This window comes from Miniopterus schreibersii (assembly GCF_964146895.1).
Source record: "Miniopterus schreibersii genome assembly, chromosome: 8".
NCBI lineage: Eukaryota > Metazoa > Chordata > Mammalia > Chiroptera > Miniopteridae > Miniopterus > Miniopterus schreibersii.
In genome coordinates, this window is record NC_138109.1 from 25,571,338 (window position 1) to 25,643,426 (window position 72,089).

Consider the following 72,089-nt stretch of genomic DNA (forward strand, 5'->3'; position numbering starts at 1 on the left):
ACATAACCCTAACCCTAGGTCCAATCCTAACCCGAACCGTCTCTCTAACCCTAGCCCTCAACATAACCCTAACTCTAGATCCAATCCTCACCCTAACCATCTCTCCAACCCTAGCCCTCAACCTAACCCTAACCCTAGGTCCAATCCTAACCCGAACCGTCTCTCTAACCCTAGCCCTCAACATAACCCTAAACCTAGGTCCAATCCTAACCCAAACTGTCTCTCTAACCCTAGCCCTCAACATAACCCTAACCCTAGGTCCAATACTAACCCTAACCGTCTCTCTAACCCTAGCCCTCAATATAACCCTAACCCTAGGTCCAATCCTAACCCTAACCGTCTCTCTAACACTAGCCCTCAACATAACCCTAACACTAGGTCCAATCCTAACCCTGACCATCTCTCTAACACCAGCCCTCAACATAACCCTAACCCTAGGTCCAATCCTAACCCAAACCGGCTCTCTATACCTAGCCCTCAACATAACCCTAACCCTAGGTCCAATCCTAACCATAACCGTCTCTCTAACCCTAGCCCTCAACATAACACTAACCCTAGGTCCAATCCTAACCCTCACCGTGTCTCTAACCCTAGCCCTCAACATTACCCTAACCCTAGGTCCAATCCAAACCCTAACCGTCTCTCTAACCCTAGCCCTCAACATAACCCTAACCCTAGGTCCAATCCAAACCCTAACTGTCTCTCTAACACTAGCCCTCAACCTAACCCTAACCCTAGGTCCAATCCTAACCCTAACCGTCACTCTAACCCTAGCCCTCAACATAATCCTAACCCTAGGTCCAACCTAACCTAACCGTCCCTCTAACGGTAGCACTCAACATAACGCTAACCCTACGTCGAATCCTAACCCTAACCGTCTCTCTAACCCTAGCCCTCAACATAACCCAAACCCTAGGTCCAATCCTCACCCTAACCGAATATCTAACCCTAGCCCTCAACATAACCCTAACCCTAGGTCCCATCCTAACCCTAACCGTCTCTCTAACACTAGCCCTCAACATAACCCTAACCCTAGGTCCAATCGAACCCGTACCGTCTCTTTAACCCTAGCCCTCAACCTAACCCTAACCCTAGGTCCAATCCTAGCCCTAACCGTCTCTCTAACCCTAGCCCTCAACATAACCCTAACCCTAGGTCCAATCCTAACCCTTACCGTCTCTCTAACCCTAGCCGTCACCCTAACCCTAACCCTAGGTCCAATCCTAACCCTAACCATCTCTCTAACCCTAGCCCTCAACCTAACCCTAACCCTAGGTCCAATCCTCACCCTAACCATCTCTCTAACCCTAGCCCTCAACCTAACCCTAACCCTAGGTCCAATCCTAACCCGAACCGTCTCTCTAACCCTAGCCCTCAACATAACCCTAACCCTAGGTCCAATCCGAACCCTAACGGTCTCTCTAACACTAGCCCTCCACATAACCCTAACCCTAGGTCCAATCCTAACCCGAACCTTCTCTCTAACCCTAGCCCTCAACATAACCCTAACCCTAGGTCCAATCCTAACCCTAACCGTCTCTCTAACACTAGCCCTCAACATAACCCTAACCCTAGGTCCAATCCTAACCCGAACCGTCTCTCTAACCCTAGCCCTCAACCTAACCCTAACCCTAGGTCCATCCTAGCCCTAACCGTCTCTCTAACCCTAGCCCTAAACAAAACCCTAAGCCTAGGTCCAATCCAAACCCTAACCGTCTCTCTAACCCTAGCCCTCAACATAACCCTAACCCTAGGTCCAATCCAAACCCTAACCGTCTCTCTAACCCTAGACCTCAACATAACCCTAACCCTAGGTCCAATCCTAACCCTACCGTCTCTCTAACCCTAGCCCACAACATAACCCAAACCCTAGGTCCAATCCTAACCCGAACCGAATATCTAACCTAGCCCTCAACATAACCCTAACCCTAGGTCCAATCCTAACCCTAACCGTCTCTCTAACACTAGACCTCAACATAACCCTAACCCTAGGTCCAATCGTAACCCGAACCGTCTCTCTAAACCTAGCCCTCAACCTAACCCTAACCTTTGGTCCATCCTAGCCCTAACCGTCTCTCTAACCCTAGCCCTCAACATAACCCTAAGCGTAGGTCCAATACTAACCCTAACCGTCTATCTAACCCTAGCCCTCAACATAACCCTAACCCTAGGTCCAATCCAAACCCTAACCGTCTCTCTAACCCTAGCCCTCAACATAACCCTAACCCTAGGTCCAATCCAAACCCTAACCGTCTCTCTAAGCCTAGCCGTCAACATAACCCTAACCCTAGGTCCAATCCTAACCCTAACCGTCTCTCTAACCCTAGCCCTCAACATAACCCTAACCCTATGTCCAATCCTAACCCTAACCGTCTCTCTAACACTAGCCCTCAACATAACCCTAACCCTAGGTCCAATCCTAACCCGAACCGTCTCTCTAACCCTAGCCCTCAACATAACCCTAAACCTAGGTCCAATCCTCACCCTAACCGTCTCTCTAACCGTAGTCCTCAACCTAACCCTAACCCTAGGTCCAATCCTAGCCCTAACCGTCTCTCTAACCCTAGCCCTCAACATAACCCTAAACCTAGGTCCAATCCTAACCCAAACTGTCTCTCTAACCCTAGCCCTCAACATAACCCTAACCCTAGGTCCAATACTAACCCTAACCGTCTCTCTAACCCTAGCCCTCAATATAACCCTAACCCTAGGTCCAATCCTAACCCTAACCGTCTCTCTAACACTAGCCCTCAACATAACCCTAACACTAGGTCCAATCCTAACCCGAAACGTCTCTCTAACCCTAGCCCTCAACCTAACCCTAACCCTAGGTCCATCCTAGCCCTAACCGTCTCTCTAACCCTAGCCCTCAACATAACCCTAAGCCTAGGCCCAATCCTAACCCTAACCGTCTCTCTAACCCTAGCCCTCAACATAACCCTAACCCTAGGTCCAATCCTAACCCAAACCGTCTCTCTAACACTAGCCCTCAACATAACCCTAACCCTAGGTCCAATCCTAACCCTAACCGTCTCTCCAACCCTAGCCCTCAACATAACCCTAACCCTAGGTCCAATCCAAACCCTAACCGTCTCTAACCCTAGCCCTCAAAATAACCCTAACCCTAGGTCCAATCCTAACCCTAACCGTCTCTCTAACACTAGCCCTCAACATAACCCTAAACCTAGGTCCGTCCTAACCCGTACCGTCTCTTTAACCCTAGCCCTCAACCTAACCCTAACCCTAGGTCCAATCCTAGCCCTAACCGTCTCTCTAACCCAAGCCCCCAACATTACCCTAACCCTGGGTCCAATCCTAACCCTAACCGTCTCTCTAACCCTAGCCCTCAACATAACCCTAACCCTAGGTCCAATCCAAACCCTAACCGTCTCTCTAACCCTAGCCCTCAACATAACCCTAACCCTAGGTCCAATACTAACCCTAACCGTCTCTCTAACACTAGCCCTCAACATAACCCTAACCCTAGGTCCAATCCTAACCCGAACCGTCTCTCTAACCCTAGCCCTCAACCTGACCCTAACCCTAGGTCCAATCCTAACGCTAACCGTCTCTCTAACACTAGCACTCAACATAACCCTAACCCTAGGTCCAATCCTAACCCGAACCGTCTCTCTAACCCTAGCCGTCAACATAACCCTAACTCTAGATCCAATCCTCACCCTAACCATCTCTCCAACCCTAGCCCTCAACCTAACCCTAACCCTAGGTCCAATCCTAACCCGAACCGTCTCTCTAACCCTAGCCCTCAACATAACCCTAAACCTAGGTCCAATCCTAACCCAAACTGTCTCTCTAACCCTAGCCCTCAACATAACCCTAACCCTAGGTCCAATACTAACCCTAACCGTCTCTCTAACCCTAGCCCTCAATATAACCCTAACCCTAGGTCCAATCCTAACCCTAACCGTCTCTCTAACACTAGCCCTCAACATAACCCTAACACTAGGTCCAATCCTAACCCTGACCATCTCTCTAACACCAGCCCTTAACATAACCCTAACCCTAGGTCCAATCCTAACCCAAACCGGCTCTCTATACCTAGCCCTCAACATAACCCTAACCCTAGGTCCAATCCTAACCATAACCGTCTCTCTAACCCTAGCCCTCAACATAACACTAACCCTAGGTCCAATCCTAACCCTAACCGTGTCTCTAACCCTAGCCCTCAACATTACCCTAACCCTAGGTCCAATCCAAACCCTAACCGTCTCTCTAACCCTAGCCCTCAACATAACCCTAACCCTAGGTCCAATCCAAACCCTAACTGTCTCTCTAACCCTAGCCCTCAACATAACCCTAACCCTAGGTCCAATCCTAACCTTAACCGTCTCTCTAACACTAGCCCTCAACATAACCCTAACCCAGGTCCAATCCTAACCCTAACCGTCTCTCTAACCCTAGCCCTCAACATAACCCTAACCCTAGGTCCAATCCTCACCCTAACCATCTCTCTAACCCTAGCCCTCAACCTAACCCTAACCCTAGGTGCAATCCTAACCCGAACCGTCTCTCTAACCCTAGCCCTCAACATAACCCTAACCCTAGGTCCAATCCTAACCCTAACCGTCTCTCTAACACTAGCCCTCAACATAACCCTAACCCTAGGTCCAATCCTAACCCTAACCGTCTCTCTAACGCTAGTCCTCAACATAACCCTAACCGCAGGTCCAATCCTAACCCTAACCGTCTCTCTAACCCTAGCCCTCAACATAACCCTAACCCTATGTCCAATCCTAACCCTAACCGTCTCTCTAACCCTAGCCCTCAACATAACCCTAAACCTAGGTCCGTCCTAACCCGTACCGTCTCTTTAACCCTAGCCCTCAACCTAACCCTAACCCTAGGTCCAATCCTAGCCCTAACCGTCTCTCTAACCCAAGCCCCCAACATTACCCTAACCCTGGGTCCAATCCTAACCCGAACCGTCTCTCTAACCCTAGCCCTCAACATAACCCTAACTCTAGATCCAATCCTCCCCCTAACCATCTCTCCAACCCTAGCCCTCAACCTAACCCTAACCCTAGGTCCAATCCTAACCCGAACCGTCTCTCTAACCCTAGCCCTCAACATAACCCTAAACCTAGGTCCAATCCTAACCCAAACTGTCTCTCTAACCCTAGCCCTCAACATAACCCTAACCCTAGGTCCAATACTAACCCTAACCGTCTCTCTAACCCTAGCCCTCAATATAACCCTAACCCTAGGTCCAATCCTAACCCTAACCGTCTCTCTAACACTAGCCCTCAACATAACCCTAACACTAGGTCCAATCCTAACCCTGACCATCTCTCTAACACCAGCCCTCAACATAACCCTAACCCTAGGTCCAATCCTATCCCAAACCGGCTCTCTATACCTAGCCCTCAACATAACCCTAACCCTAGGTCCAATCCTAACCATAACCGTCTCTCTAACCCTAGCCCTCAACATAACACTAACCCTAGGTCCAATCCTAACCCTAACCGTGTCTCTAACCCTAGCCCTCAACATTACCCTAACCCTAGGTCCAATCCAAACCCTAACTGTCTCTCTAACCCTAGCCCTCAACATAACCCTAACCCTAGGTCCAATCCTAATCCGAACCGTCTCTCTAACATTAGCCCTCAACCTAACCCTAACCCTAGGTCCAATCCTAACCTTAACCGTCTCTCTAACACTAGCCCTCAACATAACCCTAACCCAGGTCCAATCCTAACCCTAACCGTCTCTCTAACCCTAGCCCTCAACATAACCCTAACCCTAGGTCCAATCCTCACCCTAACCATCTCTCTAACCCTAGCCCTCAACCTAACCCTAACCCTAGGTCCAATCCTAACCCGAACCGTCTCTCTAACCCTAGCCCTCAACATAACCCTAACCCTAGGTCCAATCCTAACCCTAACCGTCTCTCTAACACTAGCCCTCAACATAACCCTAACCCTAGGTCCAATCCTAACCCTAACCGTCTCTCTAACGCTAGTCCTCAACATAACCCTAACCGCAGGTCCAATCCTAACCCTAACCGTCTCTCTAACCCTAGCCCTCAACATAACCCTAACCCTAGGTCCAATCCTAACCCTAACCGTCTCTCTAACCCTAGCCCTCAACATAACCCTAACCCTAGGTCCAATCCTAACCCTAACCGTCTCTCTAACACTAGCCCTCAACATAACCCTAACCCTAGGTCCAATCCTAACCCGAACCGTCTCTCTAACACTAGCCCTCAACCTAACCCTAACCCTAGGTCCATCCTAGCCCTAACCGTCTCTCTAACCCTAGCCCTCAACTAACCCTAAGCCTAGGTCCAATTCTAACCCTAACCGTCTCTCTAACCCTAGCCCTCAACATAACCCTAAACCTAGGTCCAATCCTAACCCAAACTGTCTCTCTAACCCTAGCCCTCAACATAACCCTAACCCTAGGTCCAATACTAACCCTAACCGTCTCTCTAACCCTAGCCCTCAATATAACCCTAACCCTAGGTCCAATCCTAACCCTAACCGTCTCTCTAACACTAGCCCTCAACATAACCCTAACACTAGGTCCAATCCTAACCCGAAACGTCTCTCTAACCCTAGCCCTCAACCTAACCCTAACCCTAGGTCCATCCTAGCCCTAACCGTCTCTCTAACCCTAGCCCTCAACATAACCCTAAGCCTAGGCCCAATCCTAACCCTAACCGTCTCTCTAACCCTAGCCCTCAACATAACCCTAACCCTAGGTCCAATCCTAACCCAAACCGTCTCTCTAACACTAGCCCTCAACATAACCCTAACCCTAGGTCCAATCCTAACCCTAACCGTCTCTCCAACCCTAGCCCTCAACATAACCCTAACCCTAGGTCCAATCCAAACCCTAACCGTCTCTAACCCTAGCCCTCAACATAACCCTAACCCTAGGTCCAATCCTAACCCTAACCGTCTCTCTAACACTAGCCCTCAACATAACCCTAAACCTAGGTCCGTCCTAACCCGTACCGTCTCTTTAACCCTAGCCCTCAACCTAACCCTAACCCTAGGTCCAATCCTAGCCCTAACCGTCTCTCTAACCCAAGCCCCCAACATTACCCTAACCCTGGGTCCAATCCTAACCCTAACCGTCTCTCTAACCCTAGCCCTCAACATAACCCTAACCCTAGGTCCAATCCAAACCCTAACCGTCTCTCTAACCCTAGCCCGCAACATAACCCTAACCCTAGGTCCAATCCTAACCCGAACCGCCTCTCTAACCCTAGCCCTCAACCTGACCCTAACCCTAGGTCCAATCATAACGCTAACCGTCTCTCTAACACTAGCCCTCAACATAACACTAACCCTAGGTCCAATCCTAACCCGAACCGTCTCTCTAACCCTAGCCCTCAACATAACCCTAACTCTAGATCCAATCCTCACCCTAACCATCTCTCCAACCCTAGCCCTCAACCTAACCCTAACCCTAGGTCCAATCCTAACCCGAACCGTCTCTCTAACCCTAGCCCTCAACATAACCCTAAACCTAGGTCCAATCCTAACCTAAACTGTCTCTCTAACCCTAGCCCTCAACATAACCCTAACCCTAGGTCCAATACTAACCCTAACCGTCTCTCTAACACTAGCCCTCAACATAACCCTAACACTAGGTCCAATCCTAACCCTGACCATCTCTCTAACACCAGCCCTCAACATAACCCTAACCCTAGGTCCAATCCTAACCCAAACCGGCTCTCTATACCTAGCCCTCAACATAACCCTAACCCTAGGTCCAATCCTAACCATAACCGTCTCTCTAACCCTAGCCCTCAACATAACACTAACCCTAGGTCCAATCCTAACCCTAACCGTGTCTCTAACCCTAGCCCTCAACATTACCCTAACCCTAGGTCCAATCCAAACCCTAACTGTCTCTCTAACTCTAGCCCTCAACATAACCCTAACCCTAGGTCCAATCCAAACCCTAACTGTCTCTCTAACCCTAGCCCTCAACATAACCCTAACCCTAGGTCCAATCCTAACCCTAACCGTCTCTCTAACACTAGCCCTCAACCTAAGCCTAACCCCAGGTCCAATCCTAATCCGAACCGTCTCTCTAACCCTAGCCCTCAACCTAACCCTAACCCTAGGTCCAATCCTAACCTTAACCGTCTCTCTAACACTAGCCCTCAACATAACCCTAACCCAGGTCCAATCCTAACCCTAACCGTCTCTCTAACCCTAGCCCTCAACATAACCCTAACCCTAGGTCCAATCCTCACCCTAACCATCTCTCTAACCCTAGCCCTCAACCTAACCCTAACCCTAGGTCCAATCCTAACCCGAACCGTCTCTCTAACCCTAGCCCTCAACATAACCCTAACCCTAGGTCCAATCCTAACCCTAACCGTCTCTCTAACACTAGCCCTCAACATAACCCTAACCCTAGGTCCAATCCTAACCCTAACCATCTCTCTAACGCTAGTCCTCAACATAACCCTAACCGCAGGTCCAATCCTAACCCTAACCGTCTCTCTAACCCTAGCCCTCAACATAACCCTAACCCTAGGTCCAATCCTAACCCTAACCGTCTCTCTAACCCTAGCCCTCAACATAACCCTAACCCTAGGTCCAATCCTAACCCTAACCGTCTCTCTAACACTAGCCCTCAACATAACCCTAACCCTAGGTCCAATCCTAAACCGAACCGTCTCTCTAACACTAGCCCTCAACCTAACCCTAACCCTAGGTCCATCCTAGCCCTAACCGTCTCTCTAACCCTAGCCCTCAACATAACCCTAAGCCTAGGTCCAATTCTAACCCTAACCGTCTCTCTAACCCTAGCCCTCAACATAAACCTAACCCTAGGTCCAATCGAAACTCTAACCGTCTCTCTGACCCTAGCCCTCAACATAACCCTAACCCTAGGTCCAATCCTAACCCTAACCGTCTCTCTAACACTAGCCCTCAACATAACCCTAACCCTAGGTCCAATCCTAGCCCTAACCGTCTCTCTAACCCTAGCCCTCAACATAACCCTAACCCTAGGTCTAATCCTAGCCCTAACCGTCTCTCTCACACTAGCCCTCAACATAACCCTAACCCTAGGTCCAATCCTAACCCTAACCGTCTCTCTATCCCTAGCCCTCAACATAAGCCAAACCCTAGGTCCAATCCTAACCCTAACCGTCTATCTAACCCTAGCCCTGAACATAACCGTAACCCTAGGTCCAATCCTAACCCTGACCATCTCTCTAACACCAGCCCTCAACATAACCCTAACCCTAGGTCCAATCCTAACCCAAACCGGCTCTCTATACCTAGCCCTCAACATAACCCTAACCCTAGGTCCAATCCTAACCATAACCGTCTCTCTAACCCTAGCCCTCAACATAACACTAACCCTAGGTCCAATCCTAACCCTAACCCTCTCTATAACCCTAGCCCTCAACATAACCCTAACACGTGGGTCCAATCCAAACCCTAACCGTCTCTCTAACCCTAGCCCTCAACATAACCCTAACCCTAGGTCCAATCCTCACCCTAACCGTCTCTCTAACCGTAGCCCTCATCCTAACCCTAAACCTAGGACCAATACTAGCCCTAACCGTCTCTCTAACCCTAGCCCTCAACATAACCCTTACCCTAGGTACAAACCTAACCCTAACCGTCTCTCTGACCCTAGCCCTCCACATAACCCTAACCCTAGGTCCAATTCTAACACTAACCGTCTCCTTAACCCTAGCCCTAAACATAACCCTAAACCTAGGTCCAATCCTAACCCTAACCATCTCTATAAACCTGGCCCTCAACATAACCCTAACCCTCGGTCCAATCCTAACCCGAACCGTCTCTCTAACCCTAGCCCTCAACATAACCCTAACCCTAGGTGCAATCCTCACCCTAACCGTCCTTCTAACCCTAGCCTTCAACATAACCCTAACCCTAGGTCCAATGCTAACCCTAACCGTCCTCTAACGGTAGCCCTCAACATAACCCTAACCCTAGGTCCAATCCTAACCCTAACCGTCTCTCTAACCCTAGCCGTCAACATAACCCCAACCCTAGGTCCAATCCTAACCCTAACCGTCTCTCTAACCCTAGCCCTCAACCTAATCCTAACCCTAGGTCCAACCTAACCTAACCGTCCCTCTAACGGTAGCACTCAACATAACCCTAACCCTACGTCGAATCCTAACCCTAACCGTCTCTCTAACCCTAGCCCTCAACATAACCCAAACCCTAGGTCCAATCCTAACCCTAACCGAATATCTAACCCTAGCCCTCAACATAACCCTAACCCTAGGTCCCATCCTAACCCTAACCGTCTCTCTAACACTAGCCCTCCACATAACCCTATCCCTAGGTCCAATCGAACCCGTACCGTCTCTTTAACCCTAGCCCTCAACCTAACCCTAACCCTAGGTCCAATCCTAGCCCTAACCGTCTCTCTAACCCTAGCCCTCAACATAACCCTAACCCTAGGTCCAATCCTAACCCTTACCGCCTCTCTAACCCTAGCCCTCAACATAACCCTAACCCTAGGTCCAATCCTAACCCTAACCGTCTCTCTAACCCTAGCCCTCAACATAACCCTAACCCTAGGTCCAATCCTACCCTAACCATCTCTCTAACCCTAGCCCTCAACATAATCCTAACCCAAGGTGCAATCCTCACCCTAACCGTCTCTCTAACCCTAGCCCTCATCATAACCCTAACCCTAGGTCCTAGCCTCACCCTAACCATGTCTCTAACACTAGCCCTCAACATAACCCTAACCCTAGGTCCAATCCTAACCCTAACCATCTCTCTAACCCTAGCCCTCAACAGAACCCTAACCCTAGGTCCAATCCTAACCCTAACCGTCTCTCTAACACTAGCCCTCAACATAACCCTAACCCTAGGTCCAATCCTAACCCGAACCGTCTCTCTAACCCTAGCCCTCAACCTAACCCTAACCTTAGGTCCATCCTAGCCCTAACCGTCTCTCTAACCCTAGCCCTAAACAAAACCCTAAGCCTAGGTCGAATCCAAACCCTAACCGTCTCTCTAACCCTAGCCCTCAACATAACCCTAACCCTAGGTCCAATCCAAACCCTAACCGTCTCTCTAACCCTAGACCTCAACATAACCCTAACCCTAGGTCCAATCCTAACCCTACAGTCTCTCTAACCCTAGCCCTCAACATAACCCAAACCCTAGGTCCAATCCTAACCCGAACCGAATATCTAACCTAGCCCTCAACATAACCCTAACCCTAGGTCCAATCCTAACCCTAACCGTCTCTCTAACACTAGACCTCAACATAACCCTAACCCTAGGTCCAATCTTAACCCGAACCGTCTCTCTAAACCTAGCCCTCAACCTAACCCTAACTTTGGTCCATCCTAGCCCTAACCGTCTCTCTAACCCTAGCCCTCAACATAACCCTAAGCGTAGGTCCAATACTAACCCTAACCGTCTATCTAACCCTAGCCCTCAACATAACCCTAACCCTAGGTCCAATCCAAACCCTAACCGTCTCTCTAACCCTAGCCCTCAACATAACCCTAACCCTAGGTCCAATCCAAACCCTAACCGTCTCTCTAAGCCTAGCCGTCAACATAACCCTAACCCTAGGTCCAATCCTAACCCTAACCGTCTCTCTAACCCTAGCCCTCAACATAACCCTAACCCTAGGTCCAATCCTAACCCTAACCGTCTCTCTAACACTAGCCCTCAACATAACCCTAACCCAAGGTCCAATCCTAACCCGAACCGTCTCTCTAACCCTAGCCCTCAACATAACCCTAAACCTAGGTCCAATCCTCACCCTAACCGTCTCTCTAACCGTAGTCCTCAACCTAACCCTAACCCTAGGTCCAATCCTAGCCCTAACCGTCTCTCTAAACCTAGCCCTCAACATAACCCTAAACCTAGGTCCAATCCTAACCCAAACTGTCTCTCTAACCCTAGCCCTCAACATAACCCTAACCCTAGGTCCAATACTAACCCTAACCGTCTCTCTAACCCTAGCCCTCAATATAACCCTAACCCTAGGTCCAATCCTAACCCTAACCGTCTCTCTAACACTAGCCCTCAACATAACCCTAACACTAGGTCCAATCCTAACCCGAAACGTCTCTCTAACCCTAGCCCTCAACCTAACCCTAACCCTAGGTCCATCCTAGCCCTAACCGTCTCTCTAACCCTAGCCCTCAACATAACCCTAAGCCTAGGCCCAATCCTAACCCTAACCGTCTCTCTAACCCTAGCCCTCAACATAACCCTAACCCTAGGTCCAATCCTAACCCAAATCGTCTCTCTAACACTAGCCCTCAACATAACCCTAACCCTAGGTCCAATCCTAACCCTAACCTTCTCTCCAACCCTAGCCCTCAACATAACCCTAACCCTAGGTCCAATCCAAACCCTAACAGTCTCTAACCCTAGCCCTCAACATAACCCTAACCCTAGGTCCAATCCTAACCCTAACCGTCTCTCTAACCCTAGCCCTCAACATAACCCTAACCCTACGTCCAATCCTAACCCTAACCGTCTCTCTAACACTAGCCCTCAACATAACCCTAAACCTAGGTCCGTCCTAACCCGTACCGTCTCTTTAACCCTAGCCCTCAACCTAACCCTAACCCTAGGTCCAATCCTAGCCCTAACCGTCTCTCTAACCCAAGCCCCCAACATTACCCTAACCCTGGGTCCAATCCTAACCCTAACCGTCTCTCTAACCCTAGCCCTCAACATAATCCTAACCCTAGGTCCAATCCAAACCCTAACCGTCTCTCTAACCCTAGCCCTCAACATAACCCTAACCCTAGGTCCAATCCTAACCCTAACCGTCTCTCTAACACTAGCCCTCAACATAACCCTAACCCTAGGTCCAATGCTAACCCGAACCGTCTCTCTAACCCTAACCCTCAACCTTACCCTAACCCTAGGTCCAATCCTAACGCTAACCGTCTCTCTAACACTAGCCCTCAACAAAACCCTAACCCTAGGTCCAATCCTAACCCGAACCGTCTCTCTAACCCTAGCCCTCAACATAACCCTAACTCTAGATCCAATCCTCACCCTAACCATCTCTCCAACCCTAGCCCTCAACCTAACCCTAACCCTAGGTCCAATCCTAACCCGAACCGTCTCTCTAACCCTAGCCCTCAACATAACCCTAACCCTAGGTCCAATCCTAACCCTAACCGTCACTCTAACCCTATCCCTCAACATAACCCTAACCTTAGGTCCAATTCTAACCCTAACCGTACCTCTAACCCTAGCCCTCATCGTAATGCTAACCCTAGGTCCAATCCTAACCCTAACCGTCTCTCTAACCCTAGCCCTCAACTTAACCCTAACCCTAGGTCCAATCCTAACCCTAACCGTCTCTCTAACCCTAGCCCTCAACATAACCCTAACCCTATGTCCAATCCTAACCCTAACCGTCTCTCTAACCCTAGCCCTCAACATAACCCTAACCCTAGGTCCAATCCTAACCCTAACCGTCTCTCTAACCCTAGCCCTCAACATAACCCTAACCCTAGGTCCAATCCTAACCCTAACCGTCTCTCTAACACTAGCCCTCAACATAACCCTAACCCTAGGTCCAATCCTAACCCGAACCGTCTCTCTAACCCTAGCCCTCAAACTAACCCTAACCCTAGGTCCAATCCTAATGCTAACCGTCTCTCTAACACTAGCCCTCAACATAACCCTAACCCTAGGTCCAATCCTAACCCGAACTGTCTCTCTAACCCTAGCCCTCAACATAACCCTAACCCTAGGTCCAATCCTAACCCTAACCGTCTCTCTAACCCTAGCCCTCAACATAACCCTAACCCTAGGTCCAATCCTAACCCTAACCGTCTCTCTAACACTAGCCCTCAACATAACCCTAACCCTAGGTCCAATCCTAACCCGAACCGTCTCTCTAACCCTAGCCCTCAAACTAACCCTAACCCTAGGTCCAATCCTAATGCTAACCGTCTCTCTAACACTAGCCCTCAACATAACCCTAACCCTAGGTCCAATCCTAACCCGAACTGTCTCTCTAACCCTAGCCCTCAACATAACCCTAACTCTAGGTCCAATCCTCACCCTAACCATCTCTCCAACCCTAGCCCTCAACCTAACCCTAACCCTAGGTCCAATCCTAACCCGAACCGTCTCTCTAACCCTAGCCCTCAACATAACCCTAACCCTAGGTCCAATCCTAACCCTAACCGTCTCTCTAACACTAGCCCTCAACATAACCCTAACCCTAGGTCCAATCCTAACCCTAACTGTCTCTCTAACCCTAGCCCTCAACATAACCCTAACCCTATGTCCAATCCTAACCCTAACCGTCTCTCTAACACTAGACCTCAACATAACCCTAACCCTAGGTCCAATCTTGACCCGAACCGTCTCTCTAAACCTAGCCCTCAACCTAACCCTAACCTTTGGTCCATCCTAGCCCTAACCGTCTCTCTAACCCTAGCCCTCAACATAACCCTAAGCGTAGGTCCAATACTAACCCTAACCGTCTATCTAACCCTAGCCCTCAACATAACCCTAACCCTAAGTCCAATCCAAACCCTAACCGTCTCTCTAACCCTAGCCCTCAACATAACCCTAACCCTAGGTCCAATCCAAACCCTAACCGTCTCTCTAAGCCTAGCCGTCAACATAACCCTAACCCTAGGTCCAATCCTAACCCTAACCGTCTCTCTAACCCTAGTCCTCAACATAACCCTAACCCTTGGTCCAATCCTAACCCTAACCGTCTCTCTAACACTAGCCCTCAACATAACCCTAACCCTAGGTCCAATCCTAACCCGAACCGTCTCTCTAACCCTAGCCCTCAACATAACCCTAAACCTAGGTCCAATCCTCACCCTAACCGTCTCTCTAACCGTAGTCCTCAACCTAACCCTAACCCTAGGTCCAATCCTAGCCCTAACCGTCTCTCTAACCCTAGCCCTCAACATAACCCTAACGCTAGGTCCAATCCTAACCCAAACTGTCTCTCTAACCCTAGCCCTCAACATAACCCTAACCCTAGGTCCAATACTAACCCTAACCGTCTCTCTAACCGTAGCCCTCAATATAACACTAACCCTAGGTCCAATCCTAACCCTAACCGTCTCTCTAACACTAGCCCTCAACATAACCCTAACACTAGGTCCAATCCTAACCCGAAACGTCTCTCTAACCCTAGCCCTCAACCTAACCCTAACCCTAGGTCCATCCTAGCCCTAACCGTCTCTCTAACCCTAGCCCTCAACATAACCCAAACCCTAGGTCCAATCCTAACCCGAACCGAATATCTAACCTAGCCCTCAACATAACCCTAACCCTAGGTCCAATCCTAACCCTAACCGTCTCTCTAACACTAGCCCTCAACATAACCCTAACCCTAGGTCCAATCCTAACCCGTACCGTCTCTTTAACCCTAGCCCTCAACCTAACCCTAACCCTAGGTCCAATCCTAGCCCTAACCGTCTCTCTAACCCAAGCCCCCAACATTACCCTAACCGTAGGTCCTATCCTAACCCTAACCGTCTCTCTAACCCTAGCCCTCAACATAACCCTAACCCTAGGTCCAATCCTAACCCTAACCGTCTCTCTAACACTAGCCCTCAACATAACCCTAAACCTAGGTCCGTCCTAACCCGTACCGTCTCTTTAACCCTAGCCCTCAACCTAAGCCTAACCCTAGGTCCAATCCTAGCCCTAACCGTCTCTCTAACCCAAGCCCCCAACATTACCCTAACCCTGGGTCCAATCCTAACCCTAACCGTCTCTCTAACCCTAGCCGTCAACATAACCCTAACCCTAGGTCCAATCCAAACCCTAACCGTCTCTCTAACCCTAGCCCTCAACATAACCCTAACCCTAGGTCCAATCCTAACCCTAACCGTCTCTCTAACACTAGCCCTCAACATAACCCTAACCCTAGGTCCAATCCTAACCCGAACCGTCTCTCTAACCCTAGCCCTCAACCTGACCCTAACCCTAGGTCCAATCCTAACGCTAACCGTCTCTCTAACACTAGCCCTCAACATAACCCTAACCCTAGGTCCAATCCTAACCCGAACCGTCTCTCTAACCCTAGCCCTCAACATAACCCTAACTCTAGATCCAATCCTCACCCTAACCATCTCTCCAACCCTAGCCCTCAACCTAACCCTAACCCTAGGTCCAATCCTAACCCGAACCGTCTCTCTAACCCTAGCCCTCAACATAACCCTAACCCTAGGTCCAATCCTAACCCTAACCGTCTCTCTAACACTAGCCCTCAACTTAACCCTAACCCAAGTCCAATCCTAACCGTAACCGTCTCTCTAACACTAGCCCTCAACATAACCCTAACCCTAGATCCAATCCTAACCCTAACGGTCTCTCTAACCCTAGTCCTCAACATAACCCTAACCCTAGGTCCAATCCTAACCCTAACCGTCTCTCTAACCCTAGCCCTCAATATAACCCTAACCCTAGGTCCAATCCTAAACCTAACCGTCTCTCTAACACTAGCCCTCAACATAACCCTAACCCTAGGTCCAATCTTAACCCGAACCGTCTCTCTAAACCTAGCCCTCAACCTAACCCTAACCTTTGGTCCATCCTAGCCCTAACCGTCTCTCTAACCCTAGCCCTCAACATAACCCTAAGCCTAGGTCCAATCATAACCCTAACCGTCTCTCTAACCCTAGCCCTCAAGATAACCCTAACCCTAGGTCCAATCCTAACCCTAACCGTCTCTCTAACCCTAGCCCTCAACATAACCCTAACCCTAGGTCCAATCCTAACCCTAACCGTCTCTCTAAACCTAGCCCTCAACATAACCCTAACCCTAGGTCCAATCCTAACCCTAACCGTCTCGCTAACCCTAGCCGTCAACATAACCTTATCCTAGGTCCAATCCTAACCCTAACCGTCTCTCTAACCCTAGCCCTCAACATAACCCTAACCCTAGGTCCAATCCTAACCCTAACCGTCTCTCTAAGCCTTGCCGTCAACATAACCCTAACCCTAGGTCCATTCGTAACCCTAACCATGTCTCTAACCCTAGCCGTCAACATAACCCTAACCCTAGGTCTAATCCTAACCCTAACCGTCTCTCTAACCCTAGCACTCAACATAACCCTAACCCTAGGTCCAATCCTAACATTAACCGTCTCTCTAACCCTAGCCCGCAACATAACCCTAACCCTAGGTCCAATCCTAACCCTAATTCTCCCTCTAACCCTAGCCCTCAACATAACCCTAACCCTAGGTCCAATCCAAACCCTAACCGTCTCTCTAACCCTAGCCCTCAACATAACCCTAACCCTAGGTCCAATCCAAACCCTAACCGTCTCTCTAACCCTAGACCTCAACATAACCCTAACCCTAGGTCCAATCCTAACCCTACCGTCTCTCTAACCCTAGCCCTCAACATAACCCAAACCCTAGGTCCAATCCTAACCCGAACCGAATATCTAACCTAGCCCTCAACATAACCCTAACCCTAGGTCCAATCCTAACCCTAACCGTCTCTCTAACACTAGCCCTCAACATAACCCTAACCCTAGGTCCAATCCTAACCCGTACCGTCTCTTTAACCCTAGCCCTCAACCTAACCCTAACCCTAGGTCCAATCCTAGCCCTAACCGTCTCTCTAACCCAAGCCCCCAACATTACCCTAACCGTAGGTCCTATCCTAACCCTAACCGTCTCTCTAACCCTAGCCCTCAACATAACCCTAACACTAGGTCCAATCCAAACCCTAACCGTCTCTAACCCTAGCCCTCAACATAACCCTAACCCTAGGTCCAATCCTAACCCTAAGCGTCTCTCTAACCCTAGCCCTCAACATAACCCTAACCCTAGGTCCAATCCTAACCCTAACCGTCTCTCTAACACTAGCCCTCAACATAACCCTAACCCTAGGTCCAATCCTAACCCGAACCGTCTCTCTAACCCTAGCCCTCAAACTAACCCTAACCCTAGGTCCAATCCTAATGCTAACCGTCTCTCTAACACTAGCCCTCAACATAACCCTAACCCTAGGTCCAATCCTAACCCGAACTGTCTCTCTAACCCTAGCCCTCAACATAACCCTAACTCTAGGTCCAATCCTCACCCTAACCATCTCTCCAACCCTAGCCCTCAACCTAACAATAACCCTAGGTCCAATCCTAACCCGAACCGTCTCTCTAACCCTAGCCCTCAACATAACCCTAACCCTAGGTCCAATCCTAACCCTAACCGTCTCTCTAACACTAGCCCTCAACATAACCCTAACCCTAGGTCCAATCCTAACCGTAACCGTCTCTCTAACACTAGCCCTCAACATAACCCTAACCCTAGATCCAATCCTAACCCTAACCGTCTCTCTAACCCTAGCCCTCATCATAACCCTAACCCTAGGTCCAATCCTAACCCTAACTGTCTCTCTAACCCTAGCCCTCAACATAACCCTAACCCTATGTCCAATCCTAACCCTAACCGTCTCTCTAACACTAGACCTCAACATAACCCTAACCCTAGGTCCAATCTTAACCCGAACCGTCTCTCTAAACCTAGCCCTCAACCTAACCCTAAACTTTGGTCCATCCTAGCCCTAACCGTCTCTCTAACCCTAGCCCTCAACATAAACCTAAGCGTAGGTCCAATACTAACCCTAACCGTCTATCTAACCCTAGCCCTCAACATAACCCTAACCCTAAGTCCAATCCAAACCCTAACCGTCTCTCTAACCCTAGCCCTCAACATAACCCTAACCCTAGGTCCAATCCAAACCCTAACCGTCTCTCTAAGCCTAGCCGTCAACATAACCCTAACCCTAGGTCCAATCCTAACCCTAACCGTCTCTCTAACCCTAGCCCTCAACATAACCCTAACCCTAGGTCCAATCCTAACCCTAACCGTCTCTCTAACCCTAGCCCTCAACATAACCCTAACCCTAGGTCCAATCGTAACCCTAACCGTCTCTCTAACCCTAGCCGTCAACATAACCCTACCCTAGGTCCAATCCTAACCCTAACAGTCTCTCTAACCCTAGCCCTCAACATAACCCTAACCCTAGGTCCAATCCTAACCCTAACCGTCTCTCTAAGCCTAGCCGTCAACATAACCCTAACCCTAGGTCCAATTGTAACCCTAACCATCTCTCTAACCCTAGCCGTCAACATAACCCTAAGCCTAGGTCCAATCCTAACCCTACCGTCTCTCTAACCCTAGCCCTCAACATAACCCTAACCCTAGGTCCAATCATAACCCTAACTGTCTCTCTAACCCTAGACCTCAACATAACCCTAACCCTAGGTCCGATCCTAACCGTAACCGTCTCTCTAACTCTAGCCCTCAACATAACCCTAACCCTAGGTCCAATCGTAACCCTAACCGTCTCTCTACCCTAGCCGTCAACATAACCCTAACCCTAGGTCCAATCCTAACCCTAACAGTCTCTCTAACCCTAGCCCTCAACATAATCCTAACCCTAGGTGCAATCCTAACCCTAACCGTCTCTCTAAACCTTGCCCTCAACATAACCCTAACCCTAGGTCCAATCCTAACCCTAACCGTCTCTCTAACCCTAGCCCTCAACATAACCCTAACCCTAGGTCCAATCATAACCCTAACCGTCTCTCTAACCCTAGCCCTCAACATAACCCTAACCCTAGGTGCAATCCTAACCCTAACCATCTCTCTAACCCTAGCCCTCAACATAACCCTAACCCTAGGTCCAATCGTAACTCTAACCATCTCTCTAACCCTAGCCCTCAACATAACGCTAACCCTCGGTCCAATCCTAATCCTAACCGTCTCTCTAACCCTAGCCCTCAACATAACCCTAACCCTAGGTCCAATCCTAACCCTAACCGTCTCTCTGTCCCTAGCCCTCAACATAACCCTAACCCTAGGTCCAATCGTAACCCTAACCGTCTCTCTAACCTTAGCCCTCAACATAACCCTAACCCTAGGTCTAATCATAACCCTAACGATCTCTCTAACCCTAGCCCTCAACATAACCCTAACCCTAGGTCCAATCCTAACCCTAACCGTCTCTCTAACCCTAGCCCTCAACATAACCCTAACCCTAAGTCCAATCTTAACCCGAACCGTCTCTCTCAACCTAGCCCACAACCTAACCCTAACCTTTGGTCCATCCTAGCCCTAACCGTCACTCTAACCCTAGCCCTCAACATAACCCTAAGCCTAGGTCCAATCATAACCCTAACCGTCTCTCTAACCCTAGCCCTGAACATAACCCTAACCCTAGGTCCAATCCTAACCCTAACCGTCTCTCTAAGCCTAGCCCTCAACATAACCCTAACCCTAGGTCCAATCCTAACCCTAACCGTCTCTCTAAACCTAGCCCTCCACATAACCCTAACCCTAGGTCCAATCCTAACCCTAACCGTCTCGCTAACCCTAGCCGTCAACATAACCTTACCCTAGGTCCAATCCTAACCCTAACGGTCTCTTTAACCCTAGCCCTCAACATAACCCTAACCCTAGGTCCAATCCAAACCCTAACCGTCTCTCTAAGCCTAGCCGTCAACATAACCCTAACCCTAGGTCCATTCGTAACCCTAACCATCTCTCTAACCCTAGCCGTCAACATAACCCTAACCCTATGTCTAATCCTAACCCTACTGTCTCTCTAACCCTAGCCCTCAACATAACGCTAACCCTAGGTCCAATCCTAACCCTAACCGTCTCTCTAAACCTAGCCCTCAACATAACCCTAACCCTAGGTCCAATCCTAACATTAACCGTCTCTCTAACCCTAGCCCGCAACATAACCCTAACCCTAGGTCCAATCCTAACCCTAATTCTCCCTCTAAACCTAGCCCTCAACATAACCCTAACCCTAGGTCCAATCCAAACCCTAACCGTCTCTCTAAGCCTAGCCGTCAACATAACCCTAACCCTAGGCCAAATCCTAACCCTAACCGTCTCTCTAACCCTAGCCCTCAACATAACCCTAACCCTAGGTCCAATCCTAACCCAAACCGTCTCTCTAACACTAGCCCTCAACATAACCCTAACCCTAGGTCCAATCCTAACCCTAACCGTCTCTCCAACCCTAGCCCTCAACATAACCCTAACCCTAGGTCCAATCCAAACCCTAACCGTCTCTAACCCTAGCCCTCAACATAACCCTAACCCTAGGTCCAATCCTAACCCTAACCGTCTCTCTAACACTAGCCCTCAACATAACCCTAAACCTAGGTCCGTCCTAACCCGTACCGTCTCTTTAACCCTAGCCCTCAACCTAACCCTAACCCTAGGTCCAATCCTAGCCCTAACCGTCTCTCTAACCCAAGCCCCCAACATTACCCTAACCCTGGGTCCAATCCTAACCCTAACCGTCTCTCTAACCCTAGCCCTCAACATAACCCTAACCCTAGGTCCAATCCAAACCCTAACCGTCTCTCTAACCCTAGCCCTCAACATAACCCTAACCCTAGGTCCAATACTAACCCTAACCGTCTCTCTAACACTAGCCCTCAACATAACCCTAACCCTAGGTCCAATCCTAACCCGAACCGTCTCTCTAACCCTAGCCCTCAACCTGACCCTAACCCTAGGTCCAATCCTAACGCTAACCGTCTCTCTAACACTAGCACTCAACATAACCCTAACCCTAGGTCCAATCCTAACCCGAACCGTCTCTCTAACCCTAGCCCTCAACATAACCCTAAACCTAGGTCCAATCCTAACCCAAACTGTCTCTCTAACCCTAGCCCTCAACATAACCCTAACCCTAGGTCCAATACTAACCCTAACCGTCTCTCTAACCCTAGCCCTCAATATAACCCTAACCCTAGGTCCAATCCTAACCCTAACCGTCTCTCTAACACTAGCCCTCAACATAACCCTAACACTAGGTCCAATCCTAACCCTGACCATCTCTCTAACACCAGCCCTCAACATAACCCTAACCCTAGGTCCAATCCTAACCCAAACCGGCTCTCTATACCTAGCCCTCAACATAACCCTAACCCTAGGTCCAATCCTAACCATAACCGTCTCTCTAACCCTAGCCCTCAACATAACACTAACCCTAGGTCCAATCCTAACCCTAACCGTGTCTCTAACCCTAGCCCTCAACATTACCCTAACCCTAGGTCCAATCCAAACCCTAACCGTCTCTCTAACCCTAGCCCTCAACATAACCCTAACCCTAGGTCCAATCCAAACCCTAACTGTCTCTCTAACCCTAGCCCTCAACATAACCCTAACCCTAGGTCCAATCCTAACCCTAACCGTCTCTCTAACACTAGCCCTCAACCTAACCCTAACCCTAGGTCCAATCCTAATCCGAACCGTCTCTCTAACCCTAGCCCTCAACCTAACCCTAACCCTAGGTCCAATCCTAACCTTAACCGTCTCTCTAACACTAGCCCTCAACATAACCCTAACCCAGGTCCAATCCTAACCCTAACCGTCTCTCTAACCCTAGCCCTCAACATAACCCTAACCCTAGGTCCAATCCTCACCCTAACCATCTCTCTAACCCTAGCCCTCAACCTAACCCTAACCCTAGGTGCAATCCTAACCCGAACCGTCTCTCTAACCCTAGCCCTCAACATAACCCTAACCCTAGGTCCAATCCTAACCCTAACCGTCTCTCTAACACTAGCCCTCAACATAACCCTAACCCTAGGTCCAATCCTAACCCTAACCGTCTCTCTAACGCTAGTCCTCAACATAACCCTAACCGCAGGTCCAATCCTAACCCTAACCGTCTCTCTAACCCTAGCCCTCAACATAACCCTAACCCTAGGTCCAATCCTAACCCTAACCGTCTCTCTAACCCTAGCCCTCAACATAACCCTAAACCTAGGTCCGTCCTAACCCGTACCGTCTCTTTAACCCTAGCCCTCAACCTAACCCTAACCCTAGGTCCAATCCTAGCCCTAACCGTCTCTCTAACCCAAGCCCCCAACATTACCCTAACCCTGGGTCCAATCCTAACCCGAACCGTCTCTCTAACCCTAGCCCTCAACATAACCCTAACTCTAGATCCAATCCTCACCCTAACCATCTCTCCAAACCTAGCCCTCAACCTAACCCTAACCCTAGGTCCAATCCTAACCCGAACCGTCTCTCTAACCCTAGCCCTCAACATAACCCTAAACCTAGGTCCAATCCTAACCCAAACTGTCTCTCTAACCCTAGCTCTCAACATAACCCTAACCCTAGGTCCAATACTAACCCTAACCGTCTCTCTAACCCTAGCCCTCAATATAACCCTAACCCTAGGTCCAATCCTAACCCTAACCGTCTCTCTAACACTAGCCCTCAACATAAACCTAACACTAGGTCCAATCCTAACCCTGACCATCTCTCTAACACCAGCCCTCAACATAACCCTAACCCTAGGTCCAATCCTAACCCAAACCGGCTCTCTATACCTAGCCCTCAACATAACCCTAACCCTAGGTCCAATCCTAACCATAACCGTCTCTCTAACCCTAGCCCTCAACATAACACTAACCCTAGGTCCAATCCTAACCCTAACCGTGTCTCTAACCCTAGCCCTCAACATTACCCTAACCCTAGGTCCAATCCAAACCCTAACCGTCTCTCTAACCCTAGCCCTCAACATAACCCTAACCCTAGGTCCAATCCAAACCCTAACTGTCCCTCTAACCCTAGCCCTCAACATAACCCTAACCCTAGGTCCAATCCTAACCCTAACCGTCTCTCTAACACTAGCCCTCAACCTAACCCTAACCCTAGGTCCAATCCTAATCCGAACCGTCTCTCTAACCCTAGCCCTCAACCTAACCCTAACCCTAGGTCCAATCCTAACCTTAACCGTCTCTCTAACACTAGCCCTCAACATAACCCTAACCCAGGTCCAATCCTAACCCTAACCGTCTCTCTAACCCTAGCCCTCAACATAACCCTAACCCTAGGTCCAATCCTCACCCTAACCATCTCTCTAACCCTAGCCCTCAACCTAACCCTAACCCTAGGTGCAATCCTAACCCGAACCGTCTCTCTAACCCTAGCCCTCAACATAACCCTAACCCTAGGTCCAATCCTAACCCTAACCGTGTCTCTAACACTAGCCCTCAACATAACCCTAACCCTGGGTCCAATCCTAACCCTAACCGTCTCTCTAACGCTAGTCCTCAACATAACCCTAACCGCAGGTCCAATCCTAACCCTAACCGTCTCTCTAACCCTAGCCCTCAACATAACCCTAACCCTAGGTCCAATCCTAACCCTAACCGTCTCTCTAACCCTAGCCCTCAACATAACCCTAAACCTAGGTCCGTCCTAACCCGTACCGTCTCTTTAACCCTAGCCCTCAACCTAACCCTAACCCTAGGTCCAATCCTAGCCCTAACCGTCTCTCTAACCCAAGCCCCCAACATTACCCTAACCCTGGGTCCAATCCTAACCCGAACCGTCTCTCTAACCCTAGCCCTCAACATAACCCTAACTCTAGATCCAATCCTCCCCCTAACCATCTCTCCAACCCTAGCCCTCAACCTAACCCTAACCCTAGGTCCAATCCTAACCCGAACCGTCTCTCTAACCCTAGCCCTCAACATAACCCTAAACCTAGGTCCAATCCTAACCCAAACTGTCTCTCTAACCCTAGCCCTCAACATAACCCTAACCCTAGGTCCAATACTAACCCTAACCGTCTCTCTAACCCTAGCCCTCAATATAACCCTAACCCTAGGTCCAATCCTAACCCTAACCGTCTCTCTAACACTAGCCCTCAACATAACCCTAACACTAGGTCCAATCCTAACCCTGACCATCTCTCTAACACCAGCCCTCAACATAACCCTAACCCTAGGTCCAATCCTATCCCAAACCGGCTCTCTATACCTAGCCCTCAACATAACCCTAACCCTAGGTCCAATCCTAACCATAACCGTCTCTCTAACCCTAGCCCTCAACATAACACTAACCCTATCTCCAATCCTAACCCTAACCGTGTCTCTAACCCTAGCCCTCAACATTACCCTAACCCTAGGTCCAATCCAAACCCTAACCGTCTCTCTAACCCTAGCCCTCAACATAACCCTAACCCTAGGTCCAATCCAAACCCTAACTGTCTCTCTAACCCTAGCCCTCAACATAACCCTAACCCTAGGTCCAATCCTAACCCTAACCGTCTCTCTAACACTAGTCCTCAACCTAACCCTAACCCTAGGTCCAATCCTAATCCGAACCGTCTCTCTAACATTAGCCCTCAACCTAACCCTAACCCTAGGTCCAATCCTAACCTTAACCGTCTCTCTAACACTAGCCCTCAACATAACCCTAACCCAGGTCCAATCCTAACCCTAACCGTCTCTCTAACCCTAGCCCTCAACATAACCCTAACCCTAGGTCCAATCCTCACCCTAACCATCTCTCTAACCCTAGCCCTCAACCTAACCCTAACCCTAGGTCCAATCCTAACCCGAACCGTCTCTCTAACCCTAGCCCTCAACATAACCCTAACCCTAGGTCCAATCCTAACCCTAACCGTCTCTCTAACACTAGCCCTCAACATAACCCTAACCCTAGGTCCAATCCTAACCCTAACCGTCTCTCTAACGCTAGTCCTCAACATAACCCTAACCGCAGGTCCAATCCTAACCCTAACCGTCTCTCTAACCCTAGCCCTCAACATAACCCTAACCATAGGTCCAATCCTAACCCTAACCGTCTCTCTAACCCTAGCCCTCAACATAACCCTAACCCTAGGTCCAATCCTAACCCTAACCGTCTCTCTAACACTAGCCCTCAACATAACCCTAACCCTAGGTCCAATCCTAACCCGAACCGTCTCTCTAACACTAGCCCTCAACCTAACCCTAACCCTAGGTCCATCCTAGCCCTAACCGTCTCTCTAACCCTAGCCCTCAACATAACCCTAAGCCTAGGTCCAATTCTAACCCTAACCGTCTCTCTAACCCTAGCCCTCAACATAACCCTAAACCTAGGTCCAATCCTAACCCAAACTGTCTCTCTAACCCTAGCCCTCAACATAACCCTAACCCTAGGTCCAATACTAACCCTAACCGTCTCTCTAACCCTAGCTCTCAATATAACCCTAACCCTAGGTCCAATCCTAACCCTAACCGTCTCTCTAACACTAGCCCTCAACATAACCCTAACACTAGGTCCAATCCTAACCCGAAACGTCTCTCTAACCCTAGCCCTCAACCTAACCCTAACCCTAGGTCCATCCTAGCCCTAACCGTCTCTCTAACCCTAGCCCTCAACATAACCCTAAGCCTAGGCCCAATCCTAACCCTAACCGTCTCTCTAACCCTAGCCCTCAACATAACCCTAACCCTAGGTCCAATCCTAACCCAAACCGTCTCTCTAACACTAGCCCTCAACATAACCCTAACCCTAGGTCCAATCCTAACCCTAACCGTCTCTCCAACCCTAGCCCTCAACATAACCCTAACCCTAGGTCCAATCCAAACCCTAACCGTCTCTAACCCTAGCCCTCAACATAACCCTAACCCTAGGTCCAATCCTAACCCTAACCGTCTCTCTAACACTAGCCCTCAACATAACCCTAAACCTAGGTCCGTCCTAACCCGTACCGTCTCTTTAACCCTAGCCCTCAACCTAACCCTAACCCTAGGTCCAATCCTAGCCCTAACCGTCTCTCTAACCCAAGCCCCCAACATTACCCAAACCCTGGGTCCAATCCTAACCCTAACCGTCTCTCTAACCCTAGCCCTCAACATAACCCTAACCCTAGGTCCAATCCAAACCCTAACCGTCTCTCTAACCCTAGCCCGCAACATAACCCTAACCCTAGGTCCAATCCTAACCCGAACCGCCTCTCTAACCCTAGCCTTCAACCTGACCCTAACCCTAGGTCCAATCCTAACGCTAACCGTCTCTCTAACACTAGCCCTCACATTAACCCTAACCCTAGGTCCAATCCTAACCCGAACCGTCTCTCTAACCCTAGCCCTCAACATAACCCTAACTCTAGATCCAATCCTCACCCTAACCATCTCTCCAAACCTAGCCCTCAACCTAACCCTAACCCTAGGTCCAATCCTAACCCGAACCGTCTCTCTAACCCTAGCCCTCAACATAACCCTAAACCTAGGTCCAATCCTAACCCAAACTGTCTCTCTAACCCTAGCCCTCAACATAACCCTAACCCTAGGTCCAATACTAACCCTAACCGTCTCTCTAACCCTAGCCCTCAATATAACCCTAACCCTAGGTCCAATCCTAACCCTAACCGTCTCTCTAACACTAGCCCTCAACATAACCCTAACACTAGGTCCAATCCTAACCCTGACCATCTCTCTAACACCAGCACTCAACATAACCCTAACCCTAGGTCCAATCCTAACCCAAACCGGCTCTCTATACCTAGCCCTCAACATAACCCTAACCCTAGGTCCAATCCTAACCATAACCGTCTCTCTAACCCTAGCCCTCAACATAACACTAACCCTAGGTCCAATCCTAACCCTAACCGTGTCTCTAACCCTAGCCCTCAACATTACCCTAACCCTAGGTCCAATCCAAACCCTAACTGTCTCTCTAACTCTAGCCCTCAACATAACCCTAACCCTAGGTCCAATCCAAACCCTAACTGTCTCTCTAACCCTAGCCCTCAACATAACCCTAACCCTAGGTCCAATCCTAACCCTAACCGTCTCTCTAACACTATCCCTCAACCTAAGCCTAACCCTAGGTCCAATCCTAATCCGAACAGTCTCTCTAACCCTAGCCCTCAACCTAACCCTAACCCTAGGTCCAATCCTAACCTTAACCGTCTCTCTAACACTAGCCCTCAACATAACCCTAACCCAGGTCCAATCCTAACCCTAACCGTCTCTCTAACCCTAGCCCTCAACATAACCCTAACCCTAGGTCCAATCCTCACCCTAACCATCTCTCTAACCCTAGCCCTCAACCTAACCCTAACCCTAGGTCCAATCCTAACCCGAACCGTCTCTCTAACCCTAGCCCTCAACATAACCCTAACCCTAGGTCCAATCCTAACCCTAACCGTCTCTCTAACACTAGCCCTCAACATAACCCTAACCCTAGGTCCAATCCTAACCCTAACCGTCTCTCTAACGCTAGTCCTCAACATAACCCTAACCGCAGGTCCAATCCTAACCCTAACCGTCTCTCTAACCCTAGCCCTCAACATAACCCTAGCCCTAGGTCCAATCCTAACCCTAACCGTCTCTCTAACCCTAGCCCTCAACATAACCCTAACCCTAGTTCCAATCCTAACCCTAACCGTCTCTCTAACACTAGCCCTCAACATAACCCTAACCCTAGGTCCAATCCTAAACCGAACCGTCTCTCTAACACTAGCCCTCAACCTAACCCTAACCCTAGGTCCATCCTAGCCCTAACCGTCTCTCTAACCCTAGCCCTCAACATAACCCTAAGCCTAGGTCCAATTCTAACCCTAACCGTCTCTCTAACCCTAGCCCTCAACATAAACCTAACCCTAGGTCCAATCGAAACTCTAACCGTCTCTCTGACCCTAGCCCTCAACATAACCCTAACCCTAGGTCCAATCCTAACCCTAACCGTCTCTCTAACACTAGCGCTCAACATAACCCTAACCCTAGGTCCAATCCTAGCCCTAACCGTCTCTCTAACCCTAGCCCTCAACATAACCCTAACCCTAGGTCTAATCCTAGCCCTAACCGTCTCTCTCACACTAGCCCTCAACATAACCCTAACCCTAGGTCCAATCCTAACCCTAACCGTCTCTCTATCCCTAGCCCTCAACATAAGCCAAACCCTAGGTCCAATCCTAACCCTAACCGTCTATCTAACCCTAGCCCTGAACATAACCGTAACCCTAGGTCCAATCCTAACCCTGACCATCTCTCTAACACCAGCCCTCAACATAACCCTAACCCTAGGTCCAATCCTAACCCAAACCGGCTCTCTATACCTAGCCCTCAACATAACCCTAACCCTAGGTCCAATCCTAACCATAACCGTCTCTCTAACCCTAGCCCTCAACATAACACTAACCCTAGGTCCAATCCTAACCCTAACCCTCTCTATAACCCTAGCCCTCAACATAACCCTAACACGTGGGTCCAATCCAAACCCTAACCGTCTCTCTAACCCTAGCCCTCAACATAACCCTAACCCTAGGTCCAATCCTCACCCTAACCGTCTCTCTAACCGTAGCCCTCATCCTAACCCTAAACCTAGGACCAATACTAGCCCTACCCGTCTCTCTAACCCTAGCCCTCAACATAACCCTTACCCTAGGTACAAACCTAACCCTAACCGTCTCTCTGACCCTAGCCCTCCACATAACCCTAACCCTAGGTCCAATTCTAACACTAACCGTCTCCTTAACCCTAGCCCTAAACATAACCCTAAACCTAGGTCCAATCCTAACCCTAACCATCTCTCTAAACCTGGCCCTCAACATAACCCTAACCCTCGGTCCAATCCTAACCCGAACCGTCTCTCTAACCCTAGCCCTCAACATAACCCTAACCCTAGGTGCAATCCTCACCCTAACCGTCCTTCTAACCCTAGCCTTCAACATAACCCTAACCCTAGGTCCAATGCTAACCCTAACCGTCCTCTAACGGTAGCCCTCAACATAACCCTAACCCTAGGTCCAATCCTAACCCTAACCGTCTCTCTAACCCTAGCCGTCAACATAACCCCAACCCTAGGTCCAATCCTAACCCTAACCGTCTCTCTAACCCTAGCCCTCAACCTAATCCTAACCCTAGGTCCAACCTAACCTAACCGTCCCTCTAACGGTAGCACTCAACATAACCCTAACCCTACGTCGAATCCTAACCCTAACCGTCTCTCTAACCCTAGCCCTCAACATAACCCAAACCCTAGGTCCAACCCTAACCCTAACCGAATATCTAACCCTAGCCCTCAACAGAACCCTAACCCTAGGTCCAATCCTAACCCTAACCGTCTCTCTAACACTAGCCCTCAACATAACCCTAACCCTAGGTCCAATCCTAACCCGAACCGTCTCTCTAACCCTAGCCCTCAACCTAACCCTAACCTTAGGTCCATCCTAGCCCTAACCGTCTCTCTGACCCTAGCCCTAAACAAAACCCTAAGCCTAGGTCGAATCCAAACCCTAACCGTCTCTCTAACCCTAGCCCTCAACATAACCCTAACCCTAGGTCCAATCCAAACCCTAACCGTCTCTCTAACCCTAGACCTCAACATAACCCTAACCCTAGGTCCAATCCTAACCCTACAGTCTCTCTAACCCTAGCCCTCAACATAACCCAAACCCTAGGTCCAATCCTAACCCGAACCGAATATCTAACCTAGCCCTCAACATAACCCTAACCCTAGGTCCAATCCTAACCCTAACCGTCTCTCTAACACTAGACCTCAACATAACCCTAACCCTAGGTCCAATCTTAACCCGAACCGTCTCTCTAAACCTAGCCCTCAACCTAACCCTAACTTTGGTCCATCCTAGCCCTAACCGTCTCTCTAACCCTAGCCCTCAACATAACCCTAAGCGTAGGTCCAATACTAACCCTAACCGTCTATCTAACCCTAGCCCTCAACATAACCCTAACCCTAGGTCCAATCCAAACCCTAACCGTCTCTCTAACCCTAGCCCTCAACATAACCCTAACCCTAGGTCCAATCCAAACCCTAACCGTCTCTCTAAGCCTAGCCGTCAACATAACCCTAACCCTAGGTCCAATCCTAACCCTAACCGTCTCTCTAACCCTAGCCCTCAACATAACCCTAACCCTAGGTCCAATCCTAACCCTAACCGTCTCTCTAACACTAGCCCTCAACATAACCCTAACCCGAGGTCCAATCCTAACCCGAACCGTCTCTCTAACCCTAGCCCTCAACATAACCCTAAACCTAGGTCCAATCCTCACCCTAACCGTCTCTCTAACCGTAGTCCTCAACCTAACCCTAACCCTAGGTCCAATCCTAGCCCTAACCGTCTCTCTAAACCTAGCCCTCAACATAACCCTAAACCTAGGTCCAATCCTAACCCAAACTGTCTCTCTAACCCTAGCCCTCAACATAACCCTAACCCTAGGTCCAATACTAACCCTAACCGTCTCTCTAACCCTAGCCCTCAATATAACCCTAACCCTAGGTCCAATCCTAACCCTAACCGTCTCTCTAACACTAGCCCTCAACATAACCCTAACACTAGGTCCAATCCTAACCCGAAACGTCTCTCTAACCCTAGCCCTCAACCTAACCCTAACCCTAGGTCCATCCTAGCCCTAACCGTCTCTCTAACCCTAGCCCTCAACATAACCCTAAGCCTAGGCCCAATCCTAACCCTAACCGTCTCTCTAACCCTAGCCCTCAACATAACCCTAACCCTAGGTCCAATCCTAACCCAAATCGTCTCTCTAACACTAGCCCTCAACATAACCCTAACCCTAGGTCCAATCCTAACCCTAACCTTCTCTCCAACCCTAGCCCTCAACATAACCCTAACCCTAGGTCCAATCCTAACCCTAACCGTCTCTCTAACCCTAGCCCTCAACATAACCCTAACCCTACGTCCAATCCTAACCCTAACCGTCTCTCTAACACTAGCCCTCAACATAACCCTAAACCTAGGTCCGTCCTAACCCGTACCGTCTCTTTAACCCTAGCCCTCAACCTAACCCTAACCCTAGGTCCAATCCTAGCCCTAACCGTCTCTCTAACCCAAGCCCCCAACATTACCCTACCCCTGGGTCCAATCCTAACCCTAACCGTCTCTCTAACCCTAGCCCTCAACATAATCCTAACCCTAGGTCCAATCCAAACCCTAACCGTCTCTCTAACCCTAGCCCTCAACATAACCCTAACCCCAGGTCCAATCCTAACCCTAACCGTCTCTCTAACACTAGCCCTCAACATAACCCTAACCCTAGGTCCAATCCTAACCCGAACCGTCTCTCTAACCCTAGCCCTCAACCTTACCCTAACCCTAGGTCCAATCCTAACGCTAACCGTCTCTCTAACACTAGCCCTCAACATAACCCTAACCCTAGGTCCAATCCTAACCCGAACCGTCTCTCTAACCCTAGCCCTCAACATAACCCTAACTCTAGATCCAATCCTCACCCTAACCATCTCTCCAACCCTAGCCCTCAACCTAACCCTAACCCTAGGTCCAATCCTAACCCGAACCGTCTCTCTAACCCTAGCCCTCAACATAACCCTAACCCTAGGTCCAATCCTAACCCTAACCGTCACTCTAACCCTATCCCTCAACATAACCCTAACCTTAGGTCCAATTCTAACCCTAACCGTACCTCTAACCCTAGCCCTCATCGTAATGCTAACCCTAGGTCCAATCCTAACCCTAACCGTCTCTCTAACCCTAGCCCTCAACTTAACCCTAACCCTAGGTCCAATCCTAACCCTAACCGTCTCTCTAACCCTAGCCCTCAACATAACCCTAACCCTATGTCCAATCCTAACCCTAACCGTCTCTCTAACCCTAGCCCTCAACATAACCCTAACCCTAGGTCCAATCCTAACCCTAACCGTCTCTCTAACCCTAGCCCTCAACATAACCCTAACCCTAGGTCCAATCCTAACCCTAACCGTCTCTCTAACACTAGCCCTCAACATAACCCTAACCCTAGGTCCAATCCTAACCCGAACCGTCTCTCTAACCCTAGCCCTCAAACTAACCCTAACCCTAGGTCCAATCCTAATGCTAACCGTCTCTCTAACACTAGCCCTCAACATAACCCTAACCCTAGGTCCAATCCTAACCCGAACTGTCTCTCTAACCCTAGCCCTCAACATAACCCTAACCCTAGGTCCAATCCTAACCCTAACCGTCTCTCTAACCCTAGCCCTCAACATAACCCTAACCCTAGGTCCAATCCTAACCCTAACCGTCTCTCTAACACTAGCCCTCAACATAACCCTAACCCTAGGTCCAATCCTAACCCGAACCGTCTCTCTAACCCTAGCCCTCAAACTAACCCTAACCCTAGGTCCAATCCTAATGCTAACCGTCTCTCTAACACTAGCCCTCAACATAACCCTAACCCTAGGTCCAATCCTAACCCGAACTGTCTCTCTAACCCTAGCCCTCAACATAACCCTAACTCTAGGTCCAATCCTCACCCTAACCATCTCTCCAACCCTAGCCCTCAACCTAACCCTAACCCTAGGTCCAATCCTAACCCGAACCGTCTCTCTAACCCTAGCCCTCAACATAACCCTAACCCTAGGTCCAATCCTAACCCTAACCGTCTCTCTAACACTAGCCCTCAACATAACCCTAACCCTAGGTCCAATCCTAACCGTAACCGTCTCTCTAACACTAGCCCTCAACATAACCCTAACCCTAGATCCAATCCTAACCCTAACCGTCTCTCTAACCCTAGCCCTCATCATAACCCTAACCCTAGGTCCAATCCTAACCCTAACTGTCTCTCTAACCCTAGCCCTCAACATAACCCTAACCCTATGTCCAATCCTAACCCTAACCGTCTCTCTAACACTAGACCTCAACATAACCCTAACCCTAGGTCCAATCTTGACCCGAACCGTCTCTCTAAACCTAGCCCTCAACCTAACCCTAACCTTTGGTCCATCCTAGCCCTAACCGTCTCTCTAACCCTAGCCCTCAACATAACCCTAAGCATAGGTCCAATACTAACCCTAACCGTCTATCTAACCCTAGCCCTCAAAATAACCCTAACCCTAAGTCCAATCCAAACCCTAACCGTCTCTCTAACCCTAGCCCTCAACATAACCCTAACCCTAGGTCCAATCCAAACCCTAACCGTCTCTCTAAGCCTAGCCGTCAACATAACCCTAACCCTAGGTCCAATCCTAACCCTAACCGTCTCTCTAACCCTAGCCCTCAACATAACCCTAACCCTTGGTCCAATCCTAACCCTAACCGTCTCTCTAACACTAGCCCTCAACATAACCCTAACCCTAGGTCCAATCCTAACCCGAACCGTCTCTCTAACCCTAGCCCTCAACATAACCCTAAACCTAGGTCCAATCCTCACCCTAACCGTCTCTCTAACCGTAGTCCTCAACCTAACCCTAACCCTAGGTCCAATCCTAGCCCTAACCGTCTCTCTAACCCTAGCCCTCAACATAACCCTAACGCTAGGTCCAATCCTAACCCAAACTGTCTCTCTAACCCTAGCCCTCAACATAACCCTAACCCTAGGTCCAATACTAACCCTAACCGTCTCTCTAACCGTAGCCCTCAATATAACACTAACCCTAGGTCCAATCCTAACCCTAACCGTCTCTCTAACACTAGCCCTCAACATAACCCTAACACTAGGTCCAATCCTAACCCGAAACGTCTCTCTAACCCTAGCCCTCAACCTAACCCTAACCCTAGGTCCATCCTAGCCCTAACCGTCTCTCTAACCCTAGCCCTCAACATAACCCAAACCCTAGGTCCAATCCTAACCCGAACCGAATATCTAACCTAGTCCTCAACATAACCCTAACCCTAGGTCCAATCCTAACCCTAACCGTCTCTCTAACACTAGCCCTCAACATAACCCTAACCCTAGGTCCAATCCTAACCCGTACCGTCTTTTTAACCCTAGCCCTCAACCTAACCCTAACCCTAGGTCCAATCCTAGCCCTAACCGTCTCTCTAACCCAAGCCCCCAACATTACCCTAACCGTAGGTCCTATCCTAACCCTAACCGTCTCTCTAACCCTAGCCCTCAACATAACCCTAACCCTAGGTCCAATCCTAACCCTAACCGTCTCTCTAACACTAGCCCTCAACATAACCCTAAACCTAGGTCCGTCCTAACCCGTACCGTCTCTTTAACCCTAGCCCTCAACCTAAGCCTAACCCTAGGTCCAATCCTAGCCCTAACCGTCTCTCTAACCCAAGCCCCCAACATTACCCTAACCCTGGGTCCAATCCTAACCCTAACCGTCTCTCTAACCCTAGCCGTCAACATAACCCTAACCCTAGGTCCAATCCAAACCCTAACCGTCTCTCTAACCCTAGCCCTCAACATAACCCTAACCCTAGGTCCAATCCTAACCCTAACCGTCTCTCTAACACTAGCCCTCAACATAACCCTAACACTAGGTCCAATCCTAACCCGAAACGTCTCTCTAACCCTAGCCCTCAACCTAACCCTAACCCTAGGTCCATCCTAGCCCTAACCGTCTCTCTAACCCTAGCCCTCAACATAACCCTAAGCCTAGGCCCAATCCTAACCCTAACCGTCTCTCTAACCCTAGCCCTCAACATAACCCTAACCCTAGGTCCAATCCTAACCCAAATCGTCTCTCTAACACTAGCCCTCAACATAACCCTAACCCTAGGTCCAATCCTAACCCTAACCTTCTCTCCAACCCTAGCCCTCAACATAACCCTAACCCTAGGTCCAATCCTAACCCTAACCGTCTCTCTAACCCTAGCCCTCAACATAACCCTAACCCTACGTCCAATCCTAACCCTAACCGTCTCTCTAACACTAGCCCTCAACATAACCCTAAACCTAGGTCCGTCCTAACCCGTACCGTCTCTTTAACCCTAGCCCTCAACCTAACCCTAACCCTAGGTCCAATCCTAGCCCTAACCGTCTCTCTAACCCAAGCCCCCAACATTACCCTACCCCTGGGTCCAATCCTAACCCTAACCGTCTCTCTAACCCTAGCCCTCAACATAATCCTAACCCTAGGTCCAATCCAAACCCTAACCGTCTCTCTAACCCTAGCCCTCAACATAACCCTAACCCCAGGTCCAATCCTAACCCTAACCGTCTCTCTAACACTAGCCCTCAACATAACCCTAACCCTAGGTCCAATCCTAACCCGAACCGTCTCTCTAACCCTAGCCCTCAACCTTACCCTAACCCTAGGTCCAATCCTAACGCTAACCGTCTCTCTAACACTAGCCCTCAACATAACCCTAACCCTAGGTCCAATCCTAACCCGAACCGTCTCTCTAACCCTAGCCCTCAACATAACCCTAACTCTAGATCCAATCCTCACCCTAACCATCTCTCCAACCCTAGCCCTCAACCTAACCCTAACCCTAGGTCCAATCCTAACCCGAACCGTCTCTCTAACCCTAGCCCTCAACATAACCCTAACCCTAGGTCCAATCCTAACCCTAACCGTCACTCTAACCCTATCCCTCAACATAACCCTAACCTTAGGTCCAATTCTAACCCTAACCGTACCTCTAACCCTAGCCCTCATCGTAATGCTAACCCTAGGTCCAATCCTAACCCTAACCGTCTCTCTAACCCTAGCCCTCAACTTAACCCTAACCCTAGGTCCAATCCTAACCCTAACCGTCTCTCTAACCCTAGCCCTCAACATAACCCTAACCCTATGTCCAATCCTAACCCTAACCGTCTCTCTAACCCTAGCCCTCAACATAACCCTAACCCTAGGTCCAATCCTAACCCTAACCGTCTCTCTAACCCTAGCCCTCAACATAACCCTAACCCTAGGTCCAATCCTAACCCTAACCGTCTCTCTAACACTAGCCCTCAACATAACCCTAACCCTAGGTCCAATCCTAACCCGAACCGTCTCTCTAACCCTAGCCCTCAAACTAACCCTAACCCTAGGTCCAATCCTAATGCTAACCGTCTCTCTAACACTAGCCCTCAACATAACCCTAACCCTAGGTCCAATCCTAACCCGAACTGTCTCTCTAACCCTAGCCCTCAACATAACCCTAACTCTAGGTCCAATCCTCACCCTAACCATCTCTCCAACCCTAGCCCTCAACCTAACCCTAACCCTAGGTCCAATCCTAACCCGAACCGTCTCTCTAACCCTAGCCCTCAACATAACCCTAACCCTAGGTCCAATCCTAACCCTAACCGTCTCTCTAACACTAGCCCTCAACATAACCCTAACCCTAGGTCCAATCCTAACCGTAACCGTCTCTCTAACACTAGCCCTCAACATAACCCTAACCCTAGATCCAATCCTAACCCTAACCGTCTCTCTAACCCTAGCCCTCATCATAACCCTAACCCTAGGTCCAATCCTAACCCTAACTGTCTCTCTAACCCTAGCCCTCAACATAACCCTAACCCTATGTCCAATCCTAACCCTAACCGTCTCTCTAACACTAGACCTCAACATAACCCTAACCCTAGGTCCAATCTTGACCCGAACCGTCTCTCTAAACCTAGCCCTCAACCTAACCCTAACCTTTGGTCCATCCTAGCCCTAACCGTCTCTCTAACCCTAGCCCTCAACATAACCCTAAGCATAGGTCCAATACTAACCCTAACCGTCTATCTAACCCTAGCCCTCAAAATAACCCTAACCCTAAGTCCAATCCAAACCCTAACCGTCTCTCTAACCCTAGCCCTCAACATAACCCTAACCCTAGGTCCAATCCAAACCCTAACCGTCTCTCTAAGCCTAGCCGTCAACATAACCCTAACCCTAGGTCCAATCCTAACCCTAACCGTCTCTCTAACCCTAGCCCTCAACATAACCCTAACCCTTGGTCCAATCCTAACCCTAACCGTCTCTCTAACACTAGCCCTCAACATAACCCTAACCCTAGGTCCAATCCTAACCCGAACCGTCTCTCTAACCCTAGCCCTCAACATAACCCTAAACCTAGGTCCAATCCTCACCCTAACCGTCTCTCTAACCGTAGTCCTCAACCTAACCCTAACCCTAGGTCCAATCCTAGCCCTAACCGTCTCTCTAACCCTAGCCCTCAACATAACCCTAACGCTAGGTCCAATCCTAACCCAAACTGTCTCTCTAACCCTAGCCCTCAACATAACCCTAACCCTAGGTCCAATACTAACCCTAACCGTCTCTCTAACCGTAGCCCTCAATATAACACTAACCCTAGGTCCAATCCTAACCCTAACCGTCTCTCTAACACTAGCCCTCAACATAACCCTAACACTAGGTCCAATCCTAACCCGAAACGTCTCTCTAACCCTAGCCCTCAACCTAACCCTAACCCTAGGTCCATCCTAGCCCTAACCGTCTCTCTAACCCTAGCCCTCAACATAACCCAAACCCTAGGTCCAATCCTAACCCGAACCGAATATCTAACCTAGTCCTCAACATAACCCTAACCCTAGGTCCAATCCTAACCCTAACCGTCTCTCTAACACTAGCCCTCAACATAACCCTAACCCTAGGTCCAATCCTAACCCGTACCGTCTCTTTAACCCTAGCCCTCAACCTAACCCTAACCCTAGGTCCAATCCTAGCCCTAACCGTCTCTCTAACCCAAGCCCCCAACATTACCCTAACCGTAGGTCCTATCCTAACCCTAACCGTCTCTCTAACCCTAGCCCTCAACATAACCCTAACCCTAGGTCCAATCCTAACCCTAACCGTCTCTCTAACACTAGCCCTCAACATAACCCTAAACCTAGGTCCGTCCTAACCCGTACCGTCTCTTTAACCCTAGCCCTCAACCTAAGCCTAACCCTAGGTCCAATCCTAGCCCTAACCGTCTCTCTAACCCAAGCCCCCAACATTACCCTAACCCTGGGTCCAATCCTAACCCTAACCGTCTCTCTAACCCTAGCCGTCAACATAACCCTAACCCTAGGTCCAATCCAAACCCTAACCGTCTCTCTAACCCTAGCCCTCAACATAACCCTAACCCTAGGTCCAATCCTAACCCTAACCGTCTCTCTAACACTAGCCCTCAACATAACCCTAACCCTAGGTCCAATCCTAACCCGAACCGTCTCTCTAACCCTAGCCCTCAACCTGACCCTAACCCTAGGTCCAATCCTAACGCTAACCGTCTCTCTAACACTAGCCCTCAACATAACCCTAACCCTAGGTCCAATCCTAACCCGAACCGTCTCTCTAACCCTAGCCCTCAACATAACCCTAACTCTAGATCCAATCCTCACCCTAACCATCTCTCCAACCCTAGCCCTCAACCTAACCCTAACCCTAGGTCCAATCCTAACCCGAACCGTCTCTCTAACCCTAGCCCTCAACATAACCCTAACCCTAGGTCCAATCCTAACCCTAACCGTCTCTCTAACACTAGCCCTCAACTTAAGCCTAACCCAAGCCCAATCCTAACCGTAACCGTCTCTCTAACACTAGCCCTCAACATAACCCTAACCCTAGATCCAATCCTAACCCTAACGGTCTCTCTAACCCTAGTCCTCAACATAACCCTAACCCTAGGTCCAATCCTAACCCTAACCGTCTCTCTAACCCTAGCCCTCAATATAACCCTAACCCTAGGTCCAATCCTAAACCTAACCGTCTCTCTAACACTAGCCCTCAACATAACCCTAACCCTAGGTCCAATCTTAACCCGAACCGTCTCTCTAAACCTAGCCCTCAACCTAACCCTAACCTTTGGTCCATCCTAGCCCTAACCGTCTCTCTAACCCTAGCCCTCAACATAACCCTAAGCCTAGGTCCAATCATAACCCTAACCGTCTCTCTAACCCTAGCCCTCAAGATAACCCTAACCCTAGGTCCAATCCTAACCCTAACCGTCTCTCTAACCCTAGCCCTCAACATAACCCTAACCCTAGGTCCAATCCTAACCCTAACCGTCTCTCTAAACCTAGCCCTCAACATAACCCTAACCCTAGGTCCAATCCTAACCCTAACCGTCTCGCTAACCCTAGCCGTCAACATAACCTTATCCTAGGTCCAATCCTAACCCTAACCGTCTCTCTAACCCTAGCCCTCAACATAACCCTAACCCTAGGTCCAATCCTAACCCTAACCGTCTCTCTAAGCCTTGCCGTCAACATAACCCTAACCCTAGGTCCATTCGTAACCCTAACCATGTCTCTAACCCTAGCCGTCAACATAACCCTAACCCTAGGTCTAATCCTAACCCTAACCGTCTCTCTAACCCTAGCACTCAACATAACCCTAACCCTAGGTCCAATCCTAACATTAACCGTCTCTCTAACCCTAGCCCGCAACATAACCCTAACCCTAGGTCCAATCCTAACCCTAATTCTCCCTCTAACCCTAGCCCTCAACATAACCCTAACCCTAGGTCCAATCCAAACCCTAACCGTCTCTCTAACCCTAGCCCTCAACATAACCCTAACCCTAGGTCCAATCCAAACCCTAACCGTCTCTCTAACCCTAGACCTCAACATAACCCTAACCCTAGGTCCAATCCTAACCCTACCGTCTCTCTAACCCTAGCCCTCAACATAACCCAAACCCTAGGTCCAATCCTAACCCGAACCGAATATCTAACCTAGCCCTCAACATAACCCTAACCCTAGGTCCAATCCTAACCCTAACCGTCTCTCTAACACTAGCCCTCAACATAACCCTAACCCTAGGTCCAATCCTAACCCGTACCGTCTCTTTAACCCTAGCCCTCAACCTAACCCTAACCCTAGGTCCAATCCTAGCCCTAACCGTCTCTCTAACCCAAGCCCCCAACATTACCCTAACCGTAGGTCCTATCCTAACCCTAACCGTCTCTCTAACCCTAGCCCTCAACATAACCCTAACCCTAGGTCCAATCCAAACCCTAACCGTCTCTAACCCTAGCCCTCAACATAACCCTAACCCTAGGTCCAATCCAAACCCTAACCGTCTCTCTAACCCTAGCCCTCAACATAACCCTAACCCTAGGTCCAATCCAAACCCTAAACGTCTCTCTAAGCCTAGCCGTCAACATAACCCTAACCCTAGGTCCAATCCTAACCCTAACCGTCTCTCTAACCCTAGCCCTCAACATAACCCTAACCCTAGGTCCAATCCTAACCCTAACCGTCTCTCTAACCCTAGCCCTCAACATAACCCTAACCCTAGGTCCAATCGTAACCCTAACCGTCTCTCTAACCCTAGCCGTCAACATAACCCTACCCTAGGTCCAATCCTAACCCTAACAGTCTCTCTAACCCTAGCCCTCAACATAACCCTAACCCTAGGTCCAATCCTAACCCTAACCGTCTCTCTAAGCCTAGCCGTCAACATAACCCTAACCCTAGGTCCAATTGTAACCCTAACCATCTCTCTAACCCTAGCCGTCAACATAACCCTAAGCCTAGGTCCAATCCTAACCCTACCGTCTCTCTAACCCTAGCCCTCAACATAACCCTAACCCTAGGTCCAATCATAACCCTAACTGTCTCTCTAACCCTAGACCTCAACATAACCCTAACCCTAGGTCCGATCCTAACCGTAACCGTCTCTCTAACTCTAGCCCTCAACATAACCCTAACCCTAGGTCCAATCGTAACCCTAACCGTCTCTCTACCCTAGCCGTCAACATAACCCTAACCCTAGGTCCAATCCTAACCCTAACAGTCTCTCTAACCCTAGCCCTCAACATAACCCTAACCCTAGGTCCAATCCTAACCCTAACCGTCTCTCTAAACCTTGCCCTCAACATAACCCTAACCCTAGGTCCAATCCTAACCCTAACCGTCTCTCTAACCCTAGCCCGCAACATAACCCTAACCCTAGGTCCAATCATAACCCTAACCGTCTCTCTAACCCTAGCCCTCAACATAACCCTAACCCTAGGTGCAATCCTAACCCTAACCATCTCTCTAACCCTAGCCCTCAACATAACCCTAACCCTAGGTCCAATCGTAACTCTAACCATCTCTCTAACCCTAGCCCTCAACATAACGCTAACCCTCGGTCCAATCCTAATCCTAACCGTCTCTCTAACCCTAGCCCTCAACATAACCCTAACCCTAGGTCCAATCCTAACCCTTACCGTCTCTCTGTCCCTAGCCCTCAACATAACCCTAACCCTAGGTCCAATAGTAACCCTAACCGTCTCTCTAACCTTAGCCCTCAACATAACACTAACCCTAGGTCTAATCATAACCCTAACGATCTCTCTAACCCTAGCCCTCAACATAACCCTAACCCTAGGTCCAATCCTAACCCTAACCGTCTCTCTAACCCTAGCCCTCAACATAACCCTAACCCTAAGTCCAATCTTAACCCGAACCGTCTCTCTCAACCTAGCCCACAACCTAACCCTAACCTTTGGTCCATCCTAGCCCTAACCGTCACTCTAACCCTAGCCCTCAACATAACCCTAACCCTATGTCCAATCCTAACCCTAACCGTCTCTCTAACACTAGACCTCAACATAACCCTAACCCTAGGTCCAATCTTAACCCGAACCGTCTCTCTAAACCTAGCCCTCAACCTAACCCTAACCTTTGGTCCATCCTAGCCCTAACCGTCTCTCTAACCCTAGCCCTCAACATAAACCTAAGCGTAGGTCCAATACTAACCCTAACCGTCTATCTAACCCTAGCCCTCAACATAACCCTAACCCTAGGTCCAATCCAAACCCTAACCGTCTCTCTAACCCTAGCCCTCAACATAACCCTAACCCTAGGTCCAATCCAAACCCTAACCGTCTCTCTAAGCCTAGCCGTCAACATAACCCTAACCCTAGGTCCAATCCTAACCCTAACCGTCTCTCTAACCCTAGCCCTCAACATAACCCTAACCCTAGGTCCAATCCTAACCCTAACCGTCTCTCTAACCCTAGCCCTCAACATAACCCTAACCCTAGGTCCAATCGTAACCCTAACCGTCTCTCTAACCCTAGCCGTCAACATAACCCTACCCTAGGTCCAATCCTAACCCTAACAGTCTCTCTAACCCTAGCCCTCAACATAACCCTAACCCTAGGTCCAATCCTAACCCTAACCGTCTCTCTAAGCCTAGCCGTCAACATAACCCTAACCCTAGGTCCAATTGTAACCCTAACCATCTCTCTAACCCTAGCCGTCAACATAACCCTAAGCCTAGGTCCAATCCTAACCCTACCGTCTCTCTAACCCTAGCCCTCAACATAACCCTAACCCTAGGTCCAATCATAACCCTAACTGTCTCTCTAACCCTAGACCTCAACATAACCCTAACCCTAGGTCCAATCCTAACCCTAACCGTCTCTCTAAACCTTGCCCTCAACATAACCCTAACCCTAGGTCCAATCCTAACCCTAACCGTCTCTCTAACCCTAGCCCTCAACATAACCCTAACCCTAGGTCCAATCATAACCCTAACCGTCTCTCTAACCCTAGCCCTCAACATAACCCTAACCCTAGGTGCAATCCTAACCCTAACCATCTCTCTAACCCTAGCCCTCAACATAACCCTAACCCTAGGTCCAATCGTAACTCTAACCATCTCTCTAACCCTAGCCCTCAACATAACGCTAACCCTCGGTCCAATCCTAATCCTAACCGTCTCTCTAACCCTAGCCCTCAACAAAACCCTAACCCTAGGTCCAATCCTAACCCTTACCGTCTCTCTGTCCCTAGCCCTCAACATAACCCTAACCCTAGGTCCAATAGTAACCCTAACCGTCTCTCTAACCTTAGCCCTCAACATAACACTAACCCTAGGTCTAATCATAACCCTAACGATCTCTCTAACCCTAGCCCTCAACATAACCCTAACCCTAGGTCCAATCCTAACCCTAACCGTCTCTCTAACCCTAGCCCTCAACATAACCCTAACCCTAAGTCCAATCTTAACCCGAACCGTCTCTCTCAACCTAGCCCACAACCTAACCCTAACCTTTGGTCCATCCTAGCCCTAACCGTCACTCTAACCCTAGCCCTCAACATAACCCTAAGCCTAGGTCCAATCATAACCCTAACCGTCTCTCTAACCCTAGCCCTCAACATAACCCTAACCCTAGGTCCAATCCTAACCCTAACCGTCTCTCTAAGCCTAGCCCTCAACATAACCCTAACCCTAGGTCCAATCCTAACCCTAACCGTCTCTCTAAACCTAGCCCTCAACATAACCCTAACCCTAGGTCCAATCCTAACCCTAACCGTCTCGCTAACCCTAGCCGTCAACATAACCTTACCCTAGGTCCAATCCTAACCCTAACGGTCTCTTTAACCCTAGCCCTCAACATAACCCTAACCCTAGGTCCAATCCAAACCCTAACCGTCTCTCTAAGCCTAGCCGTCAACATAACCCTAACCCTAGGTCCATTCTTAACCCTAACCATCTCTCTAACCCTAGCCGTCAACATAACCCTAACCCTATGTCTAATCCTAACCCTACTGTCTCTCTAACCCTAGCCCTCAACATAACGCTAACCCTAGGTCCAATCCTAACCCTAACCGTCTCTCTAAACCTAGCCCTCAACATAACCCTAACCCTAGGTCCAATCCTAACATTAACCGTCTCTCTAACCCTAGCCCGCAACATAACCCTAACCCTAGGTCCAATCCTAACCCTAATTCTCCCTCTAAACCTAGCCCTCAACATAACACTAACCCTAGGTCCAATCCTAACCCTAACCATCTCTCTAACCCTGCCCTCAACATAACCCTAACCCTAGGTCCAATCCTAACCCTAACCGTCTCTCTAACCCTAGCCCTCAACATAACCCTAACCCTAGGTCCAATCCTAACCCTAACCGTCTCTCTAACCCTAGCCCTCAACATAACCCTAACCCTAGGTCCAATCCTAACCCTAACCATCTCTCTAACCCTAGCCCTCAACATAACCCTAACCCTAGGTCCAATCCTAACCCTAACCGTCTCTCTAACCCTAGCCCTCAACATAACCCTAACCCTAGGTCCAATCCTAACCCTAACCGTCTCTCTAACCCTAGCCCTCAACATAACCCTAACCCTAGGTCCAATCCTAACCCTAACCGTCTCTCTAACCCTAGCCCTCAACATAACCCTAACCCTAGGTCCAATACTAACACTAACCGTCTTTCTAAACCTAGCCCTCAACATAACCCTAACCCTAGGTCCAATCGTAACCCTAACCGTCTCTCTAACCCTAGCCGTAAACATAACCCTACCCTAGGTCCAATCCTAACCCTAACAGTCTCTCTAACCCTAGCCCTCAACATAACCCTAACCCTAGGTCCAATCCTAACCCTAACCGTCTCACTAAGCCTAGCCGTCAACATAACCCTAACCCTAGGTCCAATCGTAACCCTAACCATCTCTCTAACCCTAGCCGTCAACATAACCCTAACCCTAGGTCCAATCCTAACCCTACCGTCTCTCTAACCCTAGCCTTCAACATAACCGTAACCCTAGGTCAAATCCTAACCCTAACCGTCTCTCTAACCCTAGCCCTCAACATAACCCTAACCCTAGGTCCAATCCTAACCCTAACAGTCTCTCTAACCCTAGCCCTCAACATAACCCTAACCCTAGGTCCAATCCTAACCCTAACCGTCTCACTAAGCCTAGCCGTCAACATAACCCTAACCCTAGGTCCAATCCTAACCCTAACCGTCTCACTAAGCCTAGCCGTCAACATAACCCTAACCCTAGGTCCAATCCTAACCCTAACCGTCTCTCTAACCCTAGCCCTCAACATAACCCTAACCCTAAGTCCAATCTTAACCCGAACCGTCTCTCTCAACCTAGCCCACAACCTAACCCTAACCTTTGGTCCATCCTAGCCCTAACCGTCACTCTAACCCTAGCCCTCAACATAACCCTAAGCCTAGGTCCAATCATAACCCTAACCGTCTCTCTAACCCTAGCCCTCAACATAACCCTAACCCTAGGTCCAATCCTAACCCTAACCGTCTCTCTAAGCCTAGCCCTCAACATAACCCTAACCCTAGGTCCAATCCTAACCCTAACCGTCTCTCTAAACCTAGCCCTCAACATAACCCTAACCCTAGGTCCAATCCTAACCCTAACCGTCTCGCTAACCCTAGCCGTCAACATAACCTTACCCTAGGTCCAATCCTAACCCTAACGGTCTCTTTAACCCTAGCCCTCAACATAACCCTAACCCTAGGTCCAATCCAAACCCTAACCGTCTCTCTAAGCCTAGCCGTCAACATAACCCTAACCCTAGGTCCATTCTTAACCCTAACCATCTCTCTAACCCTAGCCGTCAACATAACCCTAACCCTATGTCTAATCCTAACCCTACTGTCTCTCTAACCCTAGCCCTCAACATAACGCTAACCCTAGGTCCAATCCTAACCCTAACCGTCTCTCTAAACCTAGCCCTCAACATAACCCTAACCCTAGGTCCAATCCTAACATTAACCGTCTCTCTAACCCTAGCCCGCAACATAACCCTAACCCTAGGTCCAATCCTAACCCTAATTCTCCCTCTAAACCTAGCCCTCAACATAACACTAACCCTAGGTCCAATCCTAACCCTAACCATCTCTCTAACCCTGCCCTCAACATAACCCTAACCCTAGGTCCAATCCTAACCCTAACCGTCTCTCTAACCCTAGCCCTCAACATAACCCTAACCCTAGGTCCAATCCTAACCCTAACCGTCTCTCTAACCCTAGCCCTCAACATAACCCTAACCCTAGGTCCAATCCTAACCCTAACCATCTCTCTAACCCTAGCCCTCAACATAACCCTAACCCTAGGTCCAATCCTAACCCTAACCGTCTCTCTAACCCTAGCCCTCAACATAACCCTAACCCTAGGTCCAATCCTAACCCTAACCGTCTCTCTAACCCTAGCCCTCAACATAACCCTAACCCTAGGTCCAATCCTAACCCTAACCGTCTCTCTAACCCTAGCCCTCAACATAACCCTAACCCTAGGTCCAATACTAACCCTAACCGTCTTTCTAAACCTAGCCCTCAACATAACCCTAACCCTAGGTCCAATCGTAACCCTAACCGTCTCTCTAACCCTAGCCGTCAACATAACCCTACCCTAGGTCCAATCCTAACCCTAACAGTCTCTCTAACCCTAGCCGTCAACATAACACTAACCCTAGGTCCAATCCTAACCCTAACCGTCTCACTAAGCCTAGCCGTCAACATAACCCTAACCCTAGGTCCAATCGTAACCCTAACCATCTCTCTAACCCTAGCCGTCAACATAACCCTAACCCTAGGTCCAATCCTAACCCTACCGTCTCTCTAACCCTAGCCTTCAACATAACCGTAACCCTAGGTCCAATCCTAACCCTAACCGTCTCTCTAACCCTAGCCCTCAACATAAACCTAACCCTAGGTCCAATCCTAACCCTAACCGTCTCTCTAACACTAGCCCTCAACATAACCCTAACCCTAGGTCCAATCCTAACCCGAACTGTCTCTCTAACCCTAGCCCTCAACATAACCCTAACTCTAGGTCCAATCCTCACCCTACCCATCTCTCCAACCCTAGCCCTCAGCCTAACCCTAACCCTAGGTCCAATCCTAACCCGAACCGTCTCTCTAACCCTAGCCCTCAACATAACCCTAACCCTAGGTCCAATCCTAACCCTAACCGTCTCTCTAACACTAGCCCTCAACATAACCCTAACCCTAGGTCCAATCCTAACCGTAACCGTCTCTCTAACACTAGCCCTCAACATAACCCTAACCCTAGATCCAATCCTAACCCTAACCGTCTCTCTAACCCTAGCCCTCATCATAACCCTAACCCTAGGTCCAATCCTAACCCTAACTGTCTCTCTAACCCTAGCCCTCAACATAACCCTAACCCTATGTCCAATCCTAACCCTAACCGTCTCTCTAACACTAGACCTCAACATAACCCTAACCCTAGGTCCAATCTTAACCCGAACCGTCTCTCTAAACCTAGCCCTCAACCTAACCCTAACCTTTGGTCCATCCTAGCCCTAACCGTCTCTCTAACCCTAGCCCTCAACATAAACCTAAGCGTAGGTCCAATACTAACCCTAACCGTCTATCTAACCCTAGCCCTCAACATAACCCTAACCCTAGGTCCAATCCAAACCCTAACCGTCTCTCTAACCCTAGCCCTCAACATAACCCTAACCCTAGGTCCAATCCAAACCCTAACCGTCTCTCTAAGCCTAGCCGTCAACATAACCCTAACCCTAGGTCCAATCCTAACCCTAACCGTCTCTCTAACCCTAGCCCTCAACATAACCCTAACCCTAGGTCCAATCCTAACCCTAACCGTCTCTCTAACCCTAGCCCTCAACATAACCCTAACCCTAGGTCCAATCGTAACCCTAACCGTCTCTCTAACCCTAGCCGTCAACATAACCCTACCCTAGGTCCAATCCTAACCCTAACAGTCTCTCTAACCCTAGCCCTCAACATAACCCTAACCCTAGGTCCAATCCTAACCCTAACCGTCTCTCTAAGCCTAGCCGTCAACATAACCCTAACCCTAGGTCCAATTGTAACCCTAACCATCTCTCTAACCCTAGCCGTCAACATAACCCTAAGCCTAGGTCCAATCCTAACCCTACCGTCTCTCTAACCCTAGCCCTCAACATAACCCTAACCCTAGGTCCAATCATAACCCTAACTGTCTCTCTAACCCTAGACCTCAACATAACCCTAACCCTAGGTCCAATCCTAACCCTAACCGTCTCTCTAAACCTTGCCCTCAACATAACCCTAACCCTAGGTCCAATCCTAACCCTAACCGTCTCTCTAACCCTAGCCCTCAACATAACCCTAACCCTAGGTCCAATCATAACCCTAACCGTCTCTCTAACCCTAGCCCTCAACATAACCCTAACCCTAGGTGCAATCCTAACCCTAACCATCTCTCTAACCCTAGCCCTCAACATAACCCTAACCCTAGGTCCAATCGTAACTCTAACCATCTCTCTAACCCTAGCCCTCAACATAACGCTAACCCTCGGTCCAATCCTAATCCTAACCGTCTCTCTAACCCTAGCCCTCAACAAAACCCTAACCCTAGGTCCAATCCTAACCCTTACCGTCTCTCTGTCCCTAGCCCTCAACATAACCCTAACCCTAGGTCCAATAGTAACCCTAACCGTCTCTCTAACCTTAGCCCTCAACATAACACTAACCCTAGGTCTAATCATAACCCTAACGATCTCTCTAACCCTAGCCCTCAACATAACCCTAACCCTAGGTCCAATCCTAACCCTAACCGTCTCTCTAACCCTAGCCCTCAACATAACCCTAACCCTAAGTCCAATCTTAACCCGAACCGTCTCTCTCAACCTAGCCCACAACCTAACCCTAACCTTTGGTCCATCCTAGCCCTAACCGTCACTCTAACCCTAGCCCTCAACATAACCCTAAGCCTAGGTCCAATCATAACCCTAACCGTCTCTCTAACCCTAGCCCTCAACATAACCCTAACCCTAGGTCCAATCCTAACCCTAACCGTCTCTCTAAGCCTAGCCCTCAACATAACCCTAACCCTAGGTCCAATCCTAACCCTAACCGTCTCTCTAAACCTAGCCCTCAACATAACCCTAACCCTAGGTCCAATCCTAACCCTAACCGTCTCGCTAACCCTAGCCGTCAACATAACCTTACCCTAGGTCCAATCCTAACCCTAACGGTCTCTTTAACCCTAGCCCTCAACATAACCCTAACCCTAGGTCCAATCCAAACCCTAACCGTCTCTCTAAGCCTAGCCGTCAACATAACCCTAACCCTAGGTCCATTCTTAACCCTAACCATCTCTCTAACCCTAGCCGTCAACATAACCCTAACCCTATGTCTAATCCTAACCCTACTGTCTCTCTAACCCTAGCCCTCAACATAACGCTAACCCTAGGTCCAATCCTAACCCTAACCGTCTCTCTAAACCTAGCCCTCAACATAACCCTAACCCTAGGTCCAATCCTAACATTAACCGTCTCTCTAACCCTAGCCCGCAACATAACCCTAACCCTAGGTCCAATCCTAACCCTAATTCTCCCTCTAAACCTAGCCCTCAACATAACACTAACCCTAGGTCCAATCCTAACCCTAACCATCTCTCTAACCCTGCCCTCAACATAACCCTAACCCTAGGTCCAATCCTAACCCTAACCGTCTCTCTAACCCTAGCCCTCAACATAACCCTAACCCTAGGTCCAATCCTAACCCTAACCGTCTCTCTAACCCTAGCCCTCAACATAACCCTAACCCTAGGTCCAATCCTAACCCTAACCATCTCTCTAACCCTAGCCCTCAACATAACCCTAACCCTAGGTCCAATCCTAACCCTAACCGTCTCTCTAACCCTAGCCCTCAACATAACCCTAACCCTAGGTCCAATCCTAACCCTAACCGTCTCTCTAACCCTAGCCCTCAACATAACCCTAACCCTAGGTCCAATCCTAACCCTAACCGTCTCTCTAACCCTAGCCCTCAACATAACCCTAACCCTAGGTCCAATACTAACACTAACCGTCTTTCTAAACCTAGCCCTCAACATAACCCTAACCCTAGGTCCAATCGTAACCCTAACCGTCTCTCTAACCCTAGCCGTAAACATAACCCTACCCTAGGTCCAATCCTAACCCTAACAGTCTCTCTAACCCTAGCCCTCAACATAACCCTAACCCTAGGTCCAATCCTAACCCTAACCGTCTCACTAAGCCTAGCCGTCAACATAACCCTAACCCTAGGTCCAATCGTAACCCTAACCATCTCTCTAACCCTAGCCGTCAACATAACCCTAACCCTAGGTCCAATCCTAACCCTACCGTCTCTCTAACCCTAGCCTTCAACATAACCGTAACCCTAGGTCAAATCCTAACCCTAACCGTCTCTCTAACCCTAGCCCTCAACATAACCCTAACCCTAGGTCCAATCCTAACCCTAACAGTCTCTCTAACCCTAGCCCTCAACATAACCCTAACCCTAGGTCCAATCCTAACCCTAACCGTCTCTCTAACCCTAGCCCTCAACATAACCCTAACCCTAGGTCCAATCCAAACCCTAAAGGTCTCTCTAACCCTAGCCCTCAACATAACCCTAACCCTAGGTCCAATCATAACCCTAACCGTCTCTCTAACCCTAGCCCTCAACATAACCCTAACCCTAGGTCCAATTCCTAACCCTAACCGTCTCTCTAACCCTAGCCCTCAACATAACCCTAACCCTAGGTCCAATCGTAACCCTAACCATCTCTCTAACCCTAGCCCTCAACATAACGCTAACCCTAGGTCCAATCCTAACCCTAACCGTCTCTCTAACCCTAGCCCTCAACATAACCCTAACCCTAGGTCCAATCCTAACCCTAACCGTCTCTCTGTCCCTAGCCCTCAACATAACCCTAACCCTAGGTCCAATCCTAACCCTAACCGTCTCTCTAACCGTAGCCCTCAACATAACCCTAACCCTAGGTCTAATCATAACCCTAACCATCTCTCTAACCCTAGCCCTCAACATAACCCTAACCCTAGGTCCAATCCTAACCCTAACCGTCTCTCTAACCCTAGCCCTCAACATAACCGTAACCCTAGGTCCAATCCTAACCCTAACCATCTCTCTAACCCTGGCCGTCAACATAACCCTAACCCTAGGTACAATCCTAACCCTAACCATCTCTCTAACCCTAGCCGTCAACATAACCCTAACCCTAGGTCCAATCCTAACCTTACCGTCTCTCTAACCCTAGCCCTTATCATAACCCTAACCCTAGGTCCAATCCTAACCCTAACCGTCTCTGTAACCCTAGCCCTCAACATAACCCTAACCCTAAGTCCAATCCTAACCCTACCGTCTCTCTAACCCTAGCCCTCAACATAACCCTAACTAGGTCCAATCCTAACCCTATCCGTCTCTCTAACCCTAGCCCTCAACATAACCCTAACCCTAGGACCAATCCTAACCCTAACCGTCTCTCTAACCCTAGCCCTCAACATAACCCTAACCCTAGGTCCAATCCTAACTCTAAACGTCTCTCTAACCCTAGCCCTCAACATAACCCTAACCCTAGGTCCAATCATAACCCTAACTGTCTGTCTAACCCTAGACCTCAACATAACCCTAACCCTAGGTCCAATCCTAACCCTAACCGTCTCTCTAACCCTAGCCCTCAACATAACCCTAACCCTAGGTCCAATCGTAACCCTAACCATCTCTCTACCCCAGCCGTAAACATAACCCTAACCCTAAGTCCAATCCTAACCCTACCGTCTCTCTAACCCTAGCCCTCAACATAACCCTAACCCTAGGTCCAATCCTAACCCTAACCGTCTCTGTAACCCTAGCCCTCAACATAACCCTAACCCTAGGTCCAATCCTAACCCTAACCGTCTCTCTAACCCTAGCCCTCAACATAACCCTAACCCTAGGTCCAATCATAACCCTAACCGTCTCTCTAACCCTAGCCCTCAACCTAACCCTAACCCTAGGTCCAATCCTAACCCTAACCGTCTCTCTAAACCTAGCCCTCAACATAACCCTAACCCTAGGTCCAATCCTAACCCTTACCGTCTCTCTAACCCTGGCCGTCAACATAACCCTAACCCTAGGTCCAATCCTAACCCTAACCGTCTCTCTAACCCTAGTCCTCAACATAAACCTAACCCTAGGTCCAATCCTAACCCTAACCATCTCTCTAACCCTAGCCCTCAACATAACCCTAACCCTAGGTCCAATCCTAACCCTAACCGTCTCTCTAACCCTAGCCCTCAACATAACGCTAACCCTAGGTCCAATCCTAACCCTAACCGTCTCTCTAACCCTAGCCCTCAACATAACCCTAACCCTAGGTCCAATCGTAACCCTAACCGTCTCTCTAACCCTAGCCGTCAACATAACCCTACCCTAGGTCCAATCCTAACCCTAACAGTCTCTCTAACCCTAGCCCTCAACATAACCGTAACCCTAGGTCCAATCCTAACCCTAACCGTCTCTCTAACCCTAGCCTTCAACATAACCCTAACCCTAGGTCCAATCGTAACCCTAACCATAATTCTAACCCCAGCCGTCAACATAACCCTAACCCTAGGTCCAATCCTAACCCTACCGTCTCTCTAACCCTATCCCTCAACATAACGCTAACCCTAGGTCCAATCCTAACCCTAAATGTCTCTCTAACCCTAGCCCTCAACATAACCCTAACCCTAGGTCCAATCCTAACCCTAACCGTCTCTCTAACCCTAGCCCTCAACATAACCCTAACCCTAGGTCCAATCCTAACCCTAACCGTCTCTCTAACCCTAGCCCTCAACATAACCCTAACCCTAGGTCCAATCCTAACCCTAACCGTCTCTCTAACCCTAGCCCTCAACATAACCCTAACCCTAGGTCCAATCCTAACCCTAACCGTCTCTCTAAACCTAGCCCTCAACATAACCCTAACCCTAGGTCCAATCGTAACCCTAACCGTCTCTCTAACCCTAGCCGTCGACATAACCCTACCCTTTGTCCAATCCTAACCCTAACCGTCTCTGTAACCCTAGCCCTCAACAGAACCCTAACCCTAGGTCCAATCCTAACCCTAACCGTCTCTCTAACCCTAGCCCTCAACATAATCCTAACCCTAGGTCCAATCATAAACCTAACCGTCTCTCTAACCCTAGCCCTCAACTTAACCCTAACCCTAGGTCCAATCCTAACCCTAACCGTCTCTCTAACCCTAGCCCTCAACATAACCCTAACCCTAGGTCCAATCCTAACCCTTACCGTCTCTCTAACCCTAGCCGTCAACATAACCCTAAACCTAGGTCCAATCTTAACTCTAACCGTCTCTCTAACCCTAGCTGTCAACATAACCATCAACCCTAGGTCCAATCCTATCCCTAACCGACTCTCTAACCCTAGCCCTCAACATAACCCTAACAATCGGTCCATCCTAACCCTAACCGTCTCTCTAACCCTAGCCCTCAACATAACCCTAACCCTAGGTCCAATCCTAACCCTAACCGTCTCTCTAAGCCTAGCCCTCAACATAACCCTAACCCTTGGTCCAATCGTAACCCTAACCATCTCTCTAACCCTAGCCGTCAACATAGCCCTAACCCTAGGTCCAATCCTAACCCTACCTTCTCTCTAACCCTAGCCCTCAACATAACTTTAACCCTAGGTCCAATCCTAACCCTAACCGTCTCTCTAACCCTAGCCCTCAACATAACCCTAACCCTAGGTCCAATCCTAACCCTAACCGTCTCTCTAACCCTAGCCCTCAACATAACCCTAACCCTAGGTCCAATCCTAACCCTAACAGTCTCTCTAACCCTAGCCCTCAACATAACCCTAACCCTAGGTCCAATCATAACCCTAACCGTCTCTCTAACCCTAGCCCTCAACATAACCCTAACCCTAGGTCCAATCCTAACCCTAACCATCTCTCTAACCCTAGCCCTCAACATAACCCTAACCCTAGGTCCAATCCTAACCCTAACCGTCTCTCTAACCCTAGCCGTCAACATAACCCTAACCCTAGGTCCAATCCTAACCCTAACCGTCTCTGTAAACCTAGCCCTCAACATAACCCTAACCCTAGGTCCAATCCTAACCCTAACCGTCTCTCTAACCCTAGCCCTCAACATAAACGTAACCCTAGGTCCAATCCTAACCCTAACCGTCTCTCTAACCCTAGCCCTCAACATAACCCTAACCCTAGGTCCAATCCTAACCCTAACCGTCTCTCTAACCCTAGCCCTCAACCTAACCCTAAACCTAGGTCCAATCCTAACCCTAACCGTCTCTCTAACCCTAGCTCTCAACATAACCCTAACCCTAGGTCCATCGTAACCCTAACCGTCTCTCTAACCCTAGCCCTCAACATAACCCTAACCCTAGGTCCAATCCTAACCCTAAATGTCTCTCTAACCCTAGCCCTCAACATAACCCTAACCCTAGGTCCAATCCTAACCCTAACCGTCTCTCTAACCCTAGCACTCAACATAACCCTAACCGTAGGTCCAATCCTAACACTAACCGTCTCTCTAACCCTAGCCCTCAACATAACCCTAACCCTAGGTCCAATCCTAACCCTAACCGTCTCTCTAACCCTAGCCCTCAACATAACCCTAACCCTAGGTCCAATCCTAACCCTAAACGTCTCTCTAACCCTAGCCCTCAACATAACCCTAACCCTAGGTCCAATCCTAACACTAACCGTCTCTCTAACCCTAGCCCTCAACATAACCCTAACCCTAGGTCCATCCTAACCCTTACCGTCTGTCTAACCCTAGCCCTCAACATAACCGTAACCCTAGGTCCAATTCTAACCCTAACCGTCTCTCTAACCCTAGCCCTCAACATAACCCTAACCCTAGGTCCAATCCTAACCCTAACCGTCTCTCTAACCCTAGACCTCAACATAACACTGACCCTAGGTCCAATCCTAACCCTAACCGTCTCTCTAACTCTAGCCCTCAACATAACCCTAACCCTAGGTCCAATCCTAACCCTAACCGCCTCTCTAACCCTAGCCCTCAACATAACCCTAACCCTAGGTCCAATCCTAACGCTAACCGTCTCTCTAACACTAGCCCTCAACATAACCCTAACCCTAGGTCCAATCCTAACCCGAACCGTCTCTCTAACCCTAGCCCTCAACATAACCCTAACTCTAGATCCAATCCTCACCCTAACCATCTCTCCAACCCTAGCCCTCAACCTAACCCTAACCCTAGGTCCAATCCTAACCCGAACCGTCTCTCTAACCCTAGCCCTCAACATAACCCTAACCCTAGGTCCAATCCTAACCCTAACCGTCTCTCTAACACTAGCCCTCAACATAACCTTACCCTAGGTCCAATCCTAACCGTAACCGTCTCTCTAACACTAGCCCTCAACATAACCCTAACCCTAGATCCAATCCTAACCCTAACCGTCTCTCTAACCCTAGTCCTCAACATAACCCTAACCCTAGGTCCAATCCTAACCCTAACCGTCTCTCTAACCCTAGCCCTCAATATAACCCTAACCCTAGGTCCAATCCTAACCCTACCTTCTCTAACCCTAGCCCTCAACATAACTTTAACCCTAGGTCCAATCCTAACCCTAACCGTCTCTCTAACCCTAGCCCTCAACATAACCCTAACCCTAGGTCCAATCCTAACCCTAACCGTCTCTCTAACCCTAGCCCTCAACATAACCCTAACCCTAGGTCCAATCCTAACCCTAACAGTCTCTCTAACCCTAGCCCTCAACATAACCCTAACCCTAGGTCCAATCATAACCCTAACCGTCTCTCTAACCCTAGCCCTCAACATAACCCTAACCCTAGGTCCAATCCTAACCCTAACCGTCTCTCTAACCCTAGCCGTCAACATAACCCTAACCCTAGGTCCAATCCTAACCCTAACCGTCTCTGTAAACCTAGCCCTCAACATAACCCTAACCCTAGGTCCAATCCTAACCCTAACCGTCTCTCTAACCCTAGCCCTCAACATAAACGTAACCCTAGGTCCAATCCTAACCCTAACCGTCTCTCTAACCCTAGCCCTCAACATAACCCTAACCCTAGGTCCAATCCTAACCCTAACCGTCTCTCTAACCCTAGCCCTCAACCTAACCCTAAACCTAGGTCCAATCCTAACCCTAACCGTCTCTCTAACCCTAGCCCTCAACATAACCCTAACCCTAGGTCCATCGTAACCCTAACCGTCTCTCTAACCCTAGCCCTCAACATAACCCTAACCCTAGGTCCAATCCTAACCCTAAATGTCTCTCTAACCCTAGCCCTCAACATAACCCTAACCCTAGGTCCAATCCTAACCCTAACCGTCTCTCTAACCCTAGCCCTCAACATAACCCTAACCGTAGGTCCAATCCTAACACTAACCGTCTCTCTAACCCTAGCCCTCAACATAACCCTAACCCTAGGTCCAATCCTAACCCTAAACGTCTCTCTAACCCTAGCCCTCAACATAACCCTAACCCTAGGTCCAATCCTAACCCTTACCGTCTCTCTAACCCTAGCCTCAACATAACCCTAACCCTAGGTCCAATCCTAACCCTAAACGTCTCTCTAACCCTAGCCCTCAACATAACCCTAACCCTAGGTCCAATCCTAACACTAACCGTCTCTCTAACCCTAGCCCTCAACATAACCCTAACCCTAGGTCCATCCTAACCCTTACCGTCTGTCTAACCCTAGCCCTCAACATAACCGTAACCCTAGGTCCAATTCTAACCCTAACCGTCTCTCTAACCCTAGCCCTCAACATAACCCTAACCCTAGGTCCAATCCTAACCCTAACCGTCTCTCTAACCCTAGACCTCAACATAACACTGACCCTAGGTCCAATCCTAACCCTAACCGTCTCTCTAACTCTAGCCCTCAACATAACCCTAACCCTAGGTCCAATCCTAACCCTAACCGCCTCTCTAATCCTAGCCCTCAACATAACCCTAACCCTAGGTCCAATCCTAACGCTAACCGTCTCTCTAACACTAGCCCTCAACATAACCCTAACCCTAGGTCCAATCCTAACCCGAACCGTCTCTCTAACCCTAGCCGTCAACATAACCCTAACTCTAGATCCAATCCTCACACTAACCATCTCTCCAACCCTAGCCCTCAACCTAACCCTAACCCTAGGTCCAATCCTAACCCGAACCATCTCTCTAACCCTAGCCCTCAACATAACCCTAACCCTAGGTCCAATCCTAACCCTAACCGTCTCTCTAACACTAGCCCTCAACATAACCTTACCCTAGGTCCAATCCTAACCGTAACCGTCTCTCTAACACTAGCCCTCAACATAACCCTAACCCTAGATCCAATCCTAACCCTAACCGTCTCTCTAACCCTAGTCCTCAACATAACCCTAACCCTAGGTCCAATCCTAACCCTAACCGTCTCTCTAACCCTAGCCCTCAATATAACCCTAACCCTAGGTCCAATCCTAACCCTAACCGTCTCTCTAACACTAGCCCTCAACCTAACCCTACCCTAGGTCCAATCTTAACCCGAACCGTCTCTCTAAACCTAGCCCTAAACCTAACCCTAACCTTTGGTCCATCCTAGCCCTAACCGTCTCTCTAACCCTAGCCCTCAACATAACCCTAACCCTAGGTCCAATCATAACCCTAACCGTCTCTCTAACCCTAGCCCTCAACATAACCCTAACCCTAGGTCCAATCCTAACCCTAACCGTCTCTCTAACCCTAGCCCTCAACATAACCCTAACCCTAGGTCCAATCCTAACCCTAACCGTCTCTCTAAACCTAGCCCTCAACATAACCCTAACCCTAGGTCCAATCCTAACCCTAACCGTCTCGCTAACCCTAGCCGTCAACATAACCTTACCCTAGGTCCAATCCTAACCCTAACCGTCTCTCTAACCCTAGCCCTCAACATAACCCTAACCCTAGGTCCAATCCTAACCCTAACCGTCTCTCTAAGCCTAGCCGTCAACATACCCCTAACCCTAGGTCCATTCGTAACCCTAACCATCTCTCTAACCCTACCCGTCAACTTAACCCTAACCCTAGGTCTAATCCTAACCCTACCGTCTCTCTAACCCTAGCCCTCAACATAACCCTAACCCTAGGTCCAATCCTAACATTAACCGTCTCTCTAACCCTAGCCCGCAACATAACCCTAACCCTAGGTCCAATCCTAACCCTAAATCTCCCTCTAACCCTAGCCCTCAACATAACCCTAACCCTAGGTCCAATCCTAACCCTAACCGTCTCTCTAACCCTAGCCCTCAACATAACCCTAACCCTAGGTCCAATCCTAACATTAACCGTCTCTCTAACCCTAGTCCGCAACATAACCCTAACCCTAGGTCCAATCCTAACCCTAATTCTCCCTCTAACCCTAGCCCTCAACATAACCCTAACCCTAGGTCCAATCCTAACCCTAACCATCTCTCTAACCTTGCCCTCAACATAACCCTAACCCTAGGTCCAATCCTAACCCTAACCGTCTCTCTAACCCTAGCCCTCAACATAACCCTAACCCTAGGTCCAATCCTAACCCTAACCGTCTCTCTAACTCTAACCCTCAACATAACCCTAACCCTAGGTCCAATCCTAAGCCTAACCGTATCTCTAACACTAGCCCTCAACATAACCCTAACCCTAGGTCCAATCCTAACCCTAACCGTCTCTGTAACCCTAGCCCTCAACATAACCCTAACCCTAGGTCCAATCGTAACCCTAACCGTCTCTCTAACCCTAGCCCTCAACATAAACCTAACCCTAGGTCCAATCCTAACCCTAACCGTCTCTCTAACCCTAGCGCTCAACATAACCCTAACCCTAGGTCCAATCCTAACCCTAACCGTCTCTCTAACCCTACCCCTCAACATAACCCTAACCCTAGGTCCAATCGTAACCCTAACCGTCTCTCTAACCCTAGCCGTCAACATAACCCTACCCTAGGTCCAATCCTAACCCTAACAGTCTCTCTAACCCTAGCCCTCAACATAACCCTAACCCTAGGTCCAATCCTAACCCTAACCGTCTCTCTAAGCCTAGCCGTCAACATAACCCTAACCCTAGGTCCAATTGTAACCCTAACCATCTCTCTAACCCTAGCCGTCAACATAACCCTAAGCCTAGGTCCAATCCTAACCCTACCGTCTCTCTAACCCTAGCCCTCAACATAACCCTAACCCTAGGTCCAATCATAACCCTAACTGTCTCTCTAACCCTAGACCTCAACATAACCCTAACCCTAGGTCCGATCCTAACCCTAACCGTCTCTCTAACTCTAGCCCTCAACATAACCCTAACCCTAGGTCCAATCGTAACCCTAACCGTCTCTCTACCCTAGCCGTCAACATAACCCTAACCCTAGGTCCAATCCTAACCCTAACAGTCTCTCTAACCCTAGCCCTCAACATAACCCTAACCCTAGGTCCAATCCTAACCCTAACCGTCTCTCTAAACCTTGCCCTCAACATAACCCTAACCCTAGGTCCAATCCTAACCCTAACCGTCTCTCTAACCCTAGCCCTCAACATAACCCTAACCCTAGGTCCAATCATAACCCTAACCGTCTCTCTAACCCTAGCCCTCAACATAACCCTAACCCTAGGTGCAATCCTAACCCTAACCATCTCTCTAACCCTAGCCCTCAACATAACCCTAACCCTAGGTCCAATCGTAACTCTAACCATCTCTCTAACCCTAGCCCTCAACATAATGCTATCCCTCGGTCCAATCCTAATCCTAACCGTCTCTCTAACCCTAGCCCTCAACATAACCCTAACCCTAGGTCCAATCCTAACTCTAACCGTCTCTCTGTCCCTAGCCCTCAACATAACCCTAACCCTAGGTCCAATCCTAACCCTTACCGTCTCTCTAACCTTAGCCCTCAACATAACCCTAACCCTAGGTCTAATCATAACCCTAACGATCTCTCTAACCCTAGCCCTCAACATAACCCTAACCCTAGGTCCAATCCTAACATTAACCGTCTCTCTAACCCTAGCCCGCAACATAACCCTAACCCTAGGTCCAATCCTAACCCTAAATCTCCCTCTATCCCTAGCCCTCAACATAACCCTAACCCTAGGTCCAATCCTAACCCTAACCGTCTCTCTAACCCTAGCCCTCAACATAACCCTAACCCTAGGTCCAATCCTAACATTAACCGTCTCTCTAACCCTAGTCCGCAACATAACCCTAACCCTAGGTCCAATCCTAACCCTAATTCTCCCTCTAACCCTAGCCCTCAACATAACCCTAACCCTAGGTCCAATCCTAACCCTAACCATCTCTCTAACCTTGCCCTCAACATAACCCTAACCCTAGGTCCAATCCTAACCCTAACCGTCTCTCTACCCTAGCCGTCAACATAACCCTAACCCTAGGTCCAATCCTAACCCTAACAGTCTCTCTAACCCTAGCCCTCAACATAACCCTAACCCTAGGTCCAATCCTAACCCTAACCGTCTCTCTAAACCTTGCCCTCAACATAACCCTAACCCTAGGTCCAATCCTAACCCTAACCGTCTCTCTAACCCTAGCCCTCAACATAACCCTAACCCTAGGTCCAATCATAACCCTAACCGTCTCTCTAACCCTAGCCCTCAACATAACCCTAACCCTAGGTGCAATCCTAACCCTAACCATCTCTCTAACCCTAGCCCTCAACATAACCCTAACCCTAGGTCCAATCGTAACTCTAACCATCTCTCTAACCCTAGCCCTCAACATAATGCTAACCCTCGGTCCAATCCTAATCCTAACCGTCTCTCTAACCCTAGCCCTCAACATAACCCTAACCCTAGGTCCAATCCTAACTCTAACCGTCTCTCTGTCCCTAGCCCTCAACATAACCCTAACCCTAGGTCCAATCCTAACCCTTACCGTCTCTCTAACCTTAGCCCTCAACATAACCCTAACCCTAGGTCTAATCATAACCCTAACGATCTCTCTAACCCTAGCCCTCAACATAACCCTAACCCTAGGTCCAATCCTAACATTAACCGTCTCTCTAACCCTAGCCCGCAACATAACCCTAACCCTAGGTCCAATCCTAACCCTAAATCTCCCTCTATCCCTAGCCCTCAACATAACCCTAACCCTAGGTCCAATCCTAACCCTAACCGTCTCTCTAACCCTAGCCCTCAACATAACCCTAACCCTAGGTCCAATCCTAACATTAACCGTCTCTCTAACCCTAGTCCGCAACATAACCCTAACCCTAGGTCCAATCCTAACCCTAATTCTCCCTCTAACCCTAGCCCTCAACATAACCCTAACCCTAGGTCCAATCCTAACCCTAACCATCTCTCTAACCTTGCCCTCAACATAACCCTAACCCTAGGTCCAATCCTAACCCTAACCGTCTCTCTAACCCTAGCCCTCAACATAACCCTAACCCTAGGTCCAATCCTAACCCTAACCGTCTCTCTAACCCTAGCCCTCAACATAACCCTAACCCTAGGTCCAATCCTAACCCTAACCGTCTCTCTAACACCTGCCCTCAACATAACCCTAACCCTAGGTCCAATCCTAACCCTAACCGTCTCTGTAACCCTAGCCCTCAACATAACCCTAACCCTAGGTCCAATCGTAACCCTAACCGTCTCTCTAACCCTAGCCCTCAACATAAACCTAACCCTAGGTCCAATCCTAACCCTAACCGTCTCTCTAACCCTAGCGCTCAACATAACCCTAACCCTAGGTCCAATCCTAACCCTAACCGTCTCTCTAACCCTACCCCTCAACATAACCCTAACCCTAGGTCCAATCGTAACCCTAACCGTCTCTCTAACCCTAGCCGTCAACATAACCCTACCCTAGGTCCAATCCTAACCCTAACAGTCTCTCTAACCCTAGCCCTCAACATAACCCTAACCCTAGGTCCAATCCTAACCCTAACCGTCTCTCTAAGCCTAGCCGTCAACATAACCCTAACCCTAGGTCCAATTGTAACCCTAACCATCTCTCTAACCCTAGCCGTCAACATAACCCTAAGCCTAGGTCCAATCCTAACCCTACCGTCTCTCTAACCCTAGCCCTCAACATAACCCTAACCCTAGGTCCAATCATAACCCTAACTGTCTCTCTAACCCTAGACCTCAACATAACCCTAACCCTAGGTCCGATCCTAACCCTAACCGTCTCTCTAACTCTAGCCCTCAACATAACCCTAACCCTAGGTCCAATCGTAACCCTAACCGTCTCTCTACCCTAGCCGTCAACATAACCCTAACCCTAGGTCCAATCCTAACCCTAACAGTCTCTCTAACCCTAGCCCTCAACATAACCCTAACCCTAGGTCCAATCCTAACCCTAACCGTCTCTCTAAACCTTGCCCTCAACATAACCCTAACCCTAGGTCCAATCCTAACCCTAACCGTCTCTCTAACCCTAGCCCTCAACATAACCCTAACCCTAGGTCCAATCATAACCCTAACCGTCTCTCTAACCCTAGCCCTCAACATAACCCTAACCCTAGGTGCAATCCTAACCCTAACCATCTCTCTAACCCTAGCCCTCAACATAACCCTAACCCTAGGTCCAATCGTAACTCTAACCATCTCTCTAACCCTAGCCCTCAACATAACGCTAACCCTCGGTCCAATCCTAATCCTAACCGTCTCTCTAACCCTAGCCCTCAACATAACCCTAACCCTAGGTCCAATCCTAACTCTAACCGTCTCTCTGTCCCTAGCCCTCAACATAACCCTAACCCTAGGTCCAATCCTAACCCTTACCGTCTGTCTAACCTTAGCCCTCAACATAACCCTAACCCTAGGTCTAATCATAACCCTAACGATCTCTCTAACCCTAGCCCTCAACATAACCCTAACCCTAGGTCCAATCCTAACCCTAACCGTCTCTCTAACCCTAGCCCTCAACATAACCCTAACCCTAGGTCCAATCGTAACCCTAACCATCTCTCTAACCCTAGCCCTCAACATAACCCTATCCCTAGGTCCAATCCTAACCCTAACCGTCTCTCTAACCCTAGCCCTCAACATAACCCTAACCCTAGGTCCAATCCTAACCCTAACCGTCTCTCTAACCCTAGCCCTCAACATAACCCTAACCCTAGGTCCAATCATAACCCTAACCGTCTCTCTAACCCTAGCCCTCAACATAACCCTAACCCTAGGTCCAATCCTAACCCTAACCGTCTCTCTAACCCTAGCCCTCAACATAACCCTAACCCTAGGTCCAATCGTAACCCTAACCGTCTCTCTAACGCTAGCCGTCAACATAACCCTACCCTAGGTCCAATCCTAACCCTAACAGTCTCTCTAACCCTAGCCCTCAACATAACCCTAACCCTAGGTCCAATCCTAACCCTAACCGTCTCTCTAAGCCTAGCCGTCAACATAACCCTAACCCTAGGTCCAATCGTAACCCTAACCATCTCTCTAACTCTAGCCGTCAACATAACCCTAACCCTAGGTCCAATCCTAACCCTACCGTCTCTCTAACCCTAGCCTTCAACATAACCCTAACCCGAGGTCCAATCCTAACCCTAACCGTCTCTCTAACCCTAGCCCTCAACATAACCCTAACCCTAGGTCCAATCCTAACCCTAACCGTCTCTCTAACCCTCGCCCTCAACATAACCCTAACCCTAGGTCCAATCCTAACCCTAACCGTCTCTCTAACCCTAGCCCTCAACATAACCCTAACCTTAGGTCCAATCCTAACCCTAAAGGTCTCTCTAACCCTAGCCCTCAACATAACCCTAACCCTAGGTCCAATCATAACCCTAACCGTCTCTCTAACCCTAGCCCTCAACATAACCCTAACCCTAGGTCCAATCCTAACCCTTACCGTCTCTCTAACCCTAGCCGTCAACATAACCCTAAACCTAGGTCCAATCTTAACTCTAACCGTCTCTCTAACCCTAGCTGTCAACATAACCATCAACCCTAGGTCCAATCCTATCCCTAACCGACTCTCTAACCCTAGCCCTCAACATAACCCTAACAATCGGTCCATCCTAACCCTAACCGTCTCTCTAACCCTAGCCCTCAACATAACCCTAACCCTAGGTCCAATCCTAAGCCTAACCGTCTCTCTAACCCTAGCCCTCAACATAACCCTAACCCTAGGTCCAATCCTAGCCCTAACCGTCTCTCTAACCCAAGCCCCCAACATTACCCTAACCGTAGGTCCTATCCTAACCCTAACCGTCTCTCTAACCCTAGCCCTCAACATAACCCTAACCCTAGGTCCAATCCAAACCCTAACCGTCTCTCTAAGCCTAGCCGTCAACATACCCCTAACCCTAGGTCCATTCGTAACCCTAACCATCTCTCTAACCCTAGCCGTCAACTTAACCCTAACCCTAGGTCTAATCCTAACCCTACCGTCTCTCTAACCCTAGCCCTCAACATAACCCTAACCCTAGGTCCAATCCTAACATTAACCGTCTCTCTAACCCTAGCCCGCAACATAACCCTAACCCTAGGTCCAATCCTAACCCTAATTCTCCCTCTAACCCTAGCCCTCAACATAACCCTAACCCTAGGTCCAATCCTAACCCTAACCGTCTCTCTAACCCTAGCCCTCAACATAACCCTAACCCTAGGTCCAATCCTAACATTAACCGTCTCTCTAACCCTAGCCCGCAACATAACCCTAACCCTAGGTCCAATCCTAACCCTAATTCTCCCTCTAACCCTAGCCCTCAACATAACCCTAACCCTAGGTCCAATCCTAACCCTAACCATCTCTCTAACCTTGCCCTCAACATAACCCTAACCCTAGGTCCAATCCTAACCCTAACCGTCTCTCTAACCCTAGCCCTCAACATAACCCTAACCCTAGGTCCAATCCTAACCCTAACCGTCTCTCTAACTCTAACCCTCAACATAACCCTAACCCTAGGCCCAATCCTAAGCCTAACCGTCTCTCTAACACTAGCCCTCAACATAACCCTAACCCTAGGTCCAATCCTAACCCTAACCGTCTCTGTAACCCTAGCCCTCAACATAACCCTAACCCTAGGTCCAATCGTAACCCTAACCGTCTCTCTAACCCTAGCCCTCAACATAAACCTAACCCTAGGTCCAATCCTAACCCTAACCGTCTCTCTAACCCTAGCGCTCAACATAACCCTAACCCTAGGTCCAATCCTAACCCTAACCGTCTCTCTAACCCTACCCCTCAACATAACCCTAACCCTAGGTCTAATCGTAACCCTAACCGTCTCTCTAACCCTAGCCGTCAACATAACCCTACCCTAGGTCCAATCCTAACCCTAACAGTCTCTCTAACCCTAGCCCTCAACATAAACCTAACCCTAGGTCCAATCCTAACCCTAACCGTCTCTCTAAGCCTAGCCTTCAACATAACCCTAACCCTAGGTCCAATTGTAACCCTAACCATCTCTCTAACCCTAGCCGTCAACATAACCCTAAGCCTAGGTCCAATCCTAACCCTACCGTCTCTCTAACCCTAGCCCTCAACATAACCCTAACCCTAGGTCCAATCATAACCCTAACTGTCTCTCTAACCCTAGACCTCAACATAACCCTAACCCTAGGTCCGATCCTAACCCTAACCGTCTCTTTAACCCTAGCCCTCAACATAACCCTAACTCTAGATCCAATCCTCACCCTAACCATCTCTCCAACCCTAGCCCTCAACCTAACCCTAACCCTAGGTCCAATCCTAACCCGAACCGTCTCTCTAACCCTAGCCCTCAACATAACCCTAACCCTAGGTCCAATCCTAACCCTAACCGTCTCTCTAACACTAGCCCTCAACTTAACCCTAACCCAAGTCCAATCCTAACCGTAACCGTCGCTCTAACACTAGCCCTCAACATAACCCTAACCCTAGATCCAATCCTAACCCTAACGGTCTCTCTAACCCTAGTCCTCAACATAACCCTAACCCTAGGTCCAATCCTAACCCTAACCGTCTCTCTAACCCTAGCCCTCAATATAACCCTAACCCTAGGTCCAATCCTAAACCTAACCGTCTCTCTAACACTAGCCCTCAACATAACCCTAACCCTAGGTCCAATCTTAACCCGAACCGTCTCTCTAAACCTAGCCCTCAACCTAACCCTAACCTTTGGTCCATCCTAGCCCTAACCGTCTCTCTAACCCTAGCCCTCAACATAACCCTAAGCCTAGGTCCAATCATAACACTAACCGTCTCTCTAACCCTAGCCCTCAAGATAACCCTAACCCTAGGTCCAATCCTAACCCTAACCGTCTCTCTAACCCTAGCCCTCAACATAACCCTAACCCTAGGTCCAATCCTAACCCTAACCGTCTCTCTAAACCTAGCCCTCAACATAACCCTAACCCTAGGTCCAATCCTAACCCTAACCGTCTCGCTAACCCTAGCCGTCAACATAACCTTATCCTAGGTCCAATCCTAACCCTAACCGTCTCTCTAACCCTAGCCCTCAACATAACCCTAACCCTAGGTCCAATCCTAACCCTAACCGTCTCTCTAAGCCTTGCCGTCAACATAACCCTAACCCTAGGTCCATTCGTAACCCTAACCATGTCTCTAACCCTAGCCGTCAACATAACCCTAACCCTAGGTCTAATCCTAACCCTAACCGTCTCTCTAACCCTAGCACTCAACATAACCCTAACCCTAGGTCCAATCCTAACATTAACCGTCTCTCTAACCCTAGCCCGCAACATAACCCTAACCCTAGGTCCAATCCTAACCCTAATTCTCCCTCTAACCCTAGCCCTCAACATAACCCTAACCCTAGGTCCAATCCAAACCCTAACCGTCTCTCTAACCCTAGCCCTCAACATAACCCTAACCCTAGGTCCAATCCAAACCCTAACCGTCTCTCTAACCCTAGACCTCAACATAACCCTAACCCTAGGTCCAATCCTAACCCTACCGTCTCTCTAACCCTAGCCCTCAACATAACCCAAACCCTAGGTCCAATCCTAACCCGAACCGAATATCTAACCTAGCCCTCAACATAACCCTAACCCTAGGTCCAATCCTAACCCTAACCGTCTCTCTAACACTAGCCCTCAACATAACCCTAACCCTAGGTCCAATCCTAACCCTAACCATCTCTCTAACCCTGGCCGTCAACATAACCCTAACCCTAGGTACAATCCTAACCCTAACCATCTCTCTAACCCTACCCGTCAACATAACCCTAACCCTAGGTCCAATCCTAACCTTACCGTCTCTCTAACCCTAGCCCTTATCATAACCCTAACCCTAGGTCCAATCCTAACCCTAACCATCTCTCTAACCCTGCCCTCAACATAAGCCTAACCCTAGGTCCAATCCTAACCCTAACCGTCTCTCTAACCCTAGCCCTCAACATAACCCTAACCCTAGGTCCAATCCTAACCCTAACCGTCTCTCTAACCCTAACCCTCAACATAACCCTAACCCTAGCTCCAATCCTAAGCCTAACCGTCTCTCTAACACTAGCCCTCAACATAACCCTAACCCTAGGTCCAATCCTAACCCTAACCGTCTCTCTAACCCTAGCCCTCAACATAACCCTAACCCTAGGTCCAATCCTAACCCTAACCATCTCTCTAACCCTAGCCCTCAACATAACCCTAACCCTAGGTCCAATCCTAACCCTAACCGTCTCTCTAACCCGAGCCCTCAACATAACCCTAACCCTAGGTCCAATCCTAACCCTAACCGTCTCTCTAACCCTAGCCCTCAACATAACCCTAACCCTAGGTCCAATCCTAACCCTAACCGTCTCTCTAACCCTAGCCCTCAACATAACCCTAACCCTAGGTCCAATCCTAACCCTAACCGTCTTTCTAAACCTAGCCCTCAAAATAACCCTAACCCTAGGTCCAATCGTAACCCTAACCGTCTCTCTAACCCTAGCCGTCAACATAACCCTACCCTAGGTCCAATCCTAACCCTAACAGTCTCTCTAACCCTAGCCCTCAACATAACCCTATCCCTAGGTCCAATCCTAACCCTAACCGTCTCTCTAAGCCTAGCCGTCAACATAACCCTAACCCTAGGTCCAATCGTAACCCTAACCATCTCTCTAACCCTAGCCGTCAACATAACCCTAACCCTAGGTCCAATCCTAACCCTACCGTCTCTCTAACCCTAGCCTTCAACATAACCGTAACCCTAGGTCAAATCCTAACCCTAACCGTCTCTCTAACCCTAGGCCTCAACATAACCCTAACCCTAGGTCCAATCCTAACCCTAACCGTCTCTCTAACCCTAGCCCTCAACATAACCCTAACCCTAGGTCCAATCATAACCCTAACTGTCTCTCTAACCCTAGCCCTCAACATAACCCTAACCCTAGGTCCAATTCCTAACCCTAACCGTCTCTCTAACCCTAGCCCTCAACATAACCCTAACCCTAGGTCCAATCGTAACCCTAACCATCTCTCTAACCCTAGCCCTCAACATAACGCTAACCCTAGGTCCAATCCTAACCCTAACCGTCTCTCTAACCCTAGCCCTCAACATAACCCTAACCCTAGGTCCAATCCTAACCCTAACCGTCTCTCTATCCCTAGCCCTCAACATAACCCTAACCCTAGGTCCAATCCTAACCCTAACCGTCTCTCTAACCGTAGCCCTCAACATAACCCTAACCCTAGGTCTAATCATAACCCTAACCATCTCTCTAACCCTAGCCCTCAACATAACCCTAACCCTAGGTCCAATCCTAACCCTAACCGTCTCTCTAACCCTAGCCCTCAACATAACCCTAACCCTAGGTCCAATCCTAACTCTAAACGTCTCTCTAACCCTAGCCCTCAACATAACCCTAACCCTAGGTCCAATCATAACCCTAACTGTCTGTCTAACCCTAGACCTCAACATAACCCTAACCCTAGGTCCAATCCTAACCCTAACCGTCTCTCTAACCCTAGCCCTCAACATAACCCTAACCCTAGGTCCAATCGTAACCCTAACCATCTCTCTACCCCAGCCGTAAACATAACCCTAACCCTAAGTCCAATCCTAACCCTACCGTCTCTCTAACCCTAGCCCTCAACATAACCCTAACCCTAGGTCCAATCCTAACCCTAACCGTCTCTGTAACCCTAGCCCTCAACATAACCCTAACCCTAGGTCCAATCCTAACCCTAACCGTCTCTCTAACCCTAGCCCTCAACATAACCCTAACCCTAGGTCCAATCATAACCCTAACCGTCTCTCTAACCCTAGCCCTCAACCTAACCCTAACCCTAGGTCCAATCCTAACCCTAACCGTCTCTCTAAACCTAGCCCTCAACATAACCCTAACCCTAGGTCCAATCCTAACCCTTACCGTCTCTCTAACCCTGGCCGTCAACATAACCCTAACCCTAGGTCCAATCCTAACCGTAACCGTCTCTCTAACCCTAGTCCTCAACATAAACCTAACCCTAGGTCCAATCCTAACCCTAACCATCTCTCTAACCCTAGCCCTCAACATAACCCTAACCCTAGGTCCAATCTTAACCCTAACCGTCTCTCTAACCCTAGCCCTCAACATAACGCTAAGCCTAGGTCCAATCCTAACCCTAACCGTCTCTCTAACCCTAGCCCTCAACATAACACTAACCCTAGGTCCAATCGTAACCCTAACCGTCTCTCTAACCCTAGCCGTCAACATAACCCTACCCTAGGTCCAATCCTAACCCTAACAGTCTCTCTAACCCTAGCCCTCAACATAACCCTAACCCTAGGTCCAATCCTAACCCTAACCGTCTCTCTAACCCTAGCCTTCAACATAACCCTAACCCTAGGTCCAATCGTAACCCTAACCATAATTCTAACCCCAGCCGTCAACATAACCCTAACCCTAGGTCCAATCCTAACCCTACCGTCTCTCTAACCCTATCCCTCAACATAACGCTAACCCTAGGTCCAATCCTAACCCTAAATGTCTCTCTAACTCTAGCCCTCAACATAACCCTAACCCTAGGTCCAATCCTAACCCTAACCGTCTCTCTAACCCTAGCCCTCAACATAACCCTAACCCTAGGTCCAATCGTAACCCTAACCATCTCTCTACCCCAGCCGTAAACATAACCCTAACCCTAAGTCCAATCCTAACCCTACCGTCTCTCTAACCCTAGCCCTCAACATAACCCTAACCCTAGGTCCAATCCTAACCCTAACCGTCTCTATAACCCTAGCCCTCAACATAACCCTAACCCTAGGTCCAATCCTAACCCTAACCGTCTCTCTAACCCTAGCCCTCAACATAACCCTAACCCTAGGTCCAATCATAACCCTAACCGTCTCTCTAACCCTAGCCCTCAACCTAACCCTAACCCTAGGTCCAATCCTAACCCTAACCGTCTCTCTAAACCTAGCCCTCAACATAACCCTAACCCTAGGTCCAATCCTAACCCTTACCGTCTCTCTAACCCTGGCCGTCAACATAACCCTAACCCTAGGTCCAATCCTAACCCTAACCGTCTCTCTAACCCTAGTCCTCAACATAAACCTAACCCTAGGTCCAATCCTAACCCTAACCATCTCTCTAACCCTAGCCCTCAACATAACCCTAACCCTAGGTCCAATCCTAACCCTAACCGGCTCTCTAACCCTAGCCCTCAACATAACGCTAAGCCTAGGTCCAATCCTAACCCTAACCGTCTCTCTAACCCTAGCCCTCAACATAACACTAACCCTAGGTCCAATCGTAACCCTAACCGTCTCTCTAACCCTAGCCGTCAACATAACCCTACCCTAGGTCCAATCCTAACCCTAACAGTCTCTCTAACCCTAGCCCTCAAAATAACCCTAACCCTAGGTCCAATCCTAACCCTAACCGTCTCTCTAACCCTAGCCTTCAACATAACCCTAACCCTAGGTCCAATCGTAACCCTAACCATAATTCTAACCCCAGCCGTCAACATAACCCTAACCCTAGGTCCAATCCTAACCCTACCGTCTCTCTAACCCTATCCCTCAACATAACGCTAACCCTAGGTCCAATCCTAACCCTAAATGTCTCTCTAACCCTAGCCCTCAACATAACCCTAACCCTAGGTCCAATCCTAACCCTAACCGTCTCTCTAACCCTAGCCCTCAACATAACCCTAACCCTAGGTCCAATCCAAACCCTAACCGTCGCTCTAACCCTAGACCTCAACATAACCCTAACCCTAGGTCCAATCCTAACCCTACCGTCTCTCTAACCCTAGCCCTCAACATAACCCAAACCCTAGGTCCAATCCTAACCCGAACCGAATATCTAACCTAGCCCTCAACATAACCCTAACCCTAGGTCCAATCCTAACCCTAACCGTCTCTCTAACACTAGCCCTCAACATAACCCTAACCCTAGGTCCAATCCTAACCCTAACCATCTCTCTAACCCTGGCCGTCAACATAACCCTAACCCTAGGTACAATCCTAACCCTAACCATCTCTCTAACCCTACCCGTCAACATAACCCTAACCCTAGGTCCAATCCTAACCTTACCGTCTCTCTAACCCTAGCCCTTATCATAACCCTAACCCTAGGTCCAATCCTAACCCTAACCATCTCTCTAACCCTGCCCTCAACATAAGCCTAACCCTAGGTCCAATCCTAACCCTAACCGTCTCTCTAACCCTAGCCCTCAACATAACCCTAACCCTAGGTCCAATCCTAACCCTAACCGTCTCTCTAACCCTAACCCTCAACATAACCCTAACCCTAGCTCCAATCCTAAGCCTAACCGTCTCTCTAACACTAGCCCTCAACATAACCCTAACCCTAGGTCCAATCCTAACCCTAACCGTCTCTCTAACCCTAGCCCTCAACATAACCCTAACCCTAGGTCCAATCCTAACCCTAACCATCTCTCTAACCCTAGCCCTCAACATAACCCTAACCCTAGGTCCAATCCTAACCCTAACCGTCTCTCTAACCCGAGCCCTCAACATAACCCTAACCCTAGGTCCAATCCTAACCCTAACCGTCTCTCTAACCCTAGCCCTCAACATAACCCTAACCCTAGGTCCAATCCTAACCCTAACCGTCTCTCTAATCCTAGCCCTCAACATAACCCTAACCCTAGGTCCAATCCTAACCCTAACCGTCTTTCTAAACCTAGCCCTCAACATAACCCTAACCCTAGGTCCAATCGTAACCCTAACCGTCTCTCTAACCCTAGCCGTCAACATAACCCTACCCTAGGTCCAATCCTAACCCTAACAGTCTCTCTAACCCTAGCCCTCAACATAACCCTAACCCTAGGTCCAATCCTAAC